This window comes from Cryptomeria japonica, chromosome 10, assembly GCF_030272615.1.
Source record: "Cryptomeria japonica chromosome 10, Sugi_1.0, whole genome shotgun sequence".
In the NCBI taxonomy this organism is placed as follows: domain Eukaryota; kingdom Viridiplantae; phylum Streptophyta; class Pinopsida; order Cupressales; family Cupressaceae; genus Cryptomeria; species Cryptomeria japonica.
In genome coordinates, this window is record NC_081414.1 from 789,685,062 (window position 1) to 789,757,150 (window position 72,089).

Genomic DNA, 72,089 nt, shown 5'->3' on the forward strand with positions numbered 1-72,089 from the left:
CTAGTTTTACTACAGGGTCTTTAATGTTGTTGATAGAAAAAGCACACCCATCAAATGTAGAACCGGTTAGGTTGAAGACATTATCCTTAGAAATTATTCTCAACTCAAGTACTTCACCAGTTGAGAAATAACTAGTTACAGCTTGAATGGCTTCCTTTGTCATTGTGAGTCCTATCTATATACATGTTTTCTCAATGAACTCGACTCAAAATGATTCAAATATGCGCTTCTTCAAAATCTACAAGAAAATAAGCAGCATTATGAAAACTCTTTTTAAAAACCCTAGCATACTTTGTCTTAATCTTTCCATTTTCATCACAAAGGGATTTCAACTATGTGTAGATGTATAGAGATCCTAGATCCTCTATCTTACAATCAATATAGCTAGATAAATCTTCTTTGATCAAAACACTGCTCGGGACTTGCAACAATGCATTATATGACACAATTTGTTCTACTTAACTACTTCCATATGCTCAGAGGTAATCATTAACCTCTCTACACTCTTTGAAGACGATGCCATTACAGATATACAAAATTCAAAGTAGAATATTCAAGGAAAATACCTAGATTCACACATGTTGCCTCTTCAGTTCAGCTTTGCACAACCTTGAATTCAACTTTGTGCAACCTTGAATTCAACTTGATTACGAAAATCTCAAAATACTTCAGCAATTGGACAACAAGACAATCTTTCTTAGCTCAATAAGAACTCCAATTTTATTTCTCGAATGCATTAGGGTAAAAATAACAAAGTAAAAACATGCTTTTATCCTTTTACCTATTGCATTAAATGCTCGCCCGTTAGGGTTGCAAACCCTAGTTTCAACACTCAAGAAGTAAACTAGTTGATAACATATCAAGGAAAAGTTATCAAAATTACAAACGCAAAATTTTCTTACCACTCATTTATCAGAAGGGGTGTGGAGGTGGATTTACCGTTTAAGTTCCCCTTGGCCATTTGACAAGGCTTAGTACACTAGTGTAGGGTTCTCTTCACTGGGTGAAGGAGAAATCTCTCCTATCGATGATTCATCATTCTTCTTCTTCGAGGTGTGGTTTATTTCTTCCTTAACTTCTTCAACACTTACTTTTTGTTTACCTTTCATATCTTTTGCAGAGTTGATCGGTTTGCTATTTCTAGATCTGAAAATTTTTGCTAAGTGTCCTGGTTTGCTATAGTGATAACACGCCATACTAGATGAACTCCAAGGTCCTGCATTTTCTCTTCTTGTTCTTCTTCTACAATTCATAGACACATGACCAAAGTTATTACAGATGATGCAAATAGTATTTGTTACCTTTTCCATCTCAAATGGATTAAACCGGTTGTCATAGGGTCTTTGCCAGTTCATGTTGACCCGATTGATAGAGTTCCTCATCTAATTTCCATTTGGTCTTGGATGCATATGCGGTACAGGATTATTAGCTCCATATCTACATTCAATAGATCTATGTTCATATATTCAACATGTGAAACAATGACCTTCAAATTTCTTGGACACATACCTACCATTAGTATTGTAACTTGCATTTTTGTTAGGTTTGTCTCTACAAACATTTGCAGTGTGACCACGTTTATGGCAAACAAAACAAACAAGTTTATAGGCCTTCTTACCGGTAGCCTTCCTGGCCTTAGAAGAATATTTGTTCTTAGGAATGTTCCTCTTGGTACTGAAGGTTTCACCTTTTTTAGATGTGTGAAAACAAAGTCCAAAGATATCACCTTTCATCCTTTGAGATTGAATTTTCTCTTCTAGCAAGATTGAACTTTTGACAGATATGTCCAACTTCTCATTTGTTTCAGTGAGCTTCTTGGTAAGATCTTCATTGTGCTTAGATAGGTTCTCTCTTAGAGATGATGCTAAATCAAGATCTAACTACATATTTTCCTTCTCTTCTCTTTTATAGTTCAAATGCTCATGCAAGGTAGCATTCTCACGCTTTATCTTGGTAATATCATGATCTCTTTCCTTGGTAAGATCCTCAACTACTCTTCTAGCTTCCAGTTCCTGACTCATGTGAATAGTAGTACTTTCTAGTTCTCTTCTCAGGTTCAATTTCTCACCATTGAGTTTTTCAACCTCCTCAGCCAAAGCATCAATATTGGATTCATCTGAAGAATTATTATCAGATATTTCTAATAGTTGTTCAGTAAGCTCTCTCCTTTTGTTTTGAGAAGCTTTTAGTTTGACCCTTAGGGTTTCTATTTCATTTCTACTAGCTTCTAGCTCTCTAGCCATCTCAAAGTAGCTCATATCCCCCATGGTGGTTTCAAGACTTCCTTCTAAGCTATTAGGCTTCACAAAAGTTGGGCTTTGATACCAATTGATGGACTTGAAAAGCACTGAGAGGGGGGGGTGAATCAGTGACACCAAAAATAGAACTACTTTAAATACTAACCGGTAAATGAACTTTACAAAGCTTTTGAACACAATGCATGCAATAAAAAATCATATAACAACATTCACAAAAAGTAAAGCATTCACCATAACACAAGTGTTTGTATGTGAAAAACCCAAATAGGTAAATACCACGGTGAGATGGAACTCACAAGTTAACTATCTGCAGAAATAGAGAATTGATCGGTTAAGGTCTACAAAGTTCTCTACTAGGAGCGAATCTTGTTAGAGATCCCAAAGCTTGATTAGAAGCTTATACCCTGTTAAAGGTAGTACCTTGTAAGGAGTAACCTTGCTGGAGGATTTAAGAATCCAAGTTAATGGATCACCCTGTTAAAGGATTTATACAATGAAGCTTGTTAGAGCTTACCCGGTTAGGGGATTTGATTTTACTATAATTTTTAGAGAACAACAGGTTTGTTTGATCTGTTCTTAGTAACACAACACTTTCTTGATCAAAAAATTCTAAACACATTCAACACTGCTCTTTTTCATACTCTACAACTTCACTCTTCTTTGCATATAACACTCTTTCGCATATCACCTCAAATGATTCATTGTGATGTCAATATGTAGACCTTAAGTTTCATGTCGGGCTTAAGAAATCATGACAATTTCCTAGGTGTATTGTATCTGGACATGTGATCATAACTCATCACAAAAATTACTGCCAAAAATTTGTCAGTGTCATAACTCATCACTATCTATGGTAACTCATCACAAGATTACCAAATACCGGTTGGAACAGTCAATACCGGTTGGAACAGTCAATATTGATTTGAGTTAACTAATAGACCATTATCCATGAATCTTTTGTCATGATCTCCGCTTGATCTCCATCTTGTTCTTCATCTTATCATATCTACGAGTTGTCTCATATGCACATACCAGTTGACACAAAGTACCAGTTAGATATAACCACTAAGAATAACCTCTAGCATACTGGTTTACAGAGTAAACAATTGAAGTTACACCGGTAGTCAATATAATCATGTGTGTGTGTGTGAGTATTTCATGAATGACAACATATGATGAATACATTGCAATCATCTTCATGCCAATAGACTCCCAAAATCAGTATCTTTTTGTGGATCCTCTTGCAAAACAAGATTCTTACTACTAAAAATTTGAGACAAGGGCTTTGGTTTCCCTAAATTTCTCTAGCTTTGTCTTAATAATGAGGAATCTGTGAACCACATCTTTTTACACTGTCCTTATACCACTCCTATTTGGGGGATGTTTTTTCAAATGTTTGGGCTGAATTGGGTTTTCCAGGAGGAGATGCATGATTGTTTCAGAAGCTGGAATTATTCCACCAATATAATCACCATAAGAAATCTTTGGAAGTTCTCTTTTTCCATATCCTCTAGGGGATATGGAAAGAGAGAAATAGTAGAATATTCCAGAATGCTATTAACACCTCTGAAGTGGTATGGGTCAAGATAAAAAATAACTTTGTTGAGAATGTGATGGTCAGGGGAGTGCATTATTATAGTGGTAAGGAGGACTTTGATGTTCTCAAAGATGGAATATCCCAGCCTCTTTGGGCTCTAACATCAAACAAATCAATTAAAGTTTGTGTTCCTGGTCCTTTCCCCCAATGAGTGGTTCAAGGCCAACTTTGATGGGGCGGCAAAAGGAAATCCAGGTCTGGCTGGTTGCGGTGGTGTCATCTAAAATACGGCTGGCTTTTGCACTGGAGTGATGGCCCATCCCTTATGAATTCAAACCAATCATATGGCGGAAGCTATGGGTGCACTTGAATATTTTAATTTAACCTCTAATGTAGGGGTCAAAATGCTTTGGTTGGAAGGTGAATCTAAAAACATTATTAACTGCCTTCTCGGTAATCATCAACCTTCATGGACTATCAAGGACATCATTGAGTTACCTAGAGAGCTACTTCAGGGGTTTAAAAAATGTCAAATCACACATGTCTACAGAGAGGCTAACAAGAGTGAGGACTGGAATGCCAAAGTGGTGGTACCGAGTGAGATAATTATTACTTGGAATGAAGAAGGGGAGCTACCGTGTGTGGCACGTGATATCTTAATTTATAAAAGATTGCATGGTAAGCAGGGATTGATTTGATATCATTTCCTGAAGTGTAAGGAGATGTCGTGGCAATAGGAATTGGTTTTGTAGGCTATTGAGAAGGAGCTACAACAATCATTTTAGGTTAACTTTGCATACTTTAGGGGAATTTTTATCCATGTTCAACAATAGCATCAAAAACTCCTATAGTTTGTTGTGACAAAAGGAATCAGGTGGGAGCTATAGATTATTGATATCAATAGGATCATGGGTGGTAAACGAAAGAGAATGGAGGCTACTACCATTGAGAAATGGAAGAGTTATCTGTAGCTCTAAGCAATCCTTCAAGCTGCCAAGATGATAGATTTCATGGAAAATATGCAGGACAAACGACCCGAAATCACAAGAATCTTCAAGAAGGGCTAGAACGAAGGATGTTAACCATTGGAAATAGGAAGGTCAAGGTGGCCGAAACTATGATTGCAAAGGCAATGGGTCTTCTGATGGAGGGCATCAAGTTTTATAGGGACAAAAAGATTTTGGATGTTGTCATGAAGAAATTTTTGAAGAATGAGGAGGAAAGGGCTAGACTAGTGAAGGGCAGCCATACCTACTTTTTGCCAAAGGATGCAATTTCCAACCCCAGTATCAACCCTTTGTTTGAAGGCGAAGGCTATGATAAGGAAGTAGAGACAGAGGACGACCCCCAAATTGTTTGGCCAAACAAAAGAAATAAAAAAATAGAACATCAAAATCAAAACAAAGGGTTTGCCAAAAAGAAGCAGAGAGGGGAGGACGATAGATGGTATGACGAGGAGTATGGGACTGACAATGACATATACACTGGAAGTGAGGAGGTCCAAATCCTTGTGAGCCCGAAGTAGAAAAATAAGAATTCTAAAAGTAAGGAGGTGCACACCAAGGACCGGTTACCTCTCAGGACTGATTTAAAGGAGAAGGGATTGATGGGGCAAGATATGAAAATGAAAGAAGCTCAGAGCTCTGAGGATAGGAAGGTTGGCCTGGAAGTTAATCTTAATACTACTGGTGATAAGAACCAGGAAGATCATCACTTGGATATTAATCTCTACATCAATAACAGTATGGAAAGCTTCAAACAGGTGCTCAGCTGGATGCATAAGGAAATTGAAGGCATTAAAACCAAGCAAGCCCAAGAAGCAGATAAAATCGAGACATTACAAGCTTTAGGCTCGTGAAAGTTCAATTCCCTCCCTGACTGTCTCAGTGAGCTCACCAAAGTGATTGGTAATGCTGAGGAGATTATCAATGCTACCCGCAATAGCTTTCTTTTCTTAGAAAACAGAGCATGTGCCATTGAAAAGAGACTTGATGGAGTTGAGAACATGCTAAAAAAAAAAAGGTGAGCAAAACCACAAGATTCTGAAGGCTACCTCGGCCAGCATGAAAGCCCTTATCTAGAAGATAGAGAACTACCAAGGGGATCAAGTCATGGAGGGCATTATGGATGTTAAGGATGACACCCTAGATGATAAGGGCATAGGGCTTGGGAGAAGATCGAGAGAAAGCACTAAAAGGATGCAAAGCCATAACAAAGAAATCAAGGATATTAAGCGGGCAACAGACAATATGGAATAGATGGAGCTGGAAGCGGCGGAAATGCTTCAGAAATTAACCTAAGACTAGGCTTCTGTTGGTGTTTTTTGGTTGATAATTTGTGTTCTCTTGTTTGCTGGCATTTTGTTCGCCAGCTGTCTTTCCTTTTTTTTGTTGTCTTTTTGTTTAGTTGCACTGTAATGTTTATCTTTTGATCTTCTGACTGTATTGGGTTTCAAGGGCCCATCAAATCCTATTTTCCCATATTCAAAAACATTTAAAAAAAAATACATATTTCAAAATTAATACTTCTAAATAGCTAAAACTATATATAATTTAAATGCAGCTCTTTTTAAAAATCAGCATTCCTATAATTTATTGTTTGAGAAATTCTCTACTTAAATAGGGGAAGGGTACCAGTAGTGGACATAGTTAACTTAGCGCACATAGAACTCTCAAACCGTACATCAAATTTCAATTTTTTTGGTTGTCTCTGTATATGACTTAACTGCTTATAACTAAGGATCCAGCTTCAGGGTAGTGACGATGCATCAAAGTGTCTACCAATAAATGAACTCCTTTGCACCAAAAGTAGACAACTCAAAATTTGCAGTAGTAGTGGACAAATGCCCCAATAGTAGATCACCTTTTTTGATATTTTTTTAGTGCACCACTACTGGGATATTTGTGCAAAATTATCCACTATCGGTACATGTGATATTCATTAACGAACTTTCCATTATCAATTTGTTAGGCTCCTTTGCAAACTACTACTGGGGGTTGGGTTGACAAAAAGGTGTCCACTATTGGAACTATGTCCACTGAAGTATTCATCCTTCATTCTTATTTCGAAAAAATTGTGTAATTACCTGCACAACTGAGGGCGCTCTGAAGCCACCAACAGTAGAATAATCCCCCAGAAAATAGTATAAGTTTTCACAAGGTTTGGATTCCTTTTCCATAAACTCACTAATTTTCACCATGGTTCGGCGTTTATACCATTCATTAAGACCGCTCTTCAATTCCAAAAAATTCTCTTTATCAGCGAAAGAGAAGTTAACACTGCTACTTGTATGTACCACCCTTTTGCGTCCTATTTAATTTTTTTCGTCATTCTTAACAGCTAAAAGAAGCTAGGAGTACGAAGATACCTACAAAATCAAATATGCAAGAAAAGCAGTCTCTTTATAATCTGTTCAATAACTCAATTTTCTTCTGCCTTCCTCAAACTATTATAGATAAGATGCAGAATTTATAACACGTGGAAAAAGTATTACCTAGTTGTTTATAATCTTTCGAAGAGCTAAACCACTTTCTTCCTACCTGGAATTATCATCTGGGATCTGTGAAATTCTGCGTTTATAGGCTCACCTGCAAAGCTCGAGCATCAGATATCTAAAACTTCATTCATCGATTAGCGAGAGAATTTCAGTATTATTTGTTTAAATCCCAGTGGTATCCATTCTAATTAAATTTAGGTTGTAATTTGAAATGATTTTGGATTTGAGTGTATGAAGAAAGTAGTGAGATATTGATGAAAGAAAGCATTTATTTTTAAGTTTATGAAAGAAGCATTTTGTATATGGGTCTATAAATGGTTTACAGTATTATCTCATATTTTTTGTAGGAGGTATCTATCTAGTTGTGCTATAAATGAGACGTACATACTTTATCCATGTGAATTTTTGACCTCTCTTTCAAGAGTACAAATTCTCCACCATTAGATCAACTCCAAACAAATCTGAAAACATGTCAAATTATTATCAAAAACTTCATGTTTTTTAATTACTAATATTTATTGAAAAACTATGTTTAAGGATTAACCAGTTCCAACATTTTAACTGATAATTTTTGTTACAATTCCATTAATCTGTCTAGATCAATCAAACTGAATCTTATCTCTTTCATCAAATTTTATATATCTGAAATGCGCGTACTAAAAACTTACTAATAATATAAAACAGAGAAAAATGCAGTGTGAGAAAAAGAACAAGTGCAAAAAAATTGCAAAGAAGAACAATAGCACATAACACACAGATTTACGTGGAAAAACCTGGTAAAAATATGCCAGTAAAAAACCATGGGAAAATTTTGTCTTTCTTATTGATTATAAGGAATTACAGAGTTACAACAATCTCAAAAAATGTCAATCAAAACATAACTTCAAGCAGCCTAAAACAACCGAGTTGCGGAGTCCTACTTGAATACAACTTACTAAATATAGTAAGTATGACTCGCACAACTGCATGTAAAACACTAGTGGATAATCCATGATGACGCAACCACTGCTAGCTAAGATAGTCATGATGACTCAACCACTGCTAGCTAAGAGTCCAATTTGGACTTCACATTCCAACATTCTCCCACTTGAAGTCAAATTTCAAACTCTAAATAATTCCTCTACTGAAAGATCATTGCCAACGCTCCCTATCATCACATAATCTGTAGACCAAGAGAATTTATGCACTAGATGAACTTCTCTCTACTAATAGGTTTCGTCATAATATCTGCAAGGTTTATATCAGTGTGAATCTTGGCTAAAGAGATTTTTCCTCCTTCCATCACATCACAAACAAAGTGATTGAATATCAATATGCTTTGTTCTGGAATGGTAAGATGAGTTTCGTGGTAAGTGTAAAGCACTTTGACTATCACAATGTAGTACCATGTTATCTTGCTTCACTTGCAATTCACCCCAAAGTCTATGAAGCCAAATCGCCTCCTTGCTAAACTGTGTTGCTGCCATATATTCTGCCTTAGTAGTAGACAATGCCACCACTACTAGCAACTTCAACACCCAACTAAGAAAACCTCCAGCTAAAAAGAAAACATAATCTGTTGTAGACTTTCTCTTATCTCTGTCTCCACCAAAATTTGCATCCACATACCCATTAACTTAAAGACTACTCCCACTGTAACAGATAGAAGCATCTGAACTCCCTCTCAAATATCTGAGAATCCACTTCACAATTGTCCAATGATCATTATCAGGATTCGCCATGTACCTACTGACAACTCCCACTGCTTGTTCAATGTCTTCTTTGGTGCACACCATGGCAAACATAAGACTTCCTACTGCTGAAGAGTACAGTACATGAGAAAACTGTATCTTCTCTACTTCTATGCTAGGGCACTATTCAGAAGACAATTTAATATGAACAAGAAATGGATTACTAACTGGTTGTGCTTTCTGCATATTGAAGCGCTGCAGAACCTTCTCCACATAAGCTTTCTGTGACAACCATAATTTCCTTTTGTTTATGTATCTATGTATCCTCATTCCAAGAATCTAATTTGCACTGCCTAAGTCCTTCGTCTCAAACTCCCTAGGAAGCTGAGTTTTCAAATGGATGATTTTATACATGCTGGGATCTGCTACCAACAAATCATCAAAATAAGTACACCACTATGGTCTTTCTGACTATAATTACAAATTATTTTTCCTTTGAGGAAGATTGTTTCTCTTCAATCTCTTCCTACTTTCGTATCGTACTGACAGAAACTTCCAACATCATGTTCGTGCCAAGCTTCTATGTCATGTTCACCATGCTTCCAAAGCAATAAAATTAAAACCAAGCCAAAATCATGGCTTCCCTCTCCTAGAAATTAATCTAATCCCAATTCTCTTCATTAAGAATTTCTCAAGACATCTCTGGATTTAGAATTATTCCATAATTGTCCCCTTTACAAGTCAATATCACCCCATTTATACATTTAAAAATGTTGTAATGGGATTTTAACAACATTATTTCCAAAATCCCATAAGTTTAAACCAAAATCCTTTAACTTTTGGCTCATATTCATCGAGCCTCAAAAACTGCATATTCATGTTTTAATTTTGGGGTGTTTGTTTTAAATTGTTTGAACTTAGAAAATATTATGGGGGGCTCAAGCCACCCAAACCCCTATTTTCAAGGATCGCCACCTAATACATTAAATACATGTTTGGTCATCCTTATCTCGAAAGAGCTGCATAATGTAGTGGTTGACAGCAATCAATGGCATTGGATAAGTTGAGGGTTTAAACCCACCAATCCTCTCTTACACTTTTATTTAGTTTATTAGCATACATCAAATATCAACAAGCTCCATTTATTTTGCAAGGAAGCTATGTGATCTAATTTAGGATCTATGGCAATTGCTTTAATAATGCTTAACGATTATAATAAAGAATTCAAATCTTAATAAACAAATTAACGCAATAGTAAAGCTTTAATGAACATAGCATATTAAAGATGATGAACAGAAAGAAAGAGAGAGAAAAGATAGAAGACAAAACATAATTGATAATGGAGTTCAACAAATGGCTACGTCTCCAGATCCCTCTCCAATAGAGTGATAGAAGACAAAACATAATTGATAATGGAGTGAAGTTAGAGAAAGCGAACTCTATCACCATTTATTAATCTTGCCGCCTCCATTATTAATCTTGCCGCCTCCTAACACTTCCCTTCTTATCAATATTCCTTTGTCGCTATTAAAACTTTCGCTCATGATCATGTAGAATATAATCTGCACCTCTTACGTGGGCTCGACATATAGATTCCAAGCAAACTGCTACAAACAATTAATTTACATTACTTTAAATGCAAGAAAATATATATTCCAAGTGGGCTCTACTGCTCTTAAAGCGAAGAAAAATATGATTTGTAGTAGCACAAAATCCTGCTTTTAAAGATTTGTCGGTAACTATTAAGAAAATCAACAATTTTCATCAGCATCTTGAAAAAACAAGATACCCATCATTTTCCCTTCACTTTTCATTAAATAATTTCAATGATCAAATCTTCCAGCTCGAAAGTAGGTTCCCGCACTCCCACCTGTTCCATGTGGCTGCACGGAAAGGAAATCTTGAAAAGAAATAACTAAGCCGGCTCAAATTTCTCGTAAAGCGTATTGTACGCAACGATGTGCATGCACTCCAAGCTCTACGGAATGAATCTATATCTTACAGGTTTGGAAATTGTGTTATATCGACAATATTATTAATTAATAATTATATCTTTATATGTAATGGGTATATATGGAAGTTCAATTGGAAAAATAATTGGTTTAGTTTATGTATAGATTTGTGTAATACAAGATATCAATTGTTAAGTCATTTAACAAATGATGTTGTTTTTGCAATAAATGTGTAGATGGAGAAGTGATAGCTTTAAATCAATTATACATCTACTTACATGAATCCAAAGATGACTTCAACAAAACTTTTGAATCAAGATAAAAAGATGGAAAGATCACAAATTTCAACCATTGATTTTAAGAAGCATATTTTGACGTAATTAACATATTACAATTAATGATGTATTACAAATTACAAGAAGCCCACAAATGCTTATTTTTTTCTCTCTACAGATAATTTATTTGTCGACGCTACTATCAACATTGTGATACACATCTGAATTTGCGTGTTAATTGAAAAAAAAGACCTCATTCGTTTTAGTGGATTACTTTTTATTTTTCAAATTAATAATATTCTTTTCTGAAGTAGTAGGTAGTACCCACTTAATAAAGCAAGATGCCTTACGCTTCGGGGCAAATAATGACTCCCTCTCGCTGTTTCATATGTTTGATATAAATAAAGAGGATTGGCAACTTATTTTTGGCATTGTGTCTTGCCTTTGCTCCAATTATTGAAGATCAGTTTGCAGGGCAGTGGAAGCGATGAGCAAATATTTTGGATGCTGTAATTCCTCTAAGCAGGTTGTGATGAGCCCTCCTTCATCTCACTCTGCCGTGGACGAGTCATGCTGTTGCAGGCTATTTAAGGCAATGGGTAAGTTTTGTGGATGTTATCCTTCGTCTGCGAAACCTGAATACAAACGCTTATCGGAGGAAATAGTGCGCAGCATTAATGACACCAATCCAACTGAACAAATAGTTCTGCTTAAAAGTTTCATTCAAGACAAGCTACGAGCAATCAAGGTAAGTTCGACCAATTAAGACAATTATTTTTTATCGTGAAAGCATATTAATACGTAGCTTCATTTATGACCTGCGTTTTATTGCTGTAGACCCCATCAGAGGCCTCAATAATGGGCATTCAGCTCGGGACTGTGTCATCTGGCATAGACATTGGTGGTCAGATAGTGGATACAATTTGAAAGCAAGCGGAAAAATTGAAGAAGGAGGTAATGTATAAATGTTAAAATTTCATAGTAAATGAAAAACTGACCCTAATTTCTTCTTGCCAGGAAATAGTGAAGGAAATAGGAAGCATAGCCATTGACACAGTGAATGCGATAGCACAGACACATCGGGTTTTCGTAGGTTTATCCGTGGTGGGATATGCGCTACACACATATATCAGGGTGAAATCCAACGTGTCCGGGTGCATTGAATTACTCGAAAAGCTTGCTGAGCTTGCAAACGATCTGTGTGAGTTCAAGAAAGCGGGGGTTGAAGCAGATCAAAAGCTTTGTAAAGCGGTTCATGTGATAATTGAAAGTGCAGTAAGGAGCCTTGATTATATCAACAATGGAAATGTTTCCAGGTTAGTAAACTGAGCCTTTTAATTTATTTTTAGGATTATATCTATATGTAGCAGTATACTGGGAATTTTATGTTACATACTTTCCTGTTCTTTACCGAACTTGAGAAACAAATCTATTTATAAAACCTGTCATGGACGGTGTGATTTGTGGGTTTGGGCTTTTGGGAATCTGTATCGATGGGGTTATATTGTTTTATTGTCGGTGTGTGAACATTTATATGGGAAGTCAGAAATTTATTAAAATGTATATATATGACATTTTAAGTTAATAATAAGTTGTTACAATTTGTTATAAATAATTATAATATAGTATTTTAAATTATAATAATATATTATTATTTTATTTATATATATTTTTTTAAATTTGATATAATATACATCAAGAGATATCAAATTTCAAAATATCTAATATTAAGATTATACATATAGAGAAACAATTACAAACTATCAATTAGAAATAAATAGTTTTCATTGTAATAAAAGAAAACTAAAACACTGCGTCCAAACATAAATCAGTTCAGCTTCTATTGCATATTTATAGAGTTCAATATTTCACATATATCTGACCAATAGGGGATTGAGATACTCATCTCAATTATTCATCACAACGTCTAAAGCATCATAGCATGCTATTGTGACTCACCCACCACATGGCTGACAATTATATGAGCTTAGAAAATAAATTAAACCACTCTAGGGGCTATTACAGCTTCGATCTACAAAATTAAATTGTATGCATATAATTAAAATGAATGCATATTAAAAAAATAATGAAAAAAATCTGACGATGGAAAGTGAGGCCATTTTGTAAAGATTTTTAATGTTGGATTTTGGTCTTTTTGAGGAATTGTTTGGGTTTTGCACTCTAAATGTCTTTGTTTAAAAATTTGGAGGTTCTCTATATGTTTCCTACAAGAAATTTTTTTAAATTATTTTTAATATAGGAGAATGGGTATATCTTGACATTGGAATCCTTCCATACAGTTTTGAGGCTTATTGCTTGGATTCTTTGAGAAGACAAATGAAAGAATCTGATTTTCTTGTATTTCTAATGTCATGGATGATTATAGGTCTGCGACATGGAAAAATATTAAGTCTTTGTTGTTTCAAAAGTATAGATTTTGTAGCAAGTTCCAACCTTCCCTAGAAAATTCATTTGATGAAAAGAATAGTCAAGCTAAAGAAAATTTAAGGAAAAGTTCCAAAACAACAGATTTAAAGAAAATTTCAAAAACTATTAAATATCAAACATAAAGGAAAAAGTGAAAGACTATCATCCACCTATACAAAAATTGATTGAGGAATCAACAAAATTATTGAGAAAACTCAACATAAGTCTCTCTAATCTATCAAAATTTGTCAAAAAGCTATGAAATTATGGCGTTAATTGACTTTACAAATTAAGCTTCAATGCCACAATTTTTTTTAATTTATTTGGGGTTAGAGTAATATGGGATGTCTCTTGTTTAAATAAAAATCTACATACAAATCACATAGAGTTACATATGGAAAGTTGTAATCCACATATAAATAATATAAAGATACATATAGAAAGTTATTTTCAATACGTAGAGTTTTTAAAACAAAAACTATTTTTTATAAAGTTGCAAATTTGTTTTCTAAATCACGTTCAATCATAAAAATTAATGGGGTGGCCAAGGGTAACCCTAGGTCCACTAGATGTGGGGGAGTGGCTCATGATCACAATGGTAGGCTTGTCTCAGCAGTGTCACTCCCTTGTTGGCAAAATGGTCAATTTTCCCCTTGGGATTCATGACAAGGGACTAATCGCCTCCTGAGTGATCCATATCTCTAAAATTTGTATCGTAGATTGAAAGATCAGTCTTTTGATGCAATGACAAGTTGGGCCAACAAATGGTATCAGAGCATTGGGTCATGGGTTCGAATCCCCTCGGGTAACGTTGAGGGGGAGATTGTTGGCAAAATGATCAGTGCTCCCCTCAGAATTTGTGACAAGGGACTAATTGCCTCCTGTGCGATCCATATCTCTACACTTTGTATCGTGCATTGACAGATCAGTCTTTTGATGCAATGGAAAACTGGGCCAACATCCCTCTAGGAACCTAGACAAACAACTATGTTGAGGCTATGGCCACCTACATTGGGATAAATCTAGAGCTATGAAGGAGAACTATAGAAGAATTTGGTTGGAAAGTGACTCCTTGAACATTGTTAAATGCCTACTTGGGTCACAAATTCCTAGTTGGACAATAAAAACCTTAATCTCTTCATCATTTTAGAATTTCTCATGTCTTCTGGGAAGGAAATAAAGTGGTTGATGGTTTGGTGAATCTTGGAGTCAGATAGACTAGGATTAAGTGTTGGGCGCCCATGATCTAATCCTCACAAAGATTAATAACTTCATCTATGATGATAGACATATAGGTTAATTTTGGGGATGTCCTGGTTTTAATTATGCCGTACTTCTCGCATGAGTGGAAGGAAGAGATGAGGTGTCTGCATCATAACATCATTGGGAAAGGCAAGTTTTGTTCTCTTGCGAATTCTAGAATCTTCATTTATCTTATTCTTTGTTGTATTTTGGGGTTCAGTGGCCTTCTATAGGGTGCTCACAGATTGTTTTGTAGGTCGAATATGAGAGGTGAACACAATAGACTAGAACCCATTTCATATGAGAAATAGAGGAACAAGACTGAGGTGTGGGATGAGGTTTTTGGTAGAGGGTTAACTCCCTACATTTTAAAACTTTACGACCATGACCCTAGGGCTACTAGGACATTCATCAAGAGCTGGAAGAATGGTACCTTATAAGCATTTGGAGGAGAATTTGTGGTTGATTAAACCTTCATTGTGGAGGCTATTCAGATGCTCATGGATGGGAGAAAGTTCTACATGGATATGAAAGCAATGGAGGAAGCCCTTGATATTTTCTTCTAGAAACATGAGAGGGATAAAGTTTTCCATGTAAAGGATGGAGGATAAAACCACAAGGATCCTAAGTCCTTATGGGCAGATATCGTTGAGGTGATTATGAGGTACATCACCTTGTATGGTCATTTTAAGAGTATTTTCACCTATCACTTTACTATTTTGAATCACTTTATGCATGATAGGTTTATATATATTCTATTTAACTTTCTTTCTTCATTGAACAATTGTTTTAAAACCCATTTAAAAAATTGGAAATCCCTTATACTTCATGAAGGGTTAATTATTTTGATAATAGAGAATGTTAAGTCCCTTAAGATTAGGCCTCATCCTCGATTTCTAAAAAGAATAGTATTTATTATGCTTAGAATGTTCATTTGCATTATACTAATGAGTCCATGAAGTCAAAGTTTGCCCCTTCTAATGAAGAGGGTTGTTTTCACCTAGGCACCTATAAAAAACCTAACAAGAACGCTACTCAAGGTAATCGGCAGGAAACTAACAAGGATAATTTAGAAAAGGAGAATTCCAGCTACAGCTCATCTAAGGAGTTCGTCCCCGACTCCTTAAGCCCTAGTTATATTAATAAAGGAAAAAACCGTGTTTCCCTTAACTCCTTAGGATAGAGCAAGAAAAAAGAGAAGAGTCGTATTTCAGGAAGGGAAAGGAAATTCAATTCCCCCCTCCCATGTCCAAACAAGACAAATGGGTTGTCAGAAAGAAGAAACGGGAGAGAAAAGAAGATAAAGTGACCCACCAATGATTGATGGTGAACAATAAGACATGAACATTCAAATTGGAATCCCAATTGATGTTAAAAAGGGATCCCCCATAGATAGGGACAAGGGATCCTTGGTAGTGGGTGCAGGGGATGTGGAAAAACTGGTGAAGGAAGTGGTGAATAGACATAATATCTTTTTTATATGGGTGGTGTCAGAGATTTTAGAGATGAAATATAGAATTAATAATTTGGCACTTGACAAAGCTACTACACCTTAGTAAGACGCTGGCCATAGATGTAAAGGCCATGAAAATTGACCATGAGGAGAAAATCAAGAACCTAGAGACGATGATGGAAAAGATCAATGAAAACTTGAGAGGGGTAATAGTTCTGAGTGGGACAACCATGACAAATAGCACATATGGAGTTAGGAGACTAAATGAAAAAGCTCAACCCCTCAAAGTATTCCCCTCGACCACACATGCCTCCTCCTCCATATCGGTATGTGGTAGAGGAAGGAAGGAAAAGGTGCTTAATCTAGATAATGATACCAAGGCCATTCTGGGATAGTCGACATGCACCCACAACAAGGATAAATGTAAGTTGTTGAAAGCCAACATTATAGAGGACTTCAGTGAAATTAATAAGTTTTATAGACAAAAATGTAAAGTCTCTCCAAACGTTAAACAATCTTGTATAGTTCTCGGATTGGTGGGCCCTATTTATATTATGTTTTTGCTATTGACCCATTGTAGCTTTGTGTTTGGTTCATCTTTGTAACTGTTTATTTTTGTTTGGGTTTTGGGTCATTATAAAACCTATTTTACTCTTATCCAAAATCATAAAAATCAAAAAACTTAAAAGCAAAAGTAATAGTAATTATTATAGATAGACATCAATTTTAATCAAGAAAGTTCTTATTGACAAATATTCTTGAATCCATTATGTGAGTATAAGATGCCTCTCGGCATAATTATACAATATTTATTATAAAAATACAAATTGATTTAGAATATTTTTAATTTTTCATATGAATTTAGAAAGATAATATTTAATATTTTGACATTTTTTAATAATAATTATTAAATATTTATCATTTAATTTAATATGTAATATATATGATTCTATAATGTTTATTATAAATATACATTAATTTAGAAGATTTTTCAAATTAAAATATAATTGATAAACAAGATTATCTTGAATGTTTTTTGGTATTAATTTAGAAACATAGTAGATTCAAAATTTTGTATATATCACTAATTTATTATTAATTCATAATTTTAGATTCTTTTTATATATTTTGTATAAATAATATTTTTCTTAAAATTTCAAATGAAAGACATTGAGATGATGAAACCAACATAAATTTTTCATATGACAAGTAGGGGTGGTCGTAAAATTCTAGGCCTCATTAGAGTAATCTAGAAAGGTATAGGTGTTTATTAGATGCCAATTTGTTATAGAATCTTTATTCAATTTGACTAAATATTCTAAGCCATGTGAATCTTAGATCCACTATTTTAGAAATTTCTTAAATGAGATTTCCTCCATAAATGTAATCCACTCACAAAGCCATATTCAATAGATTTTTTTGATTAATGTTTCTCTATTTGGTATTTAGTACCTTGTAGTTTCCTAATTCATCATAGTTGATCTATGATAGAATTCAAAGTCATAAAAATATATTGTTTAAGTAAAACATGTATAATAAAAGGGATGGTTAAATTTTGGAATTACAATCACTTGGGAAAGAGCATCTCTTTTTCAAATGTAATTTATGTCATACTAAAAATTTATTAATAACGTTAGGTGGATTGTATCTAGTTCAAGAATCGTTTTGATGTTGTGTGTTACGAGTTGATATTTTGTACTGTTGCTTTGATGTGATGTTTTCTATCTTAATTTTGTGAGGAATCAAGGCCCTTTCCCCTACTTATTTTATCAAAAAAATTCTTTGATCTATATGCTTACTTTGCAAAAATTAATAAATAAATTCATTGTAGAAAAGCATTACACTCGAGGAAAATAGCATTTTGTTTTTGGTCATTCAATCAAAATAATATTTTTGTAGGAGAATGTATTACATTTGCAGACCTACAGTTTCTCTAGACCTAGTTCATTTTAACTTTTTAATTTTAATTTCCCAAATTCCTAACTTGAAATCGTAATGAACAAAAAAACATCAAGACTCTTCCTTCACAAGTGTGAAGAAAAAAACAAATTTTGTTGTTATAGATAGGCCCTCCTTCTTATAAAGTATTCTTGTTGTGGTTTATACATTTTATAATATAAATTTCTTGAAAAACATAATGTTTAGTTTACAAATTAGGACATATTTAATATTTCTCTTTATATTTGGTCTTGTAATTTCATAAATATGGCTATTATGATTGAATGAACAATACAAATTACAAAAAAATCACATCTTATTGAAATATACTTAACAAATAAAAATACCATAGGGTCACAAACATTTGATACATGGAGTAGTGTTGATTCTTTCCAAACATCAAAAAAACTATTATACCAATTATATGCCCCAATTTAGACAATTTAAAAAATAAAAAGTGTATTAACTTTTTGTTGTGGTAAAATATATTGATCTTTGCAAACAAGAATCCCTTCCTACAAGGACAAAGACTTGCAACCGTTGAAAAAATGAGATCTATTGGTCCAAATTTTCTACAATAAATTGACTTAATGTTGTGTGAAGTATTTATTTCCAATGACCACATCTTATTTGGAGGATGATCAATATTTCTCTTTTGTGCCTTGGGCCAACTACCATCAATCAACGACATCCTTATTTATGTTTGGAGTCCCTATAGGGGAACACAATGGGATAACTTCACAACATTGTTACATCGACTATAATATTTTGTGAAATTGATGAAGAGCCTTAAAAAGTTGATTTTATATGCAGTTCTCTCAAATCTATCACATGCAAAGCCTAAAATTGTATATTGGTAAGTTCTAATGTCAACATCAGGTTCCTCACTCACCTCAAAAGAACAATATTTTTTTTTCTCATACATCTCTTTGGAACAAATATAATTATCTCACTACATATTAAATGTATTTTGTTATCTTTTGCAATGTTGTTTCATTGTGCACTAACTTAAGGGATCAAAATTCTCAAATCACAATATAAAAGGGCAACAGTTGATTTCAACAATATTGAATAGAAAGTTTTGATATTTGTAGCTATTTCTAGACTTTGTGAACTTGTAGGTATTTGCATACACCTTTCCTTTGCATTCTAAAGATACATTCCTATGTAACAAAGCCCCTATGTTTCTCATAAAAAAAAAGAGGAGTTCTTGATGTTATGTTCTAATAAATCTTCTTATTTGTAGTATAATTGATCTCTTTGGTGGTTGATAAACTAAGACAATAATATAAGTATTTCATCATGTTCTTGTGTCCCCATTTCATCTTTTGATACTTATTTACACCCCCCACAGTAGAAAGAATTTATTTTAGGCATCAATCCAATTTGTGTGAATAACCAACAGACCCCTTGAACGAATAGTCCACATCGACCACTTGGCCATACGACATGGTTTTGACCTAACTCTCAAGTGATACAAAGGTAATTGATTTGAGGGTAAATTAGATTTTTCAAGAGAGGTAAGGTAAACTTCAGCCTACCTAGATTGTGTGTGTCAATTTTCCAAACAATCACATTCAAAATCTTTTAGTTGCAAGAACTCTGCATTTGTTCCCTAATTTATGTTGTCTATTTTTTTTGGACTTAGAGATCATTTACATAATTTTACCTTTTAATTCACTTTTATTATTTGATTTATAAGTATTTGATCTAGAATGACAAACAATTAAGCATCTAATGAAAGCTATATTATTGATTGAATGTTCATTATATCTCTTTTTTTAGTTTTTATAGGTTCAACTACTACAAAAAATAAAACCCTAATGCAATAACTCCTAGGGTAGTTATTCCTAGGATTTTTTTGGTCATTCTTCAGGTGGTCCTTTTTCTTTTTCTTTTCCTTTCTCCTTGTTCCTCTTGCCCTCCCCCACCCCACTCCTCTTTATATTTTGTCTCAAATATGCAACTCAACATCTTTCATATCTTTGGAATTCTTTTCATCCTGATGATGAATCACGGAGTGTGATTCGAAATGTACCACACAAAATCGAATCCAGAAAAATTAACTAGTATACAATATGGATTGTGGAAATCTCATAGCTTTAATACTATATTATTGCTTACTCTAATTTCCTATAATTTGCAAATTTGAATTATACAAAAAAGGGACACAATTTATTTAAATGTTATTCTCTTTATTTGGTTATTTCAGGTAACTATGTTTCTTTCTTCTAATTTTCAAAAAATAGAAATTAATATCTATAATCTTGTGTTCATTTTCTATATTATTATATTTCAAAGGACTAATGAATATGAGTAATATCTTAATGACCTTTTTTTCATTTTCAATTAAATGATACAACTTTTAAATACTTTCTTTCATTAATATATAAATTTGATGTGCCCATTCTTCATTGAAGATGATTCGAATGTAAAAATCTTATTCACTTATAGATATAAAATGTATGTATTAAAAATTGTTACATTTTTTACATTCTTTTTATAATATATAAATTTAATGTGTTCATTGTGTACTTAACATTATTTATTTTCAAAACGTGCACACAAAACATAATTAATATATTACTATCATTTTTGGTAAGTTCACCTCTATTTCACTTATCATAAATTTCCTCCGTGTACCCCTTGTACACCAAAGCGCAATTGCTAGTTGTATTGATATATCAGTTGATAAATACAATTCAGTTTTTATATGCATTATAATATAAAGATTTTCATCGCGATTATTTGCCGAATTTAAACAGATTCAGTTTTCTTGTGTATAATGTTGGTGCTGTTTAAAGCGTATAGTCTATCAGTTATCAACTATTATAGTCAACTATTATTTATTTATTTAATCCCAATCTATCAATTATCCGGAACAAAAACAAAAATCCACAATTTGAAAGTTTATTTTGATAAAAATTTCTTTCCTGAATGCCACTCTCTTGGAATGTTTTTAGCATCTAAGATTTTTGTAGCCGAAATATTCCGATAAAAGAGAAAGACGCCCATGTTTAATTGTTGGAACATTCCGTAGGTATTTGTTGGTTGGTACAGTGGAAGAATCTCTTAAGAAGGTGACTGAAAACATACAAGAAATGAGGAATGATCTCATATTGAAAGGTCTAATCCAGCTAAGAAGGCAAGTCACTATGTTCTTACCGTCGCAGCCGAAGCCTCCTGATTTCAAACCAGGTGATGCCTTTGTTTATCGCTTTAAACATTTGTTTTGTTTGTAAACTGAATGCTTTGTAACATGTTTTCTCATATCGTTCTCTTTTGTAAAAACATCAACAGTTGGCATTGATAAGCAAGTACAGGATGTGAAGATGTTGTTAGACATGGAAGGCATTGAGCCAGCTGTAGCAGTTATTGTGTGTGGGTTCGGGGGTGTTGGTAAGACTACCTTGGCTTCTCAAATCATTTACGAACTGAACTTGCCTTCAACAGTCTTCAAATATTGTAAAGTGATCATTGATGAGACGCAAGAAAAGACATCTCATATAATAAAACTCCAAGCACAAATCATTAATGACCTTGGAGATGAAAAGGTCAAGTTACGAGATCAAGAGGAAGGGAAAACAAAAATCAAGGAGATATTAGGAAAACAATGTTGCTTCCTTTTTATTGACAATGTGGTCGAAGGCGACTATATTGAACAGCTTTTACCAAAAAATATGGCCGATGAAAAGGAGCATTCGCAGAAGCTTAGGATGGTTATAACATCCCGGGCAGGTAATCTGCGAGCACGGCTTAGAATAAAAAAGTGTAAAGAGTACAGTTTAGATCGACTCTCTGATGAGGCAGCCATTGAAATCCTCCAACAACTTATTCTAGAAGATGGAGAAGAACCCTCCAAGGACTTCGATGAAGAGGGTTTGATGAATGATGTGGCCGTGGCATGCAAAGGAACCCCCCTACTCCTGTCTGTTTATGAAAATCATATAAGAGTTGGTAGAGAGAAGCAAAAGTACGAGGATGCTCGTGATGCTCTTATGAAAGGTGATCTCAATAGTCTTGTAGAACAGCAGCTGGAACAAAAGCTTTTGTTTGTTTATCACAAGTTGAAAGATTTTGATGAAGATGCTCAAGAAGCGTTCCTTGATATTTGCTCTTATTTCCACGATTGGGCGTGGCAAGCGGTCAGTGATATTGTGGGCAAAACTAAACTTGAAACTCTAAGTAATAGAATGTTAATTAATAGAAGGGAGTCAAATACAGTAATTGTTCATGACATCCTTCTGTTGATGGGACGGAAAGAAGCCAAGAACACAAGGTTCTTAAATTCTGAGGATTCTTTCAGAGCCTTGAAAGATCCATCAAAGGTCCAAAGTGTAAAAGTCATTTCCCTATTTGACAACACACCATTAATAAGACTTAAATCTAGTGAGTTAAATGCCGTCCACAGTTCCTTGAGGGTTCTAATGGTCGGAAACTGGGTACAATTTGATGGAACTCCTTGTGATAAAGAATTTGAGAATCTGAGATATCTCCATGTGGGAGATATAGATGCCTTCCCATTTCAAGATGCTTCTAATCTGAAAAGTCTCAGATTTTTCAGTAGTCAATTAAAACCAGGAATCTACTTAAGTCAAGTATGCAAGCCATTCTTTCCGGTGTCTTTTTTCTCTTCATTTCAAAAAAATTGTTTCAAACGAAGCATAATCTTCTGAATGTCTCCTCGCAGCTTCCTAGAACTCTCAAATGCATCGCTCATGATCCAAGACAACTGGAAGGTCTAGATGCTGTTTCAAGGCTTCCGGAAGGATTGAAATTTCCAGCTTCTCTTCGATTTCTGAGATTGAGTAACATTGAACTGGAACAAGAAACCTTGAGTCACCTAGACGCTCTTGAATATCTAGTTTTAGATAATTGTGACTTGAAGAAGCTTCCAGAAGGGTTAAATCTTCCGGAGTCTCTTTCAAGGCTGACACTGAACAACTGCAAGCAACTACCAAAAACATTGGGCCGCCTCAATAGACTTCAATCGCTATATTGAAGGAAACAGGGGAGGAAATAGACACAGAGCAGAACACAAGAACACAAAAACAGAGTAAGGAGAAAGGAGAAAACAGAGAGGCAGACAAGGAAGACAAAATTTTATCTATCAAACCATATTTTCATTCTTCCTTTCATACTCAAAATGATTACAAAATGCCTCTTTTAATGGAGGTCTTAGATGTTTCTAGAATGGGCAGAGGTAGTTGGAAACTTCCAGAATTTTGCATATAAAATAATATTTTAACACTATAGAAGGTACAGTGGACAGGTGTAAGTCCTGCTAATTCTGTAAACATTTGTGCATACGGAGCATGTGGATGGGGTAGGTGAGATTAGACTCCAACATATATTTGACCAAATGTGATTTGAAAATTATGCCTCAGGGATACGAAACATTTAATAAACTGGAGAAGCTAAGCTTGGAGGGCTGCACAGATCTGACCTCCCTACCTTCAAAAATCGGTTTCATTTCTTCATTGAAGTTTCTGAATCTAAATAGATGTACGCATCTGCAAGATATTCCTGCTGAGTTTGGAAGGTTGAGTTCACTGAATTTTCTGCTGATGGATGGATGTGAGAATTTAACAGCACTGCCTGAAAGCATGGACAGCTTGTCTTCTCTGCAAGTGCTAGATTTAAAGGGTTGCATCAAGCTGCAGCGATTGCCAGAAAGATTTGGAAGGCTTCCTCTACAGTCGCTTATTCTTCAATCCCTCCAAAGTTTAGAGGAACTTCCACAAAGTATAGGAGACTTATCATATCTGAGGAGCCTTGAAATAATATCCTGCAACTCATTAACCAGTCTCCCCGACAGCATTGTGCAGCTGAAAATGTTAGAGATTTTCTTCATAAAGAACTGCATTAAACTTGGTGCTCTGCCAAGAAACTTTGGAGAGTTAACTTCCTTACAGTCGATAATTGTGATCTATTTCCCTAGTCTGAAGGAATTGCCTCCTGGAATTAATGCACTTATGGCCTTGAAAGACTTTTATTTGCAAAGATGCATCAGCCTGGCGAGTTTTCCTGAGTGCATCGAAGGGCTAGCATGTTTGGAACGATTGACATTGAAGGGGCACTTGTGATCGACTCTTCCGAAAAAATTTGGAAAGCTTGTAAAGTTAAAGGAGTTACGCATAAGCAGCTCTTCTAAATTGCAAAAGTTCCCTGACGATGTCGAAAATATGGTTTCTTTGGAGAGTGTGGAACTCGTACGTTGCGAAATGATGGAATGGGCAGCCCTAGAGAGAATAGTGAAATTACAGCAGTGCTATTTTGTTGACATCAGTGGAAGCCCAAAATTAGTTGAGCGCTGGAAACAAATGCAGCAGGAAGAAGGAACCCATCCTTTCCAGGTCGTTACTTCGACTGAACTGGTATGCTATTTTCAGTCTGTCGTTTTATATTTTTAGAAGACGTGGTTAGAATTTAGATCCTGATACTATTGAGTTCTCTTTTTTTCGGACAGGATGAGTATGAGTGGCACAGAGCAGCAACAGTGGGTTTGTTCCGTGGGCAGTGCATACACCTGGACGGTACTACAGATAAATTGATAAACCATCCTTCAATGTTTGTAGCGGAAAATACCACCGTAGCTGTGATCAATCAGTCTCTAAATTTAGAAAAACTTGTGGAGAAGGTCAGGGCAAATTCTCAGTTAAGAGTTATTTACCTGAGCAATGCTGAATCGGATGGTCAAAGAACAACAGATACAGAGGAAGAAAACATCGTAACGGAGATTCTCAAGAAGCTGCCAACAGGATCGTGTGTGATTCCTTCCTCTGAGACTAGACGGCTTTCGCTTATTCGACATCTCTTGTTTAGTTTCCCAAGTGAAGAGGTTCGTTTCACTGCAGATTTGATGTTAGGTAATCAAGGCCCAAGGGAAGCGGTTTGTTTCATTGCAGATGTGATGCTGGATAATCAAGGCCGTCAATTCCTTGTGGGCAAGAAGTGGATTTCGAAAGGTGAAATATCAGGCCGACAACAGTATTTGGTAAGTACTGAAGAAACTAAAGTAGTGGATGATCTAACAAGATATATTTCTTTTCCATGCCAGCTAGACTGTACATGGAAAAAAATTTCGCAAGCATTGAAGACATGTAACAGTAAAAATAGTATTGAACATGACTTGGACAGCAAAAACGGCCAGGCACGCAATAACTCTAAATCGATACTATATGCAGTTGCCTCATTCAAGTGATGTCATAGGGTTTTTTAAATAGTATTGAACATGACTTGGACAGCAAAAACGGCCAGGCACGCAATAACTCTAAATCGATACTATATGCAGTTGCCTCATTCAAGTGATGTCATAGAGTTAAATTTACATTAACTGTGATTTTTTTAAACATTTCTATCACGTGTTACAGGTACAAGGGGAGAAATTGGAAGGCAAAATACTTGCTCTCATTATGTTCGACTTCAAGAGCTGTGAGTGCATGATTTTACAAGAAATATATAGATATATTCAAGGCATCCATGTTGATTTTGAAGCGGTTTGGATTCCTTTATTATCAAATGATACAGCTTATGGATATGGGACTTATATGAGGCTTGTTCAAAATATGCCTTGGTTGAGTCTTCCTAAACCTAAACCTAAATTTGTCAACATGATTGAAAACTCAAGAGTTACTTTATTTGATAAAGAAGGGAGAATTTTCAATCATAATGCATTAGAAACAATAATAGCATGGGGTGCAAGTGCCTATCCATTCTCATATACAAAAATAAGTGAATCCATATCCAATATGCACACCAAATGCAGCTTGGAATTCCTCTTACATGGAATGAACTTTAAAGATTCTACAAGCATTAAGGTGAGTTCTCTTGAATCTGAAATTATTAAGCTTTTAATCAAACTCGACACTAATGTTGATTTTGTTTCATACCATTTTGTCATGACTACAGGTAAAAGAGTCAATCAATAGTAAGTTGACATTTTTATATGCTGAACCTCCAAATGAAAAGCTTGAGATGAATTGTCAACTCAAAAAGTTAACAACACTCTACAGAGAAATTGAAGTTTTATATGTTGGAAACTTCTTCAACATGAAATAAAAGGATCAAGATGCTGCCATAAAAAAATATATAAATGCAACACAACAAATGAATTGGAATGCACTCTCATTTTGGGACATGGTAAAGTTCTGGTATCGTTGCACTTATTTCTCACATAATAAGCAACTCAATTCGAACATGCCATTGCAAAAGCTTGTAGAATATTTGTGTGCAGGAGAAGGATGGTTAGTATTGTTTGATACTGACGGAATAGTCACCTTGAGTGGGATCAATGTGGTGGAATATATGATTTCTGAATCAAATGGTAAAAGGACACCCAAGGTAGACATAATGATGGAAGATTTGATAAAAAGCTTAAGGTATGGTAAATGTCATCAAACAGCCAAGACATTTTTCAAGGATGAAATATCAAATCATCCACAACATCCCCAACATCATTTGGTTCTGCGAAAGAGAAAGCATTCCTTTTTTTGTGATGTGTGCTACATGAGAAACTTTTCTTCACCAGTCAAAAAGAGGACATACAAATGTGTAGATTGTGACTGGAAGTTATGTGTAGATTGCTGGGAAGTATTTGCTAAGGAACAAATATAATAAGATAGCTAAATTTTAGGTTAGAACAACCATGTTTGTGTCTCATCCTATGAAAACTCAATCTTGAATTATTCACACAGTCCCATTGTAATTTGGACTGAGTTGAATTATTATATTTTGATTTTTATATGTGTAAGGGTAAGGAGAATATTCAAAACCCATTCCTTTATAGCCTTACCTTCATATCATAATTTAACTATAATAATAGTTAATTATGAAATATCATATTTCTCGTGATTTTTTGTGAGATACATTATTCTAATCCTAATGCGAATGTGTACGGTGAGATGGATCTCCACAACCTATCATTAACATCACATGCCCAATATTGATTATGTAATTGTTCTAAATAAAATGTGACTGATTAGATCCTCTAGAGATAAATAGTTGAATATTATATTTTGTTGAATACTGTGTAGTTGTATTTCATTCTTTTCGATAGAAATATATGCCCTATGTCAGCATAAGCCATCATGTGGTTTATAAGAAATATATTCCCTAGAGTCCAAGGATGAGTATTAAGATCTTAAGTTAATTAATTATTGAAATCTTATGATGAATGTAAACCTTGATTTATCATAAGCATACTCAAAATGAACCAATTTTTTTAAATGCTCACATATTGGTGAAATTTATGGTGTGCATTAGATAAGGTTTTGTGAATGAAATGTATGCATGCATTATAATGATATGAATATGAGTATTGTGTGACTTGATCAATTGAAAGGATCTTTGTGTTGACCATTGTTGATTGTTGATAAAGGGAGGTGAATCACATTAATTATAACTTAATCATCCATTAATCAATTAACAACTAAATTAGATTGGTTGAAAGAAATAATTGAAACAAAGCATGCATCACATAACAACACCAATATTTTTATGTGGGAAATCCAAGGGAAAAACCATAGTGAGAGTAACTCACACAATATGAAACAAATAATACAATGTTTGTTTTATGGCCCACTGCCAAAAAAAGCTAACTGCTCCTAAAAAGAATTGAAGTATGAGATTCACTACCTCAAGGAAAGAAAAAAAAAAAGGCTTGCTGAGAGGACACACTATCTCTAAGCAAGATATTTGAAGATTACAAGGAAAAACATAACATGAATTGTTGTAGTAGAAGCATCTAACATATGTTGATGTTGTTATCCTCTTTATAGCACAATTACTTTATCATACTACCTTCACATACTTCATACTCAATGGTACATCACCAAACCATTCCACACATCCCATATATCAACAACATCACATTCAAAAATGATTTATTCTTCCTTATATATCCTCCACAATACACCCAAACATTGATTGCATTAGCTCTAGTAAGACCCAACAAATGAAATATGTAACTCAATATAGGTCAGCTTCAAACACATGTAACATCAATAAAATTAGGTTGTGGATCATCCCATGACATAGCTAAACCTCAAGAATATATCAACACATCCTTTAAAGCCAATAAGATAGATCAGAATCAATTGGAAGTAGAGGAACTCAATTTGTCAGCCCAATTATCAATAACACTATCAAAATCGTTAACTGTTTGTCTTTATACTACCTAGGAGAAGCCAAAATCATCATTCAAACCAATATAAAAGCAATGTAAATATGTCGAAAATGAAGTTCATCCCTCTCCCAATTATTTGGAAGTAATCGAGCGTTCGTTGGTACAGAAGAGAGAAAGCGCGCCTGGGACAGGGATATATGGATGGAAGAAGGAAGTAGGTACGAGATGAAACTCGATCATTTACAGTTTGTAAAGCATCACCAGTGGCATAACTATAACATAACTAGCTGGTTTCAGATTCTTTTAAGATGGTGGCGACCCCGTTAGTTACGACTTCATCTACCCCACTGTATACAACCTTTCTACAATTATCTTCTAAAGAAATAAATGAAGTGTTGGCACAAAGGAATGAACCCACTGAACTAGTTGAAATTGGGCAAACTAGATTGACTGTGACACTTCAACATATTAGATATTGCACTGTGAAACACCATTTCACTTGAAACTCATATCACTGAATCCTTATACCTTCCTGAACATGTTCCCAAAACTACAAAGACATACTGATCATTGCAAAGGAATGCAGAGCATTCTAATGAATAAATCGAGACACATTTCATAATTAAATTACAATTGGAGAATAGACATATATAACTCTTATTGCACACATGGATATGACTTGAAATCTGGGAAGTATGCACCTTACACACTATATAGCTTCATTCATATGCCACACAACTGGAACATACATTATGGTAGAGTACAAAACACAATACCAACTAGCAAACTAAGAAAAATATACTATTCAACTCTGAAAAATTTGCGCAATCTCAAATATCCACCATCTCCTTGAGCATGTAATCATCAACTAATGTATTTGCATTCCATAACCAAAGCATAAAGCATATGTAACAATGTGTTTCCATATACTTACAATGCATCTGGATAGATATTCTACCATGAGGATATTCGATGAATTTTCGTACTATCTCTCTTCCAACTATCTCTTTCAAATTTTAAACCATTCTTCTCAAATGTCTCATCACATATCATTTTGTTGCATGTCAAACTACACCAATTACCTCAAGTTGCCATCAATAGAAATTGAATTGACATCAATGACAACATCAAGCTACACACATTGCTAATAATGCCATTTATGATAACATACATATTTATCTATAAATGTCAAAACAAAGGTACTTGGTTGATGGAACTCCCTCGTACGACTTAAACTTCATTCTGATGTCCCATAACTCTATAGCAGAAGTAATGAGGTAATGATAGTGATTCCTTTTTACTTTTATGAACTGCTTTACGATAATGAAGCAAAAGACCACCATAACGATGATTGTGATGGCTCTCTGTTACTATCATATGAACATTCTTTGCCTTTTCTCCTGCTTGGGTAGTCTGTGACTCATGCACAATGAAATCATAAAAATATCCCAAAATGTGGTTGTATTCCTTCAGATTTATATACTTTAACTAGAGGGCTGCTCTCAATTTTTCCTCACACTCTTTGTGCTCTTTAGGTTGCTCTCCTATTTTTGGCTGCAGAGAATATGAGAAAAGGTGAGCCATGGCAATTATACCATCACATATCATTCTAAGTAGCTCTGTCTGAGTCACCTTTTCTTCTGCTAACTTGTCCTCCATTTCCAACAGTCTTAGGAGGAGGACTATGGGGACCTGAATCTCAAGCAATTGAAGATCATTTAGGATATCGAATTAAATAGACCGGAACCTGGATCCAGGTTCCATCATGAATCACCATGGAGGTTCCACTGTGATTCATCGCTGAGAAACCCGGGAGTCTCAAGAATGAAACATCCATCTAGAGTGAAGAGCCAAGCAAGGACTTCTTCCTCGCATTCTGTTTCTCCTTCATAGCTTGCTGTAATAAGTAATTATTGCACTTTTTGGATTAGAAAGCGTGTGCATTGTTGAGCTTCTAGGAGCCTTTTCACAGATCTGTTTACAGTTTCTACCTTGTATAACTCTATTTCAGAGAGTGGTTGAGATATCCTGTGATGATAAAGGCCCAAAGTGACAACCCGAATCTGCTACTTGTATGTACTACTCTTTTGTACCTTTCTTTTTACTCTTTTTCGTCCTTAACTCACCTGAAAAACCTGAAAAGACAAAGAAAGCAGCTTAATTATAATCCGTCCAATACCTCAGTTTTCTTCTGATGAAAGTAGTGAATAATGTTGGTGAAAGAAATTATATTCATACCTGAAATACTAAAACATTTCAAACTATTATCAGAAATTCCATTTTTTTAAGGTAATATTTGTTTTAAATAAGCAAATCCAAAGAAATTTCAAATTGTTATCAAAAATTTTTAGTTACTAATATTTGTTTAAAAATCAAAACTCTCTTAAAAGATTAACCAGCTCCAAAATTTGAACTGATAACTTCCTGCTTTCAAGTATGATAACTTACGATTCCATTAATTTCTTCATCCACCAAGTACCTAGATCATTCAAACTGAATCTATCTCTTTTATTGATTTTTATATATCTGAAATGCATATACTAAAAACTTGTTAATAATATAAAAAGAGAGAAAATCAAGAACAGAGGCCATTTTGCTATATCGAGGGTTAACCAAATCGTTTTTCACATATATATGAAAACAGTTTGAAAAATAAAAATTATTCATCTACGCTACAATACAATTTTCTTACAGGGGAATGGTTGAGAACAAGTTATTCTAAATTACAGTACCCACTATGATAAAATGTATATTTCCAATCGTGAGTTTTGAAATGGAAAATGAAAACAATGCTTACTAATAATAAACTTCATAAAGAAATAAAGACAAGAAAACATCTAGTTACTCACAGTTTGTAAGTGGATAAACAATGAAAGAACAACTCAATTCTTGGATGGTGCAGTGTGTCATACAAATCACAGGAATCCGGTTTCTCATATAGTTGTAGTTTTGTTCCTTTCGTGAATGTTTAGACAATCTAATTTTGTTAGATCTTTATTTTATTTTGATAATAGTTTCTTCTTGACCATTTCTCGTGTTTAATATTTATTATTCTCTTTCTGACATTCTGTCAAATCAGAATAATAGGCACCGCTCAGAATGTTTTTCTTTTTTTTTTTTTTTAAATATTTCCTACTGTATTATAAGGGGTAAGTTTCCTTCCACTTACCGAAAAAAGATATTTTATGTTATTTGATCCCTTTTAAAAGTTGGCGCAGCTATTGTGGTTCCAAAAATACTAAGTAATTGTTTGCAAAATCAGCAATGTAGAACATACGACTAACTTGCATGTTATTAATACTGTACCACAGTTTTGAAACCAGAAAAGCTGCAATGCTGAGGATGCTTACACAATATTGCATATCATTAACATATAAGGATGCATTCCAAGAAAGGGGTCTGGATTTTTTTTTTATATTGAGAATAGCTGTATAGAATTGAAAAATAATTTTACAACATTGAAATTAAAAAATTAATTATTATTTTTTAGATTATTGGTAAAGTTGTAGTTTTGTCATTCTATGCAATATTAAGTTTTTTTAAGTGTAAGGATCTTAATATTATATGTGATGAGGTTGGCATCATGCCTTGGCATTATGTCTTGGGCAATTTCGAAGAATTGATACATTTTTCATCTTTTATTCTTAGCCAAAGATGTATTAGCTCTGCTATAGCTTCTCGAGTCAATTGCAAGTGATCAAAGTTTGACAAAAAAAAAAATCATAAAACATAAAGATATATTTGTTTTTCATTTTTTTTGCAACATAAGTGTTTCATATTTATAATCAATAATTCTTAACTTGATATCAATACAAATTGAATTCATTAATTTGTTTTTATTTATATAATTTTTTTGAAGTATTATTCTCTATTTAATAGCTAATAATATATCTATTAGCTTAACAAAATTCAAGAATAGATCAATAATAGGAAGCCAATAAAAGCATTTGATGAGAAAATTCTAAAAGTATGTGCCACAATTATGAATTCTTTAGAAAGGACCTTATTGCAAGTGTTTAGTGTTTGAATCATTAGTACAAGCCTTCATCCTTTTCACAATTAAATTTCAACTATCATAGCATCATGTAGCATTTGGACTGGAGCAAGATTATAACATCTTAATCAAAGTTGATAGAAAAAATATGGTCAATCTTAACCTTCATTAGATATTGATTGGAGGATCGTAAAACTAAATTAACTGAATTCTACATTAATTTTCTAGTCAATAATAATTGTAGGTATGGCTATTATCAAAATCTAGATATTTTCCTATTTCAACCAATTCATGTGAGAGAAGAAGAAGATGCCCCATAAGTAAATACCAAACTACTCTTAAGGAGTTCACATACTTGATTTAGATTGTAATTATTGCATTGAAAATTACTTATCTATCAAATGTTTTAATTGAGAATAAAGTGAGGCAATTCAAGAAAACACATTAGAGTATAGATTTATAGTTTTAATTAGAATGTGAATAAAAATCTTAGAGAACATATTTGTACATCTAATCTTCAAAATATGTAAATGAATAGCATATCCTATAGAATTAACAATAATATTATTCATTAGGTTAGGTTTACAAAATAGGGGTAGAAAATTGGCGAAAAACTATTTTGGATGTGAAATAGGAGGCAACAAACTCACATTATGACATGCTTACCAGGGAAAACTTTAAGAACCCCCCCCCCCTCGGACAAGGTGTAAAAACCTAGTGAAAGTTGTATAATTGCCGAGAAAAATTTTAATTTTACTGGCAAAATTTTGCGATTTACGGAGAAAAAATAATAATCTCCATTGACGAATCATCCGTGATCTCTCAAAGTTTGTGAAAAATCCTGGTGAATTGTAATGTTTTTAAAACCAAAAATGTCTTTAAAACTAGAAAAAATATTTGCACTGGTGATCTCAACCTATTTTCAAATCATTAAAAAGAAATATTGGTGATTTCAAGCTATTTTCAAACCATTAAAAAAAAATATTGTCAATTTCAAGCTATTTTCAAACCACAAAAAAAATATATTGGCAATTTCAACCTTTTTCCAAAACATAAAAAAAATATATTGGCACCTCAGCAGTCCCCGTCAAGTCATTAAAACACATGGCACACAGTCATCAACCCTCTACCTGAAAGACTTCCCATTAGAAAATCTCGTGACCTAGTGACAAGCCCTTACGAATCTATCTCTAGCTCGCAAGCTAGAAATGCTAAGCCTTCATAACCTCGAGATCTAGCGACTGAGGGCAACTGAATAGCCACTCACCAATTCTAGACCACAAAATGTTAAGTCCTCGTCACCGCAACGACTTGGAGATAGTGGTAACTTTAACCCTTGTCGCCTACTCGCAAACATAAAACCATTTATCTCTTAGCTGCTAGCACTTCTCTCGCAAGCTCATGAATTGATCAGGTCTTCAGACATTTAACTTTGTGAGCTGGCGATAACCATAAAAATTAACCACAAATGGTCTAGTCACTACCTCACGACCTACAAATGATAACATTAAACAAACATGAGAGCTAGTGACAACTATATGAAATGAGTTACTCAGTAACTCTCGTGGCTATAATGTATGACATCAAACCAACTCGAGACCTCGCAACCAAAGCAATTTCATTAACAATCTCCAACTCACTAACATAGAATGCTAACACCCAAAAAGCTAGAGACCTTGCAATGTAAACCCAAACCAACTTGTCGCCAGCTCATGGCTTGATCATGTCTTCAGACATTTTACCTCGCGAGCTAGCGATAACCATAAAACTTAACCCCAAACTATATGGTCACTAGCTCATGACCTAAAAATGTTAACATTAAACAAACATGAGAGCTAGCGGCAATTGTGGTGCAAGCTATTGTATTAACACATGCATTGAGTTGTTAAAAGGTATGCAGATCTTAAAATAATCAATGGTTGTCCCTATACCATGAAGCCAAGTTACGCGACCTTTATTCATTGCGACTCAGCAACAAGCCACTAGGAGCGGGGCCGATTAGATAGTTAGCAGTGACAGTTAGTGGTGATGGCAAGGTAATGAGGGACCTTAAAGATCAAATGGCTAGCTCATGATCTAAAGTTGTCGCTATACCGCGTTTGAGAGATGGTCAAATTTTATTCTTCATAGACTAGCGACTAAATGGTGGGTCCGGCTAATGTGGGCGGTTCAGGTGTGTTAATGGGTTGATAAGTCTAAAGGAAATCAACGGTTGTCACTATACCGCAATTGGAAGTTGCTGAAATTTTATGCTTTGCGAATCAACGACAAGCCATCAGTAGTCCTGAGTAACAATGAAACGATCTAGTGGTTGTCGCTATACCATGACAGAAAGTTGTATGAACTTTAATCCTTGCGGATCAGTGATGCTATGAGTATAGTGACATACCCAAAAAATGGCAGAAGTCATGGGACCCACAACATCTACCAACAGGTACCATCGTCCGTTAGATGATCAAAGATCAATGGCTTGGGGTGGATTTTGGCCCGAATGTGGGAAGTTAACACATTTGTGAGAACTTTGCCCAGAATTGAACATTTTAGATTTAATTAAATATAATTAAGTCTATAAAGCTCTTTTTTTGGGTGGAAGTTTAAAATGATTAAATAGACAAAAAACAGACTCGAAAAGTGACACGAGTATGGTCATTGGTGACATGCCCGAAAAATGGCAGAAGTCATGGCACCCACGATATCTGACAACAAGTACCATCGTTTGTTGGATGATAAAAGATTAACGGATTAAGGTGGATTTTGGCCCGAATGTGGGAAGCGAACATAGTTGTGAGAACTTCACACGGAATTGAACTTTTTAAATGTAAGTAAATATAATTAAGTCTATAAAGCTGTTTTCCGGGTGAAAGTTTAAAATGATTAAACAGACTTAAAAAATAGTCCCAAAAAGTGACACGAGTATGGTGACGTGCCCAAAAAATGGTTGAAGTCATGGGACCCATGACATCTGACAACAGGTACCATCGTCCATTGGATGAGCGAAGATCAATGGCTTAGGGTGGATTTCAGCCTGAATGTGGGAAGTGAACACCTTTGTGAGAACTTCGCCCGAAATTGAACGTTTTACATTTAATGTCCTCAGAATGTATACTGAAGTAATGAATGTTTTATCCTTCGGCATGGAATAGTTATTAATAATAATTAATAAAATTACAACATGATTCTAGATATTTTACCCTTAACGTATTACTTTTGTACTTTTCAGAGTTTTCAAAATAAGAAACTCATAAATGATAATAATATTTCATTTCATGGACAAACCAGTAAATTGAGGGAGATTTAGAAATAGCTACTAGATTGAGGAATGCAAGTTGCAACAAAGACTGGTTGCGCCAATCTAGTTAAATAGAAATTTTAGGTAAAATCTAGAACACCTACATCCTGCCTTTTTTTCTTTTTTTAATCTCGTGGTCCAATTTGAGGGTTATCATTTTCAGGTTTTTATCTAGCATTATTTTGAATTATTAACAACAACAACGATGGGGAACATGGGAAGCAGTAGTTCAACAGGAAGCCAAGTGAAAAAAAAATGTACCTAACAGAATTGGTTAAAACACTAGGTTTCATTGATGAATACCATGATATTTATGACCTTGCTATCCATGGTGAAAAGTGTATCATAGATATTAGATATGCATTGTCTAGTAAGGCGGCAGATGCATGCAGGGAAAAATTTGTTGTTTTCAACCCAATGTTAAAACAAAGAACATATAAAATCACATCATGGGATGTTGGATTGGGAAGCATGGTGTTACCTAAAATATTCCCTTGCCCTGATTTTGTCATGGTTTGTGCCAAAAATTATGATGAAGATAAAAAAACAATTGTCAATAAAAATACAAAAGAGGAAATTCTATCCATAAACAAGGGAGAATTTGCTCGTTTGTTGAACCTAGGATTTGAAGCCCAAAACTCAAACATCCAAATTAACCTTGGAAATCTAGCAAGGAATTATGAGAGTCTCGATCCAAGTTGCAGAGATTCATTTATCAAAGCTCTAATAAAGAGTGGTACTAGTATTATGTTGGATCAAAATCATAAGCCTCCTTATGATTCTAACATTTTTGTTCCATGAGTTGGGGATACTATTTCCTTGCTATCATTTTGCCTGCGATTGGAAAATGATAGGGAAGTGGGTGCAAGCCTTCTTGAAATGATTTATAATATCCATTGTGTAGGTCAGCCAGTAAGATATAATTTTATTGAGCACATTGTTCAATCCATGCAAAAACAATTATTAATGATCAAAAAAGGTTCTTGTAAGACATTTAGGTTCTCATCCTACTTGTGTTATCTCCTTCTATCCAAGCATTGTGCAATATTCAAGACCAAAAAGCTTTAAATTGTGAACTATAAGATTGATGAGAAGACTGGGAAGAGAATAGAGTGTCCAATATATGAATGGACACCCAAGATAAGGATGCATGATAATAGAAAGAGCTACAACTATTTTGTAGACTTCTTTTTGGCACCAATATATACTGAAATTACAAGCACTCCAATGCCTAGGTTGCATGTGTCTTGTAGAGATTGTATTCAACTCGAAAGTCAAATAGAATTGACTGACTAGTTCTTCATGGAAGAATTCACTATGTTAAGGTTTTACGGATTGGCAATAAAACCATATAGACTTCCAATACATGTGACAGAGATGGTATTTGCATTGGAGTATGTATGGAAATTGGAGAGCACAGATAGGAACTTCCATGGTCAGCAAAAGAAGAGCATATTTCCTTCCTTTCCTTTCTCATTTGGAGGGTTCACATTTGAGAGAAAAGCATTCAATGTGGCACATGATTTTTTTACAATTTTTAACTTTGGTGAAGAGGGTCTCTGGCAGTATGATCCAATCAGTGTAGTTCAAGCAAGGATTAAGAAAAATGGGAACTCTTCAGCATTATGTCAACATGAAAGTAAACCATTGGTAGAAAAGCTTAGAAGCATGGACTTTTGGGATGAGGTTAAAAAGGAGATGGAGAAAATTGTAGCTAACAATAACATTTCAACAAAAGAAATTTCATCACAAATTATGGCATTGCACAGATAGAGGACAACAGAGGAGGGCCAGGGCATCCAAAATAGGAGGTCCTACAATTTCTACAAAAAATATGCTAATCCATCTAGCAAATCTATTCCCAAAACAATTCTGCAAGAATGTAAAGATTGTTTTTGGACTCAAACCAAAATAAATGATTTTTGGACTATGATGAAGAATCTGGGTGAACTAAAGACTAGTTTACATATATTTGATTTTAATCAAATATATATATATATATAATACACCGAGATATATCCTTTTCGGGGCGCCTATTAGAGTTCGGGGTACATGATAAAAATAGGTGCCTCGAAAAGGATATATCTTAGCGTATTATATATATATTTGATTAAAATCAAATATATGTAAGCTAGTAGCAGTCACCGCAACATGGGAAATAATAAAAAAAATTCAAAATAGAACTATATAATATTATACTATTAATGTTTGTTGCGTTAATATGTAATATTATTATTGCAATTATTATTATTATTTTCTATTTGTTTGTACTAAAATAAATTATATTATAATATTATTATATTATTATATTATTATGTAGAGATATATGAAATTTTAAATATCTATTTAGACTATTTTATATAATATATTTGTGTTGCAAGATCAAAGCAAATACTAAAATCTAAGATAATATAAAACTTTATTTAATGATAATATAAAATTTTATTTAATCACGAGTATTATGAATATTGTTAGCATTAGGGTTAAGGTTAGTGTTATGGTTACGGTTAAGGTTTACATCATGGTTCAAGTTAGATTTATGATTAGGGTTAGGGTTATGATAATGGTTAGGGTCAGCATCAACGTTAGGGTTTGGTTTTGGTTTAGGATTATAGTTAGCTTTAAGGTTTAGGATTACAATTAGGATTATGGTTAGGGTTAGGGTTATGGTTGCAGTTTAATATTAGGGTTAAATTTATGGTTAAGGTTGCAGTTTAGTGTCAGGCTTACAATTATAACTAGGGGTATGGTTAGGATTATGATTTGGTTTATGGTTATGTTCTGGATCAGGGTTAAGGTTCGTATTATGGTCAGGGTTAAGGTTTATATTATGGTTAGGGTTATGATTAAGGTTAGGGATTAGGGTTAGGAATATGATAATAGTTAGGGTGTATATCATGGTTAGGGTTAGCATCAAGTTTTGGTTCTGGTATAGGATCATGGTTAGGGTTAAGGTTAGGGTTAGTGTTAGAATTATAATTAGGGTTAGAGTTAGGGTTAAGATTGCAATGGAAGATAGTATGTGATGATAGTTGTAAGAGTTAGGGTTTGGGTTAGGATTAGGGTTGTTAGGGTTAGGGTCTAGATTAATGGGAGTTATAGTATTATCGATAAAATAAGTTATAATTGGTTTTAGTTAATGAATAGAGTTATTATTGTAGGATAATGCTTTGGGTAAGGGTTCAAGTTCAATTAGAATCAGTTATTTAATAAAAATTTTTATTAAAATAAATTATATTTTAATATTATATATTACATGGAGATATATGAAATTTAATATATCTATTTAGACTATTTTTAATAATATATATTTGTTCCAAGATCAAAGCAAATACTTAACTCTAAGATATATTATACTTTATTTAACGACAAGTATTATGGTTATGGTTGGGATTAGGGTTAAGGTTAGTGTTATGGTCGGGGATAAGGTTTACATCATGGTTTGGGTTAGGGTTTATATCATGTTTAGGGTTTGGGTTTTGGTTACGGTTTAATATTAGGGTTAGATTTATGGTTAGGGTCAAGGTTTAGTGTCAGGGTTACAATTATGTAACTTAGTGTTTACATCAAAGGTAGGGTTAAGGTAAGCATAATTACAGTTAGGGTTAGGGTTGGAATTATAACTGGGGGCATTGTTAGGATTAGGATTTGGTTTATGGTTATGTTTTGGATTAGAGTTAATGTTACCATTATGGTCAGGGTTAAGGCTTATATCATGGTTAGGGCTATGATTAGGTTAGGGTTTGCTTTTGGTTTAGGATTATGGTTAGGGTTAGGGTTTAGTGTTAACCTTAAGTTTATGGTAAGGGTATAGTGTCAGGGTTCCAATTACTTTAGGGTTTATATCAAAGTTAGGGTTAGAATTAGGGTTATGGTTCAATTACACTAAAGTTAGGGTTAAATTAGTATTCAAGTTCAATTAGGATTAGGGTTTGGGCTAGATTAAGGTTAGGAATAGATTAGGATTAAGGTTCAATTTGGGTTAGGGTTAAGTTTAGGGTGGGATTATTGTTAGGGTTAGGGTTTATGATTATGGTTAGGTTAGCATTATGATTAGGGTTAGGGTAAGGAATATAATTAGGGTTATTATTTTTTGTTATGGTTAGGTTTATTATTTACATCATGGTTGGGGTTAAGGTTAGGTTTAGGATTATGGTTAGGGTCATAATTAGGATTATGGCTAGGGCCAAGGTTTACATCATAGTTAGGGTTAGGCTATATTTATGGTCCTCGATTTCAATTAACCTAAATTTATGGCCCTCTATATTTATGGCCCTCTATTTCAATTAGGGTTTTCATCATAGTTAGGATTAGGTTTAGGGTTAATGTTAACCTAAAATTAGGGTTTAATTATAGGTTTTTATTACAGTTAGATTTGAGTTTGATTATGGTTAGGATAAAGTTTTTGTTATTATTAGGGTTAGGGTTTGATTATGGTTATGTTTTGGTATAGTTATGATTTGGTTATGGTTAAGGGTTAATGATGATTATATTGGGGTTGAATTAGGTCTCTATTATAGATATTATCAAGGTTAGGGTTTAATTATTGTAATAATTTTACTATAGTTAGGTTTAATATAATACTAAAATTTATTTAGGGTTAGAATTAGGGTTTTGATTCAAATACATTAGGCTTAGGGCTAAATTAGGATTGAAGGCTAATTAGGGATAGGGTTTGGGCTAGACTTTAATTAAGGAACTACTATTGTAGGATGAATCTCGGGGTTATGGTTACGTTTATTGTTTGAGTTATAGTTTAATTAACATTAGGGTTTAAGCACAATTAGGGTTAAGGATTAATATTAGCTTAGGGTTGGGGTTCATTTAGACAAAAATATTAGTTAGGGTTTAATGGGTTATAGTTAATTATAGTTAGGGCTCAATTGTAGTATGATTTGATTGTGATAAGGGTTTAATTATAGTTACGCTTAGGATTTGAGTCTAATTAGGGTTAGAATTTGGTTTATTATTCAATTAAATTTGGGTTAGGGTTCAATTTGGTTTAGGGATAGGGTTCAATTTGGTGTATTGTTAGAGTTAAGACTTTTAGATTTGTTTTTACATGTTATAAAATATTTTCTATTTGTAAAATTGAACCTATTTTCATTTACTTCTCAAAAATTCTTTAGTGAAAAGATTATGTCTTTTCTTAAGTAAAAGAATATAATACCTTAGTATATAAATAAATTATTATATATTCTATAAAATAAAATAAAATAAGGTTTAAGAAAATTATATTAATTTTAAATTTAATAATTTTAGTTAAATAAAATAAGTATATTATATATATTAAAAAATTCTAGATTAGTATAGATATCTAAAACACTTCTATATAATATATAAGAGCATCCTTCAAATTGATGTCGTTAATAAATTTATATTCATTTTATTATCTTTTATGTGCCACTTTCACCTTTTTTTATTTTCATAAAAAATTAAAATCATTTGTATTTATGATTAAAATCTAATCGTTTCCATGTCACTGGTGTACTATGAGATATGGTTGTTTTATTGCTTGCATTGTTGGCTAAATACATGGTCTAGAATTTTGTTAAGGATAAGCATTCTTTTTTTTAGATTTTTCTTCATCCCATCTTTTTCAAACTTTTTAATGTTTTTTTGTTATTTTCTATTGAGTTAAGAGCTATTTAATTTATCTACATTATTTACTTATTATTTATTCATTATTTGATTTTTTCATATATTTGTCTAAAAATAATTCATTATTTTTCACCCATATCCATGATAATAGGGATAATAGATATAGAAACTTGGTTGTAAAGCATGGTTCATAGATGAAAATAGCAATTTAAAACCATTGTTTATGTTCTTTTAAGGAAACAACTCTTTGAAAGAAGAAAGTTTCATTTTTATTTGCACTGTAGTAAAGAGACTATAATTGATATTTACAAACATTCCTAAATCAATAAGCATAGTAGAAATACACTCTTAAATTGAGTCTAACATCTAAGATAGCTACAAACTTGTCTTGGAGACATTCTATCTATTATATTGAGGTTTTTTCCTTATTATTATATTATTTGGGCATTCTTTATATGTAGATTTTTGGGGAAAAAATGTTACTATATTGATATTTGAAAATATAGAAAGATATTTGTCACAATATTAATTTATTTTAAGTGGTTAAATTATAGAAACTTTAAGAATAAAAATTATTTTAAATTTTATGGAAAATGTTTTATCAATTAATATCCAAATTAATTATCAATTAAGATCTTTGCTTTTAAAAAGAAACAATAGTTTGAAAGTAACAATTCTGATATTGAAGAACAAAAGCTTTGTAATTTATTTAAAAATTAAAACTACCATAAAATTGATCCTCTATACTTTCTTTAAAAATATTTCATTAAGAAGAGAAATAAATCAAATAGAACTCAATTTTCCCCTCTCCCCAACAATATTTAATATTTAATTGTTATTATTTAATATAATATATTAAATTGAATGAAATTCAATGATATAAGAGATTTAATGATGTTCTCCAGTAAAAAAGATGAATTATTGTACATGGTAATATAAATACAATACATGCATACATATTACCTCTTCAAACAATCTACACAACCAAAAAGAAAATCAATATTTACATGATGAGAAATTGTAGTAGAACTTAAAATGGTGCAACTCACACCTACTCTCACGTCTAGTCAAAAGAAATAGAGCAGCAATAATTGTGAGGGATGGCATTTTTGGGCTTTGAATTTGAACCTTGTTGGTGATGCAAATGAAGCTTGAGATAGATGGTTCCCATAGAATCTTTATTCATTGATTAATGTTCATTACAATATGAATGTGATGATCAAACAAATACAAATATGAAATCTAAAAGAAAGAGATAAATACTGATTAAATTTATAGACAATCTAAAAGAAAATCTATTGAAAAACAATGCTTTTAATAAAAATACTCCTATTCTGACCTAGGATCATCCAACCTCATTCATTCCAAATAGTAACTATCATTCACCCTAAACTATATATAAATCTCTTGCAGGTATCATGCAGCCGATCTTTCCTGTAATCTTCTGTAACGCATCAGAATTCTTTACAAACCGAAATATTAGAGAAGAAATAACATTTTATTGTAGGCATTCTTACTTTTAGATGAAATCTCTCTACTCAGATCTGTCGATTTCATGAATGGAAAGGCAGACTCCCAGATTGCTTAGTCATGATATCAGAATGCTTTTGGTGCTCTTAAATAGGCAAATCTAAATTACTCTAAAACTTCCATTTGTTACAATCATCAGCTATTCTCAACTTGCATATGTCTCCACTGTTTGTAACTGATATGCAGTTGTAAATCCCCCAAAAAATACAAAGAAAAAATGCAAAACGAAGGATAATATCCCAAATTCAGGAGAATATATTTACTTGAAAGCTTGCTAAATCTGAATCCCGTCAAATCCATTAATTCACAAATCCTTTAAATTGTCTTCCCTTTCCTATGATAAGAACAAATTTGAAACATTTGTAAGACGTAATCACAAACTCAAAAAGTAAAAGATGTAATTTTGACATAATTACAAACTCGAAATTCCTAAGCTAAGAGAATTCATCATAAATCAAGACAATATTTGGTGAAGAATTCAAGGTCAAGCTTACTATTTTTCTCAAGAAGTTAGCATAATCTTTGGCCAGAGCGCTCCAGTGACGGGGATTGGAACTGTGATTTCTGGTCCAAAATAAATGTGACTTGATATGAAAGCTAGAATTTCTTTTAAATAGATGATAGCAAGATGGAATGGTTGGTCTTCCATGATAGTAACACAACAATTAAAATATAACGTCATTTTTTATAACAACAGACAATTCGTATTCCATAAGATGTCAGTTAATTTGGTTTCTTTTTCAGTTTTCTTTAGTGTATACACGGATGCCTTCACTCCCCCCCTGTTGCGACTATTGGAATGCCTCTCAATGTAATGAGGATTTGTGAAAGCAAACATCATTTTCCTACCACCTTTGAGATAGATGTTCCTTGTTCAATCAAAAACAATTAATTGTTTCGTACAAAGCATTAGTGATAACATCGTAATCATTAGTGGATTAAAATCTGTTACATTTGGCAATTCTCACTTTAGACACATGGTAGATTCTAGGTTTTTAGAAACTGATAAAAAATAATGATCAAACATTTATTTTTAATAAAGAAAGAAAATAAATCTATTGCAATATTCCAGAAACCTTGAACAGACTAGAAAAAATCTAGTGCAGTAGTCCAAAATCCTTGAACAGACTACGAAAAAAAATCGATTACAGTAAGACTGGAATTAGTTTTGGTTCTAGTTATTCTCCAAATAAAATGGCACATTTGCAAAAATTCAAAATTGTAATACCATGGTTTTGGGGTTTAATAGTATTTAGGAGGCCGATTATGAAGATTGGGATGGTAAAAATGACATAAAAATCCATCGCAATTTTTTGGTGACGATCCAGGCTAGAAAAAAAAACATTTACAGTATTCCAAAATCCTTGAACAGAGAGGTGCAAATGTCAAGACACATCCATGAAGTATATAGCATGAAAACCAATTGCTTATTATTAAGGTGAGAAAAATTTTATTCAATTCTCCACAATATCAGCCAACCATGCAGAAATTTATTGACGTTAGTAATTAACCCTACCTATTTACATAAAAATAGATTGGCCTATTCATAGGAATTGTAAGACAAAAAATGTCTGGTGTCACTGGAGCCATAAAATGCTTAAAACCTCTAAAGATGAGAAGAAATATAGATTCACGAGTGTTATCCAGAACCCTTCTCTAGTTCTATCGTACTAGAAATCTATCAGGGATCTTAACAGAAACATTAAAATTGCATAGGCATATCACAGATCACATATACAAATAGTATTTATTGCCTTGATTAACTAGGAAAAATATGAAAAGCAGCTCTATATCCAAAAAAAACCAGTAGGAAAATAGTGAAATTACAAAGCTTCCACAAACTTAGCATGATGAGGTTTTTTAGCAGCAGGCAGAGGGTTCTTTCCCTAGTGGTTAGAAGAAGAGCGATGAAGGTGACAACAAAAGGAACCCTCGTGAGTAGTTGGAGAGCACAAACAATTTTGCCTGGGCTTTGGCGAATTTGCAGTGCCATTTAGATCCTCTGAAGATGACTCCATTCTTTCTAACTTTGGAGAGCTACTATATCCATGATGATCTTCTCCCCAGGAAGCCATTCTACACAGATGTACAACAACAATTAAAATGGCACATTTGGAAGATGGAATGGTTGGTCTTCCATGATAGTAACACAACAATTAAAATATAACGTTAGTTTTTATAACGACAAACAATTTGCATTCCATAAGATGTCAGTTACTTTGGTTTCTTTTTTTAGTTTTCTTTAGTGTATACACGAATGCCTTCACTCCCCCCCTGCTGTGACTATAGGAACACCTCTCGGCGTAACTAGTGCAAAATTTAAGACCATCGAAGAGGATGGAGAGTTTAGCAAATTGTGGAATATGGAGTATCCCACAACAACATATGACAGGAGTGAAGATGATAATGAGTATGAGGTTGAGCCCACTCCACCAACTACTATAGTCCCTAAAATATTAGGTGGATTCAATGAGTCCATGAAAGAAAAATATAGCAAAGGGGCAAGCATTGTGGAAAAAATGAGTTTTGAAGGTGGTGGTCTAGGTCCCAGAGGAGAGGGCATTTGGTATCCACTTAAGGTAAAACTTCCATCAGTTTCAAAATCAAAAGCTCATGTTCTACTAGTCATTGGACTTGATTCTTTAAATTCATCACAGATAGGTACTACTCATTACCCTCAAGGTCCACCTACATTTGTTTCAGGTTCAAATCCACAACCAACACCACATCATGGTATTCCCATTGGTGGTGAATTAAGTGCCACTACCATAGGTGGGGAATTTGGGGATAGTATTCCCATTATTGTTCGGTCAAGTGACGTTGTGATTGGTGAGGTTGGCATGGGTACTACTACTGATACTAGTTGTCTTGGTGTTGGATAAGGGCTACAAAAAAATATCTCTCGCAAGAGGCCACTAGTGGTAGATACTCATACTATTCAGAATCCTATATCAAGTGCCACTGACACTATAAAACAATCATTTGCAGCTTCAGGTCACACACCTAAAAAGGTTATGAAAACTACACATGAAAGTGTTAGTGGGAGTGGGACAAGATCATGAATTGTTGTTGGTAATCCTAGTCAAGCATTAGTTAAAACCACAAGAATAAGTGGAACTAGAGCCTCTGGTATTCCTATGTCACCTTTCAAACATTCAATTACTTCAACAAGCCCAGATTTTCAATTTCGTGATTACTATGAAAAATATGAACACACAACAAAAGAAAATAAAGAAAAAAAGAAATCATTTCAAAGGGGTTCCTTGACTGAAGTTTTAGATAATCACCCTACAAGGAACGGGGTATTTCCAACATATGACCCACAGAAAGATATGATGGAGTTCATGGTTGTTATGCCCCTTACCACAACTAAAGAAAAAAATCCACCACATAGTCGGATAGATCCCTCTGAATTTCAGGTTAGCATGCTCCAAATGGATTTTTCCAAAGTACATAATGTGGGCAAAATTAGCTTGTCAAAAAGGACTAATGAAGTGGTCTACACTTCACTACTAAAGGTGGAGAGAGAAAAAAATTAACTGGAAAAACAAATAGAAAAGTTACAGGCACACCTGGCAAATAAAAAATCAAGGAGGAAAGCTGCAGATAACAAGTGCAATGATTTACAGAAAAAGAAAAAAAATTTGGGCTGTGCAGTAGAAATTGCAAACCAGGAGAAGATGGATGCAGAATTGAAGGACCTGATAGAAAATTTGGCTAAAAGAAGTAAAAAAATTGATGAGGAAAGAGCCAGTTTTCAAAAATTATACAAAAGTTATGAGTTTGCTACTGTCGAAATAAAAAAAATATAGGACCTATTGGATCGTGGGAAGGAAAAAGAAAAACATTTGCAAGAGGAAGTAGAGGAAGAAAGAAAAAAATTGTGCACAAACGAAAGAAGACCTGCACAATGCAAATGATAAAATAAAAACTTTGGAGGATAGATTGAAAGATAATATGAAAAATACAATGAATTATATACAAAAAAATATTTGGCGGAAAATAATACAGAGGAGTGACAAGTTCTGTGAATGGTTTGAATTGAATGAAAGTCTAAGAGTAATTTATATGAAAATCAAAGGGCACTTTGAGAAGAGAATACATGTTTATTCAAAAGAGGATATGGTAAAAAATATTCTGCAAGTAGTCTACAGTATCAGTGATAGCTACTTGGCATCCAAGGGAATTAAGAGCCTCATTGATGCCACATTTAAGACATCATCTATCATTCAAAAATGCTAGAAACAAAGAGAAACATCAGAAGTTATGGAAAAATGTGGAAAAAGGATATTGAAGCTACAAGAAAAGAAAAATAATTTGATTAAACTTGGTTTTCCTAAGACCATTGACCCATCAAATAAATTCACTGGAAAAGAAGCTTACAAAAAAGCATTGAGATAAAAATGAAGTCTGATTTATACTTGCTTCCTAAGGACACAACTCCCCAAAGCTTTCTAGAATTCATCCAACCATTTACAACTCTAAATTTGGTATTGGATGAAACAGTGATGTCAAGTCAATCTTCTAAATATGGATTGTTGACAAAGTTGTAGTTGACTTTCCATAGTTTAAAGAATATTGACCGTCCATTAGACGAAGAGTGAAGCACCCTACAAAAACTGGCAAATAACTCTTAAGAATCATAGTATGTATTGCACAATTCTCTTCTTTTACTCTTAGTTTCAAGGTTTTATGTTTTTTCTGTTTGGAATTTGGCATCGCTTGAAATAACTCTGTTTTGTAAAATAGGAAAAAACTAGCACTCCCTGTTGCTAATTTGCTAATCCAGCCTATGAATCTATGATGCACAGTACAAAACATCAGCTAGTATATTTGTATTTTCAAATTCTCCCCTGCTTTAACATTTATGCATTTCTCTATTTCTGATTACTAGGTGTTGGTGAACAGATTGTCCTCTTACTTAATTTCTCTTAATTTACTCTATCCCCAATGTTATGAAGAGAACAGAATCATTCACTACAGTTGAGAAAGTATTAGTTTCATTTTAACTTCCTCTCTGAATTTTTCTAAAGGTACAGCTCCCTTATCTGATTTACAATGAATTCAGTTTTTTTTTTTTTACAATCACACTTTTTCCTGAAAGTGCATAAGGTTCTCTCAACTACTCCTAGGTAGTGAGGTAATTACAAAATACAGATCGCAAATAGAAAAATTCACATACATATAATCAACAAAATCTATTTCAAAGAATGGATTTTCTGCTAGATTTTCCACATATATCAAAACAGGGAATAGATGAACTTACAACTAACCAACAGCAATAAGGAAATTTCGAATCGCTGAATTATCTCCACAAAGTGATAATAATTCAACACTCAGAACGCAAAGTTTCAAAGCATAACTCGAAATCTTTCATATATGTATATCCAACTTCAATGCACAAAGTCTTTGGAAGCTAAAACATGCATATACTATCCTTCATCACTGTTCTTCTGAAAAATCTATATAAAAACTATATTTAACTTGCTATTCTTTCCTATTCTATTGCTAATGCCCCCAAACAGTTTAATGCCCCAGCATTTATAGTTATTTTTGAAATCCCGAAGGGCCTCCCTTAAAACTCAGCCCTATCGGGTTAATACAAGAAACCGTCATAAAACTAAAAAGCAGTTATCAAAAAGATAGAATGCCAGTAGGTGACGATTCAGTTTCCGCTATATTCGCCAGCTTCTTCTTCATTTCTGATGGTCTGACGTACCAGCTTCCAGCTCTGGAAAGAAGACATGAATTCTTGCGTGGCCTGTGAGTGCGGGTTCTTTAAACTCATCAGCCAGGCTCTACATGCATCCTTCTGCCACCTGTATTCCTTCATCTTTAGGCTCTGACATGCAATCAGCTTCTCATTGAGGTGCAGCATGGATTCTATACCTGCCAATGAAGTGAAATCATCGACCTTGGGCGTTTCTTTGTCCCTAATCTGCTCGACTGCTTCGGTGAAACTTTTAGTTAACACTTCAATGTCCATGCTGCCTTCATCCAATTGTAGGATGCCTGTGGGGTTGACAATCTTCATGTCCTTAACCAGTTCCTTATGCATATCTGTGATTTGATTCTTGACGCCCTGGACTTCTTTGATGGCTTCTTGGTAGATGGACTCCTTCCAGCTCATATTACTTTTCAGGATAAATAAGGTGCACGGGTCCACGGCCTTCATGGAGTTTTCACCTAAGAATTTGAGAACTCCAAACTTTTCAACCTCAATTACCCGGGAAACTATGGTTTGACACCGTGACAATTCCGTCTCCCATACTAGTATCAAAGTTTGAATCTCTTCGAGCAATGCTTTACCCTCGGAATAGATACTAGTAATTTCTGAAATAAACTTATTCCCTTGCTCTAATATGTTATTTACCCAACTAACCACAGCGTCAGACAGCAATTTTCCCCTCTGCGTCTGTTTCATCAATTGCTGGCTTTCGGCAGAATTTGGGTCGAATGGCTGAGGCAGCTGGATTATTGAGTTAGGCCCTAAATTAGTCAGCGAATTGATGTATGTGGCCATCATCACCACCATTGCTTTCAATTCTTTCTTCTCCTTAGAATCTTTTTCTGATTGAGTGAGCATGTGGTCAGCAGAAAACTTAAAGAAATTATTGCCAGTATTCCTGTTAAGGGTACCTAGTTCAATAGAAGTGACTTTGAATCCTTCCTCATCAATTTCCCCTGACTCCCTTTTCTACTTATAAGTAGCCACTTCCGCTATGATTTTCCCGGTCACTGGATCCTTAGTGAGACAAGCATCCGTTTTCATTTTCTTTGCTTTAGACCCTCTAGCCGCATACCTAGTGACAATGTCCTTTACAAGCGAGGCCGCTGGTTGTAAACTCCATTTCTTATTGATTGAATTTGATAACCATAAAGGAATAGTGGGAGTGGTTGATACCATCTGAGTATCTTTAGTTGGAGTCAAGAACTTGGGTTGATCTGCCTTTGTTGTTTCAATGAATTGGACTTCATCGTCTGCTTCATCTCAAAAAGGGGACTTGTCACTTGAATCCCGCTCTGGTGATGTCATTTTCTGCTTCTGGGAACTAGGCTGCTTCAAAGCTTTGTTCCTGGAATGGGATCTCGTTCTAGGAGCTGTGACTTGGGAAGGAAACTTTATTTTCTTATCTGAGGCTAATGTATCATCTGCAACATGAGAAAGTGGAATGTCAGATTGAAGCGGTTCTGAGAGAGAAATCACCTTAGTAGAAGACTCATTGATGTTTCCAGTCCTTTTCCTCTGCAGCCAATCATCCGTATAAGTTAATATGGATCTGGCTCTCCAATTAATATCATCATCTTCCTCCTTGCTCCAATCAACTGTCAAGAATTTTGTTTCATTTGATTATTCCGATTCGGGTTCAACTAGACATGAACCATCCTCAACAATCCCTTGTGTTTTGAACTTCAATTTGAAAGAATTAATTTGCTGCAGGGTGAGTCTAGAATGGTCCTTTTTCAAGACTTCTTCTTCATTTTCACAATCTTCCCATAAATCTTCTAGCTGCGGAGCAACTGTTGAGTTGATTTCAAGGCCGAGGGTTAGAGCTGCATATCCTTTACTATCGAAGTTTCTCCTGCTGCGGTAGAAACCAAGATTGAATCCCAGTAAATTGCTTCCAATGATGGAAGTGTCATTCATGTTATTACACACCAAAGAGTGCAACTTAATAGGGAAGACCGTTTCCCATTTATCCTGAGGGAGATTATCCTTAATAACAGCAGAAAGTTGCCTGCACAATTCAACTAAAATGAAACAATCAAGGGCATATCGAGGCAACCTCACAGGTTCTTCCTCAAACCCTCCGACTCTCAAATATGTGAACCTGGGGAACTGAATAAAAGAACTCCCATAATGTTGAACCAGCTTCAGCAATTCAGAAGAGAGTCGTGGCATCTGAACACCTTCTAGAGCCAAATAAATGTTTTCAAACAATATATCATGCACCTTACAGAAATCCTCCAGGACTCTGTCTTTTTGCAACAACGGGCAATATTGGAAAATGGTCATTTCCTCATTCCATACCTCATGTGGAAGAGCGGCGAGATCACAGGTGCAGGCAATACAATAAGTCAAATATGAGGCCATACGAAAATCTTCTCTAGATTCTTTGGCGCGTTTGAGCTGGCTTCTCAGGGAAGTGGCAATAATCTCCGCCCAATCCATCCATTGTTCACCCTTTAAGATAATTTCAATGTACCTATACATCCATTCTTCGAACAAACATACATCAGCTGAACCTTTCACCCTGTATAATAATACCACCAGGTCGTGTATGTGGGGTTTCATGTGGCTTCTAGTAATGACCTTGGGAAGTCTAGACCCACCTCCATAGTTAACCTTGGTCCATTTCCTGGCAAGAGTGTTTCGGTACACACTAGGGTTTTCCCGATACTCAGCTTCAGCTTGAATAGGTGAGAAAGCGGCAAAGGTACTTGTTGTTAACTTCAAAACAGAAGAAATGGTTTCTCTGGAGACAGAAAGTATGACATTACCATTTTTGCTTACTATGCTCTTGCTTCTTACATCATAATGGTCAATGCAGAGTTGTAAGAGTTCAGGGTGTACGAAGGCAGGGGGAAATGCAATGGCTTCAATTAACCCGCTCGTTAATATTTCCATACATCCCTTAACCTCTTCCGTATTCGCAAGAAAACTTGCTTGAAGATTTTCCATATTTACCCTTTCTAAATTGATATCACAAATCACTGGTCTTTTACATTCAAGGCTAGAAACATTACCGAGAAAATGCATAACCGACTTCATTCTTAACTTAAACAAGCAAGACCTCTTTCAGACAAACCTTTGAAAATAACAGTTTTGCAGAACAGAACAAAGGTTACCAAACTCTCACCTGTTTTCCATTGAAAAGCAAATAATCTCCTCTAGCTTCCCTAACTGCTCCTTTTCTCCGAAATCAGACCTCCTCTCCTTTATCCTTTTTCTTTGTTTTCGGATAACTTACCAGGCAATCTGAATGAAAATTTATCACAGGGGAATTTTATACATGGGAAGATCGGATAATGCTAGTTTATCACCTCACATCAGGATTGACATGCTCGAGGCGTTGATGCATAAATGCCTCGATTAATGATTTTACCCTTTCGCATGAGTTAATAATAATTTATTTCGTGCGATATCCAGTCATGCATGAAACGAAGGTCTACTCACACTGATAACAATGATGCCCTTTTCCTTGAAAAAGAAAAAAAATCTTTTGATTTGACATGCCGACGGGACCATTGATTGCTTTGAGAGAAAGGCGGCGCAACATACTCCAAAAATAAACTCCTGACGTCGGTACTTGCCAAAAACTACTTTGAATAGGTTTGAACCAAGCTTCAAAACGGTTCAAAGTATTTTAAAAGAACCACCGTGATAAGGATACTTCCTGCCAAAGAAAGAGTGTTAGTGTGAAAAATTTGGTCGAATCACTTTGAACTACTTCGAACCGAGGTTCGAAATGATTCGAAGCGATTCAAAGGGAGGGGAGCAATGACCGTGAAAATTTGTGACCTTAACCAACGTATTCAAAAGATGATAGATACTTAGATGATAAAGGGGAGACCTCGAATAAGATAGGTGGGGTTTTTATAAAGGGGGGGACCTTTGAAAAAATATGGCGACTCTTAACACAACTAACAGGGGCTCTGACTGGGGGCTGTGTATGCGGAATACACAGAGAACTCAGAAATAGGAGATAGAACTCAACACAGCAGACAGGAAAGAAAACAACAAGAACGAGAAAACTAGACACAACAAAATACTATGTACACAGCAGGGGACATCAAAACTTAGAATTTGACCAGCTTCAAATCCTGCCCGTTATATGTAAAAGGCAGAATTGTTCCATCTGGGTATTTCAAACGGAAAGTGTTAGGACCAACCACTTCTGAAATAAAGAACGGACCTTTCCAAAGAGATTCAAATTTTCCGTGTGTTCCTTTCGGTTCTTTCCTCTTATCCCACAGGAGCACTTCATCATTCTTAAGGAAATTTCTTGGTCGAGCTTTCCTGTTAAAAATGTGCTTTACATTCATCTGGTGTTCCGTGATGTGATCAACTAATCTGTTCCTCTCATTTTTTAGCTTGTGCAGGTACATGACTCTCTTCTCCAATGAATTTTTAAAGAATTGATCTTTGATGACCGATTGCAATTTAGCTGCCGATAACTCCAGGGGTAAAGATACCTGAGCTCCAATCCCATATACTAATTCAAACGGAGCCATCCCAATAGCTCTTTTTGGTGTGATCCGGTCTGCCCACAATGCTTCATAGAGCCTTTTGTGCCAATCTCGGGAATTGTCAGATACCAATTTTTTTATGATGGCCACTAGATTCTTATTGCTAGACTCTGCCTGTCCATTTCCCTGTGGGAAATAATCTGATGAATGTGCTAATGATACCCCATGCTCATAACAGAAAAGTGATATTTCCTCTGATGAGAAATAAGTGGCATTATCTGAAACCACTTTTTGAGGTACACCAAATCTAACAAAAATTTGCTCTATCAGAAATCCACATACCACTTGAGAGTTAGATTTCTTCGTTGGAATCGCCTCCACCCATTTAGTAAAATAATCTGTCGCTGTTAGAATGTAGATATGTCCAGCGCTTGATGGAGGATTTATAGGCCCAATAAAGTCAATGCCCCATTGTTGAAAAGGTTCATCAATTACTACAGGTCTAAGAGGTAATGCTGCTAATTGAGGGCGTCCAGTAAAAAGTTGACATTTCTCACAGTTTTTCACAAACTTATAAGCATCTTTGAACATACCTGGCCAGTAAAAACAATTCCTGAGAATTTTAAAGGCAGTAACAGTGGATGAAAAGTGCCCTCCACAAGCCTCAGAATGGTACGCCTTTAACAATTTTCCTTGTTGCTCTGTGTCCACGCACCTTAAGAATGTTCCATCAATTCCCCTCTTATATAGAACACCATCTGAAATTACATATTTGGCGGCTTTCAGTCTGAGATTCCGTCTTTCTTTATAATTCATATTTGATGGGCATTCACCGTATGAAAGAAAATATGCAATGTCAGAGAACCAAGGATCTGTTAGACTGACCAGTAAAACCGTATGAGCTTCATCGGATTTACCAGGAGATACATCTCTATTCTCAGCTATCATTTTGCACAAACCACGCCCCCTTACTAGAGAAGTAGGTTTGATTGTTAAATCATATTCTTGCACTTTAGCTACCCAAGTCGCTCGTTTATTCATTCCTACTTCTTGCTGAGTCAAGATACTTTTGACTGCGGTCTCGGGCACATATACAACAGAATGAGAGTACAGTATGTAATACCTGAATTGTTTCAATGCCCTTACTACAGCAAAGGCATGTTTTTCTGTTGGACTATAATTTAATTCATGCTTCTTCAATGGAACACTCATAAAGGCGATTGGAGCTTCTTTTCCTTCATCATTGGGTTGGGTTAAAATACTAGATAGAGAATGCTCAGAAGTGTAACAATAAATAATGAAGTCTCTCTCAAAATTAGGGCTTACCAGCATTGGAGCACTTGCAATAGCTATTTTGATGTCTTCAAAAGCTTTCTTACCCTCTTCTTGCCATCTGAAAGGACGTTTCTCGCTCATCATGTCTAGCATGTATCTCACTTTTTCAGAAAATTCGGGTACAAAACTTCTCAGGAAATTGATCTGACCGAAGAAAGATTTCAAATCACTTCTATTTGTAGGCAGAACCAGCTTCTGTATTGCTTTCACCCTCTTTGGATCGATTTTTACACCTTCTTTAGAAACAATATGCCCGAGCAATTTACCTTCTTCAACGAAGAAAATAGACTTCTTCGGATTCAAAGATATACCATGCTGTCTACATCTTTCCAGAACTCTCTCTAAGTCCTTCAAATGATGTTTCCTTCTTTTAGAGTAGACAGTTAAATCATCAAGATATATAACAATTATCTTATCTCGCAGGTCTTTGAAAGAGGAATTCATCGCTCGCTGAAAAGTAGCTCCAGCATTAATTAGACCGAAAGGCATCCGATTGTAAGCAAAAGTACCCCAGGGAGTGATGAAGGCTGTTTTATGCTGATCTTCTGGGGTGACACTAATCTGATTATATCCTGAGTAACCATCCAGCATCGACATTACTTCAGATCCAGCTACTGACTGCAAGACATGATCCATAGTAGGAAGTGCGTAGTTATCTTTAAGGCTTGCTTGATTCAGATTCCTAAAGTCTACAGAAATCCTTATTTCGCCGTTCTTTTTCCTCACCGAAATGATATTTGCCACCCATGTTGAATGATGTATTGGGTAAATTATACGAGCCTTCAACATCTTTTCCACCTCTCTAAAAATGGCTTTTGAGACTTTAGGGTTATAATTTCTAAGCTTTTGTCTGAAGGTGGTGGCCCCTGGTTTCAATGGTATGTGATGCACAAATTCACCATTTCTGAAGTTTTTTAAGTCGCCATAACCCCATGCAAAAACATCTCGATATTGGATTAAAAGCTCGGATAAGTTCTTCTTTTCCCTTGCAGAACAAGTTTTGCCTATAGAGATTAGCTTAGGATCCTCTTCGCTTCCAATGTTGATCTTCTCATGTTCCTCTTTATTTTCATTAGAACCAACATCTTTCCTTAAAGTACTGTCATCTTTTCTACCAAAAAGATGTTCCAAAGAAACCAGGCCTTTGGGAATCCTGTTTCCTTGAAGTTGGATCACTTCCCCTGTTTCCGTTGATTCTTCACCGATTGGTTTTCCCCCATGTTCAGATCCTTCAAAAAGGATTTCAGCGAAATCTCCCGCGCAAGTCATGAATTCTTTTAATTGTTCATCATCATTAAAGACCTGCCAATGATTAATATTATCTGGGACTCTTGGTCTGTATAACACCTCAATCTTGTAAGCATTGTTTTTGAATTCGGGATGGGGCAATAATAAAGATGCAGAGACAGCTAAAGAATCAGCTTTGGTATTTTGAGCACGCGGGATGAATTCAATAGAAAAGGCTTCAAATGACTCAATTTCATCCCAAACCAGATTTCTATAATGCCTCAGTTGATCATTTTTTACAGGGAATTATTTTCTTACCTGCTTAACAATGAGTTCAGCATCCCCCTTTGCTTTTAGCTGCCTTATCCCTTTTCCCTTTGCTTCTTGTAAACCTAGAAGCAACGCCTCGTATTCTATTGTATTATTTGTATTATGGAAATCCAGCTTGAAAGAGAAAAGGAAAATTTCTCCAGAAGGTGATATGAGTACTACACCAGCACCTGAGCCTGAGTTCGAGCAGCTTCCATCAAATTCTAAAGTCCACAAGGTTTCTTCAGCACTTACCGTGTTCTCTTCACATGACTTCTCGGGTAAGATGATATAATTCCCGAATTGACACTCCTCATATAATATCTGTGCTTTGGGATTGTCAGAAGGTACCACAGTATATTTTTTTTTCGGCTCAGGTTCTAACTTTATTTTCTTCTTTCCCACAGGAATATATGCTTCGGACCAGTCCATTTTAATTTCTCCACCTATATCCTTGCAAAAAGTTCTGCTAAGTAGCATCCCATAGCTAGCTGGAATATCAGCTACCAGAATAGTAAGCTTGACTCTTTTTTTAGGGCAAGCGTAAAGGACAACTTGTACATCTTTCACTTGGCCAACCAGGGGTACCTGCTTCCCATCCATAGCATAGCAACACCCAAAAGTTTTTGTGAGCTCCAAACCAAGGGCTTTTGCAACTGGCTGAGGTATAATATTATCTGATGCTCCGGAATCAATAATACAATTACTAAGCCTTTGACCGTTTAACAACAAAGATATATAAAATGGATTGGGCTTTTTCTCCTCTGTTTCTTTTTTAACAGAATTAGCAGTGGCTTCAATGTTCTTTGAGCATCTCTCGGATATAAAAGTGGGTTCATCAGCAGCTCCTACATCCTCAGAAACATTATCTGTAACATGTGCGCTAGTGACTGAACTTCCCTTCACGTATTGAACCAACTTATCTAACTCCTTAGGATTAAGCTTTAAATATTCAGCTGGTGAAATGGATATGGAAGAAGTTTTACAGAATTCTACAATATCAAAAGCTAAGGCACTAGCTTTCGTTTCAGCCCTGAACAAAATCTTAGGTTCCGTGGTATCAGCCTGAACATGCTCCTTACCTTTAGAATTTGATACGTTTAGGGTGTTTCCAGGATAAAAATTTTGATTCCTTTGGCCTCTAGTCATGACTGTGCAGGCAAGTTCTTGAAGTGTTGTAAAAACATCACCTCCTCTCTCTGAATCAGATTCATATTCTAGGAAGTAACTACTGGACTCATCTTTTTCTATATCTTTTTTTTCAATTATCGCTTCTGCCATAAGAGCGTTCTTTGCTAGCTGAACACAATTTAGCTAGTCAGGACATTCTCATTCATCATGATCTGAAGTCATGTGGAAAGAACACATTGTTTCTTTAGGGGCTTCTTCGATTTGTAGTCTCGGTTGAGGAGCAGTTAATAGGGGAGTTCTCCCAAAATTTTGAGACTGCTGCCGTCTTTGAATGTCTTGATAAGGGGGAGGATACTGATTATGTGTTTTATTCTGCTACCTCTTCATCATTGCTATGTCATTCATCAGTTTTTGTAAGACTGGGTCTGTGGGTGTAGCAGATGAAACGGTCCCGGGAGTATGTACCTCTCTTTTCCATTTACCGGCATTAATGAATGCATCCTCCAGTTGAATGGCCAACCTCTGAGCAACGCCTAAATCAGCACAAGCATCTTTAATAAGATGAAAACTTATATCTGCTGGAACGGCATTAATAAAAAATGATTTCTGATTTTCTTCACTAGGTCTTGACGTTGTGGGAATTCTTTGAACCAATCTATTGAACTTGGCCACAAACTCTCTCATAGGTTCATGCATATCTTTCTTCATTTGACTGAGTTGGGAAAATAGAGAACATTCATTTTCAGGGGTTTTAAATCTATTTTCAAAGGCATTTTTCATATCATCCCAACTAGTAATAGAAAGATGGGGCAAATGATTGAACCAATCAGCAGCAGCATCAGTCAAGGTTCACACAAACAATCTCACAGCAACTTCCTGTGTAGGGACGCTTATAACAGCACAGGCAGAATGAAAAGCACTTAAGTGGTCATCTGTTGAGACTTTTCCATCTCCACTAAACTTGGGTAAAACTTCAGTAGCTCCTTTAGGAAGTGGTGCAGGATTCACGCCTAAATTCAGTGGACCTATGTTCTGTCCCCAAGGTTGATTAGCAGCCATGTTGGGTGGTACAACTTGCAAGGGTGGAACTGATATACAGGCTGGAACAAGGGCACTCAATGGAAGCAAGGATTGAACCAGAGGTGAGAAGGGAGAAGGCTTTGGTGGTGAGTTTGGCCTGCTTTGGGATTTGATGTGCTTCTTTTTAGGGTTGCTAAAATCTGGCAAAAGTTTTAGGTTTTTTAACAACTCAAAGTTTTCATCAAGAATCCCCTAATTTCTTTCCCCTCTTGTGTATCTACGAGTAGCCAGTTTCTAAACTACTGATGTGTTCAAGGTCTTGTAGGTGCCTAGGCTAGTCTATTCACAACAACCGCCTCCTGAACTTCCAGCACTCCTCTCAAGAACTCGGCTCTTTCTTCCTCTATTTCCAAGACCACTAATATTTGCTGATAGTGTTGACCACTTCTACGTTCTCGCCAAGCAGTTGCTGCTAGGTCTGAAATTATGTCTTCTTGAGTATCTTCAAATCGAAGATTGGGTTGTAATACAGGAAAGATCTCGTTATGTTGAAGGACCATGGTTATACATTACATTAAAGATTAAGTTTCCTTCAAAGGACTCGATTTCCCCAGCAGAGTCGCCAAAAATCTGTTGGTGAACAGATTGTCCTCTTACTTAATTTCTCTTAATTTACTCTATGCCCAATGTTATGAAGAGAACAGAATCGTTCACTACAGTTGAGAAAGTATTAGTTTCATTTTGACTTCCTCTCTGAATTTTTCTAAAGGTACAGCTCCCTTATCTGATTTACAATGAGTTCAATTTTTTTTTTTTACAATCACACTTTTTCCTGAAAGTGCATAAGGTTCTCTCAACTACTCCTAGGTAGTGAGGTAATTACAAAATACAGATCGCAAATAGAAAAATTCACATACATATAATCAACAAAATCTATTTCAAAGAATGGATTTTCTGCTAGATTTTCCACATATATCAAAACAGGGAATAGATGAACTTACAACTAACCAACAACAATAAGAAAATTTCGAATCGCTGAATTATCTCCACAAAGTGATAATAATTCAACACTCAGAACGCAAAGTTTCAAAGCATAACTCGAAATCTTTCATATATGTATATCCAACTTCAATGCACAAAGTCTTTGGAAGCTAAAACATGCATATACTATCCTTCATCCCTGTTCTTCTGAAAAATCTATATAAAAACTATATTTAACTTGCTATTCTTTCCTATTCTAGTGCTAATGCCCCCAAACAGTTTAATGCCCCAACATTTATAGTTATTTTTGAAATCCCGAAGGGCCTCCCTTAAAACTCAGCCCTATCGGGTTAATACAAGAAACCGTTATAAAACTAAAAAGCAGTTATCAAAAAGATAGAACGCCAGCAGGTGACGATTCAGTTTCCGATATATTCGCCGGCTTCTTCTTCATTTCCGACGGTCTGACGTACCAGCTTCCAGCTCTGGAAAGAAGACATGAATTCTTGCGTGGCCTGTGAGTGCGGGTTCTTTAAACTCATCAGCCGGGCTCTACATGCATCCTTCTACCACTTGTATTCCTTCATCTTTAGGCTCTGACATGGCATCAGCTTCTCATTGAGGCGCAACATGGATTCTATACCTGCCAATCAAGTTAAATCATCGACCTTGGGCGTTTCTTTGTCCCTAATCCGCTCGACTACTTCGGTGAAACTTTTAGTTAACACTTCAATGTCCATGCTGCCTTCATCCAATTGTAGGATGCCTGTGGGGTTGACAATCTTCATGTCCTTAACCAGTTCCTTATGCATATCTGTGATTTGATTCTTGACGCCCTGGACTTCTTTGATGGCTTCTTGGTAGATGGACTCCTTCCAGCTCATATTACTTTTCAGGATAAATAAGGTGCACGGGTCCACGGCCTTCATGGAGTTTTCACCTAAGAATTTGAGAACTCCAAACTTTTCAACCTCAATTACCCGGGAAACTATGGTTTGACACCGTGACAATTCCGTCTCCCATACTGGTATCAAAGTTTGAATCTCTTCGAGCAATGCTTTACCCTCGGAATAGATACTAGTAATTTCTGAAATAAACTTATTCCCTTGCTCTAATATGTTATTTACCCAACTAACCACAGCGTCAGAAAGCAATTTTCCCCTCTGCGTCTGTTTCATCAATTGCTGGCTTTCGGCAGAATTTGGGTCGAATGGCTGAGGCAGCTGGATTATTGAGTTAGGCCCTAAATTAGTCAGCGAATTGATGTATGTGGCCATCGTCACCACCATTGCTTTCAATTCTTTCTTCTCAGAATCTTTTTCTGATTGAGTGAGTATGTGGTCAGCAGAAAACTTAAAGAAATTATTGCCAGTATTCCTGTTAAGGGTACCTAGTTCAATAGAAGTGACTTTGAATCCTTCCTCATCAATTTCCCCTGACTCCCTTTTCTGCTTATAAGTAGCCACTTCCGCTATGATTTTCCCGGTCACTAGATCCTTAGTGAGACAAGCATCCGTTTTCATTTTCTTTGCTTTAGACCCTCTAGCCGCATACCTAGTGACAATGTCCTTTACAGGCGAGGCCACTTGTTGTAAACTCCGTTTCTTATTGATTGAATTTGATAACCATAAAGGAATATTGGGAGTGGTTGATACCATCTGAGTATCTTTAGTCGGAGTCAAGAACTTGGGTTGATCTGCCTTTGGTGTTTCAATGAATTGGACTTCATCGTCTGCTTCATCTCGAAAAGGGGACTTGTCACTTGAATCCCGCTCTGGTGATGTCATTTTCTGCTTCTGGGAACTAGGCTGCTTCAAAGCTTTGTTCCTGGAATGGGATCTCGTTCTAGGAGCCGTGACTTGGGAAGGAAACTTTATTTTCTTATCTGAGGCCAATGTATCACCTGCAACATGAGAAAGTGGAATGTCAAATTGAAGCGGTTCTGAGAGAGAAATCACCTTAGTAGAAGACTCATTGATGTTTCCAGTCCTTTTCCTCTGCAGCCAATCATCCGTATAAGTTAATATGGATCTGGCTCTCCAATTAATATCATCATCTTCCTCCTTGCTCCAATCAACTGTCAAGAATTTTGTTTCATTTGATTCTTCCCATTCGGGTTCAACTAGACATGGACCATCCTCAATGATCCCTTGTGTTTTGAACTTCAATTTGAAAGAATTAATTTGCTATAGGGTGAGTCTAGAATGGTCCTTTTTCAAGACTTCTTCTTCATTTTCACAATCTTCCCATAAATCTTCTAGCTGCGGAGCAACTGTTGAGTTGATTTCAAGGCCGAGGGTTAGAGCTGCATATCCTTTACTATCGAAGTTTCTCCTGCTGCGGTAGAAACCAAGATTGAATCCCAGCAAATTGCTTCCGATGATGGAAGCGTCATTCATGTTATTACACAGCAAAGAGTGCAGCTTAATAGGGAAGACCGTTTCCCATTTATCCTGAGGGAGATTATCCTTAATAACAGCAGAAAGTTGCCTGCGCAATTCGGCTAAAATGAAACAATCAAGGGCATATCGAGGCAACCTCACAGGTTCTTCCTCAAACCCTCCGACTCTCAAATATGTGAACCTAGGGAACTGAATAAAAGAACTCCCATAATGTTGAACCAGCTTCAGCGATTCAGAAGAGAGTCATTGCATCTGAACACCTTCTAGAGCCAAATAAATGTTTTCAAACAATATATCATGCACCTTACGGAAATCCTCTAGGACTCTGTCTTTTTGCAACAACGGGCAATATTGGAAAATGGTCATTTCCTCATTCCATACCTCATGTGGAAGAGCGGCGAGATCACAGGTGCAGGCAATACAATAAGTCAAATATGAGGCCATACGGAAATCTTCTCTAGATTCTTTGGCGCGTTTGAGCTGGCTTCTCAGGGAAGTGGCAATAATCTCCGCCCAATCCATCCATTGTTCACCCTTTAAGATAATTTCAATGTACCTATACATCCATTCTTCGAACAAACATACATCAGCTGAACCTTTCACCCTGTGTAATAATACCACCAGGTCGTGTATGTGGGGTTTCATGTGGCTTCTAGTAATGACCTTGGGAAGTCTAGACCCACCTCCATAGTTAACCTTGGTCCATTTCCTGGAAAGAGTGTTTCGGTACACACTAGGGTTTTCCCGATACTCAGCTTCAGCTTGAATGGGTGAGAAAGCGGCAAAGGTACTTGTTGTTAATTTCAAAACAGAAGAAATGGTTTCTCTGGAGACAGAAAGTATGACATTACCATTTTTGCTTACTATGCTCTTGCTTCTTACATCATAATGGTCAATGCAGAGTTGTAAGAGTTTAGGGTGTACGAAGGCAGGGGGAAATGCAGCGGCTTCAATTAACCCACTCGTTAATATTTCCATACATCCCTTAACCTCTTCCGTATTCGCAAGAAAACTTGCTTGAAGATTTTCCACATTTACCCCTTCTAAATTGATATCACAAATCACTGGTCTTTTACATTCAAGGCTAGAAACATTACCGATAAAATGCATAACTGACTTCATTCTTAACTTAAACAAGCAAGACCTCTTTCAGACAAACCTTTGAAAATAACAGTTTTGCAGAACAGAACAAAGGTTACCAAACTCTCACCTGTTTTCTATTGAAAAGAAAATAATCTCCTCTAGCTTCCCTAACTGCTCCTTTTCTCCGAAATCAGACCTCCTCTCCTTTATCCTTTTTCTTTGTTTTCGGATAACTTACCAGGCAATCTGAATGAAAATTTATCACAGGGGAATTTAATACATGGGAAGATCGGATAATGCTAGTTTATCACCTCACATCAGGATTGACATGCTCGAGGCATTGATGCATAAATGCCTCGATTAATGATTTTACCCTTTCGCATGAGTTAATAATAATTTATTTCGTGCGATATCTAGTCATGCATGAAACGAAGGTCTACTCACACTCATAACAATGATGTCCTTTTCCTTGAAAAAGAAAAAAAATCTTTTGATTTGACATGCCGACGGGACCATTGATTGCTTTGAGAGAAAGGCGGCGCAACGTACTCCAAAAATAAACTCCTGACGTCGGTACTTGCCAAAAACTACTTTGAATAGGTTTGAACGAAGCTTCAAAACGGTTCAAAGTATTTCAAAAGGACCACCGCGATAAGGATACTTCCTGCCAAAGAAAGAGTGTTAGTGTGAAAAATTTGGTCGAATCACTTTGAACTACTTCGAACCGAGGTTCGAAATGATTCGAAGCGATTCAAAGGGAGGGGAGCAATGACCGTGGAAACTTGCGACCTTAACCAACGTATTCAAAAGACGATAGATACTTAGATGATAAAGGGGAGACCTCGAATAAGATAGGTGGGGTTTTTATAAAGGGGGGAACCTTTGAAAAAATATGGCGACTCTAAACACAACTAACACTAGGTTTTAGGCACTGCTATTATCTATATTTAATTTGTCATGGGGTGAATTAATATTTAATTTTTAAGTCTGTTTTTTGAAGAGGAGACATCAAACATGTATCAGATGTTAAATTGCTAATACGGCCTGTGATGGCCATATAAATTTGTGTTGAGTTTGTGATTTTGATGTTGAGTCTTCACATGTTGCAAACTTGTAATTCGACCTGAAGCTGTTGTTGCTCCCTTGTTTCTATAAAAGGGAATTCAGGGTCATTTGCAAAGGGTTGTGAAACTTTGTATTCACTTTTGCATGGACATTGGAGAATCACACAGGAGCTGTTGTTGCTCTCTTGTTTCTATAAAAGGTAATTCAGGGTCATTTGCAAAGGGTTATGAAACTTTGTATTCACTTTTGCAATTTGCATGTAGAATCACACAGATTGGTGTATTATTATTGAACAAATTGTATTGTATGGCTATAAGACTATATTTTGAAAGAATTAATGAAAATCTAAGTTCTCAAACATGTCTAAATAAATAATAAACATCTCTGTATCAATAAACACATTATGGTCTTTTATTGTGCTATTTTAAATCTGGAAATACAAAGTTGAAAAATACAATTACAAATAAATATTAAATTCTAATTGCAAAAAGTAATATGCTTTGGTAATATGAATGATGAGATACAGTAATAAGATTAATAAATACCAATCTCTCACAGTTGCCATTCATCCTCATCAAATTTAGAGATTTCTTGATTCTTGTCTATGGTTTCTTCACTCTGAGTCTACATACCTTCGTTGAATTGCATCTCAATGCTACCAGTAGGTCCAGTACATGAGTCAATAGTCCCACTGGCACTTTGGTTTGAAGTGTTTCCCAAACCTCTTCTTTCACATTTGGACTTCTAGATATGTAGTGCTGTATTGTAAGGAAAAGTGTGGACATCATACCTAGATGTATAGAACCTCATGCAATTTTCCAAATATTTGTCTAGTTTGTTTCTTAGCTTTGGTTTTAGGAACCACAAAGCACTGAAAACTCTCTGATCTTCCACCGAACCCAATATCATGGTAAGACATAAATCAGCAAGCTTCAAATATTCTAGCATTGAATCACGCAACACTGTGTTCTCAGCTATATATTTCCAAAGCCTTGTTACTGATCCCTCTTTGTCAGGGTTCTCCATTTTTCCATATTGTTCTTTCATAGTGTATGCAAAATGAGATTATTTCTCTCAAAGATGAGTTTCCTCTAATATTTCATTTATAGTTACTCTATTCAATTCTTTGGATATGCAAAATTGTTTTATCAAAGTGAGCAGCTTACTTCAAAAATTAGCTGCACTGTTGAGGCTCCAATATTGAGGAAACACAATAGACATGGTTTCAAGTAGGTTGTCAAGAGGGAATCTGCTTCTAATTGGTGAGGAAATATCATATGCAATTTTCTTCACAAAAGTAGTTACAGTCTCAACAATCTTGTCTAAATCTTCCCTTGTAACTCTTGCTAGTTGCTTCCTGGAGCACTTTCCTGGTCCCTTGGGGACGACCGTGGCATAGAAGTGCATTGGTATCTCAACTCCCCATACATTGGCACATAACTCTCCGTTTGCACCGATTTGTAAAAAGGTATCAAGATTGTTCAAATCTGTGAGTGCCCGCCACTTAACAAATTTTTCATCAGATAGTGTTGGTTGATTTTGATAGAGATTATCGAGGGTCATGCATGTCATCTTACGCACCGTAGCATATTTCACAATATACAAAGCTCTTTTTTGGGAAGCCTTCATAATATTCCTCATTTCCTCTAGCATGGGCAGAAGAGCTACTAAAGTTAATAGTGTCTCAAGATTACTTAACCTCCGAAGAAGGTCAAGAAATTTTGGTTGTTCTAATTTGTCACGAGTTGTGCAAAATAGTCCAATCAAGGATGGATATTTTGAAAAAAATCTATGCATTGGACCATCCAAAGAGATCCATCTGGTATCATTATCCTTGAGAAGCTTGTTCCCATCAGTTATTCCATCAACAAAGTGTTGGAATTCCATAAGTCGCTTGGGACTTCAACAAAAGTGTGAGTAGAGCTCTCTAGTTAAAATTTTATTTTTTTTGCCGAAGCATACTTGCTCACAATTCTAAAGGCTAGATTCATTTTGTGAGCCATGCAGTGTATTGTAGTAATGTACAGTGCAAATTAATTATTAATTTTTGTACAAAGACCATTCCCGTGACCTTGCATTACTGAAGCTCCATCTGCTCCAACACACACCAATTTTTTGGCAATCGCCATGTCATCCATACCTCCATATTCAATTAAACTTATCTTTACTAGTTGAAATAAATTTTCCATTGTCACACTCTCCTTCATTTTAGCAACAGATCGTAGATGAGGTTGGTAGGCATGATTTTGTAGAGTATAAACATGCATGCATACCCATGAATTATTGTCTACTACCGTAACTTCGTCTAAAGAAAATGCAATAAAGTTTGTCTCTCTTATTTTTTTCTTTACATCTTCTTTTTGAACCTTAGCAAGACAACTTGCCCATTTCTGTCTACTGTTTACTGACTAGTGTCTATTAGGATAGTTAGGAACTTTCAAAAATTTTAATAAACCACTAATTGATGGAAAATCTATCATAGCGCACCCTCTACTCAAAATATAAAAAGCAACACTTAACTGAACAACTTTTCCCAGTTGTTCTATTTGCACTACTTTTCCAAAACTAGCCTCAATAGAACCTTTAACTTCAGCAGGCTTCATCTGTATTTTCTCATGAAAATAATACTCTTCGGCATTCCTCACATGCTTACATTCCTCCTTTGTTTTCCATCGTATCACTAATTTTTCAACTCCATCTATCATTAGTTTTTCATAAACTTTACCATATGCTTTTCTATGGTGTCAAATTTTAGTTGCAACCTAATTTCCTTGTTATGTTTCCAAGTCAAAATCTGACACCTGCATTCTATTGGAGGCTCACCTTCAATTGGATTCTCCACTGGTTCAATGAATGGATAGTTTTATGCCCAATTAATTTGAAAATTCCTCACTGACATATCCCACACCCAATCCTTTTTTGATTGTGGTTCACCCTTTTTTTATATGGATTTTCTTTTCCCCTTCTGTGCATTATCATCAATGGCATTATCACCCAAGTCAATTATATCATTTCTTCTAACTTGGGCATCTACCAGATAATCTTCTTCAAGATCATTTTTATCCGAGATATTAGGTTCGTCGTCATCTTCAACATGCAGTGTAGGTGGAAAATTTTGTACTTGTACTTGTGATTATGTATCTTCCCGATTTTCACCACAATCTTTTCTAATGACAAAGTATGTAGACAATGTTCTATTTTTTGTTGGCCTCTCATGGCCTTCCCCACATTTAGGTTTCCTACCCCTCTTCTTGTTTGACATCTCCAACAAAATAAAGGCTACCAAAAAAATATCAATTTGTTGAAGAAGTAATAATAGACTGTAATGTATAATATATGTTTCATTCGCCCTACGACCTACAATCTAGATGTCTGAGGTCTGAATGGCCCCCCTGAGTCTTGACTACTTGGCACTGATGGGTCGCCACTAAATAAAAATGTACTCAACACTGCAAACAAATATAGATAAGTTTAGAATGATATTATAACACTTAAAAAATATGATCTCTCACCTTTAGGTCACTATCAGTTGCCAATGTAGTCAACAAAAATGATTTTCCTTCGTCTGAAACTTCACTATTGATAATAATTCAGAGCCTAAAACCCACTAGATTGTGTTGAGATAGATCTGATCTTTCCATGTATTTAAACCAATCCTTATATGGCAAATTCCGTGGGATTTTTATATGGTATACAAATATTTGGCAAATCTTGTGTAACTATAACACAACTAATGTAATTTTCGAGGAGATTATAGGTCGTCCAAATATGACTTATGTAATTTTTGAGGGGATTATAGGTGGTCCAAAAAATTGGCAAATACAATATAGTTTGCGAAAGTTGGGGTGATGGAGACATGCGTCAGCAAAATGTCGGGCGAATTGGGTCCTCCTGGCTAACAAATGTTCACATGCCTATAGGAGAATTATGGTCATCTATTAAGGCAACCTCAGAGAGTGTCGGCGAAAAAATTAAATCTACCATGTGTCCACCTATATTGTATTGGCGAAATCATCACATAGAAACATTTAATTGCATAAAACATATGGCGATCAGGTCATGACTTTGATGAAAATTGATAATGTTCTGGTGACATGGCCACCCCCAGTCGATACAAAATATTCATCATTTCCGACATGGCCGACGTGAAAAATTTGCCATTGGTGAATATTCACTACTAAAGTAATCTTTGATGCTTACATTGTAAACATTTCATGAAATATTGATAATTTTATGAACATGGATGCATTTGAAAGTCTTCGATTAGTCAAGCCTAAAGGTGAGCATGTCATAATGCAAGAACTTTATGACTAATTTAGAAGAAGTGTAAATACAATAGCATTATTTTAATTTACCTTTCCACACAAAGAGTAGAATACAACATTGAATAGTGAGCATATTAACTTTATAGTGAATAAAAACTCATTAGTAGCATATCATTATTTTGATTAAATTAAATTGGAAAAGGCCCGAACCATTAGATAGACACTAACGCGAAGAAACCTAGGATCTCATAAGGAGTGAGCCCCAAACTAGACAGCCAATTACCAAAAAAGAACAAAACCCAGGTAACACCCAAAACCAAACACCACAAAATCAGAAATTGATACTAGACAAATAGGACAAAAAATAAATAGTCATACCCCCACCAAAGACACAAACCCATGGCTAGTGGGGGCTTCTTAATTTTTCAATCTTGTATCATCCCTTTCACTTTGTCAAAGAAGGAGAGACTCTTTTTTTATTATTTACCTAAAGAAATGGCAAGCTAATCAGGTGTAGCAGCTTTCACCCTGGACACGGTTGACTCCATTCCCATAGCAGTAGATGAATTCAATTGATGTTTCTTCTTAGCCTGCCTCCTATAAATTTCCTCTTGAATGGCCTATATGAAAAATTCCTTTTACATTTCATTGTTTTGGGCTATTGTTTACTCCCTTTTCCTTTTGAGGGATACCTATTTATCCTCATAACCTCAATTTTCATTATCATCTCCTTTCTATCCTCCTTCTGGACTATTTTTAATATAGAGCCCATTCATTCACTCTTCCATCCCTTCCCAGCTCTCAATATTCTCTACTAAATCATTTGCCACCACCCAAACCCTTTGATCCTTATTTTCCGTTACCCAATTGGAAGCTCTTGGATCTACTTTGATGAGGGCCTCATGACTATTAATTTTTATTTTTGCCTCATTTAATTTCCCCTGGAGCCAACAAATTATAGCTTCATGTTTGTTGTAGGAATCATAGAGTTTGTTGGCCTTATCAACAAAGGCAAGGAAGTCCTATTTTATCAGTGAGTAGTAGGTGAGGGGGGAGGAGATCCAAATGAGGGTGTAGAAGGGGTGGCAGAATTACTAATAGGGTTGTCCAAATTTCACTAGAACCCAATAGACCATAAGGAACAAGGATCCTCAAAAACATTCTCCTTTGCCTCTAGATCTTTAACAATGTATTCAATAGTGGGAGGGGGTTCTTAATTTTATCTGAACTACTAGGTTTAACCTAGGTAGAGGCCCCTTTGATTTTAGGAGTGTAGATGGTGGCTTTCCTTTTTGGGTTATTCAATAGCTCAACACACAGAATGGGATTAGGGGGGACCCAAAGGGATTTCTAATTGGCACACAAGTTGGGATCAAATTCAAATGGGAATTATAAAGATGCATAATAAGACCTTGATGTAGGGGAAGGACATTTTTAGTTTTAGAAATGACCATAGACTGGGAGATAGATGAAGAAAGACAATAAGGGAAATTCATCTTCACCCCATATTTCAAATGGTTGAGAATGGGGAATAGATCAGAATGGAACCATTAGAAACTCCCATCCCAAGTGATGTAGTTCATATGGAGTAGCATGATCTCTTTCCCAACCTTAATAAAATCATCTCATTTGAACCCACTTTGCAGGCAAGCAACTTTCTCCTTTTTTTTTTAAACTTCATAAATCTGCCTTATAGTTACCTTTAGGTTTCTTTGGGAAGGTCGTTCCTTCTACCACAAGGCCAATAACAACCATGATATTTTTTGTAGACATAATGAAGTTCATACACCCACTCTAATTGTACCCTCATTTTAGGACCAGTCAAATTGTTGAAACAAAGAAGGATTGAAGCCCTTCATTCCCTCAATATATGTCACCAAATTTCCTTCCACCAACTTTTTTTAAAGAGAATCACATTTTTTTTTTAATTACATTTATATTGCTCAATTTGAATAAGATCACCACTCATGGTTTCCTCATAGAAGCTAGAAACAGGGAGTGGAAAGGGGTTGTTAAGACTAGCTTTGGGATAATAACAGTGAAAAGTGGTTTTGAAGGAAGCATAGATTTCACTAGATTTAACAAAGAAAATCCACATTAATAAATGATTGAAGTACAATGTGGAAAAGCTAATAAAGGAAAAGGTGATTTTAAATCTTTAGGTCTCATTGATACTAATGTCTTCAAGAAACATGGCACAAATATCACCAAGTAACTTGTCTTGTATCATCCAAGTTTTGAGCTCATTGGAGAAAGGACCAAGGTTTGCCAACCTAACTATAGTAAAATTCCCTTCTCTAAAGGTGTGTTGAAGCCTTATTAGGCCAAAAGTGACAATTAAACCTTGGCATTTGGTGATAAGGTCCACCATACTCCAACCTGACTTAGCCTTACCTTGCAACATCATGATGATGTTTTTTGAGTCACCTTTGATAATGATATTTTGGTATACCCTATCCTTGGTGATATACATGTCATAGAAAGCCCCCATCACTTATACCACATTAAAATATTGGTTACCCAGGTTAGAAAAGCATGGCACCACCATCCTACCACTTGGATCTCTAATGATGTTGCCCTAACCCATCAATCTCAAGTTCCCTTTAGAAGACATGTTGAAATTTAATTTTAACTAACTAGTGTCAGGGGGAACCTAGCAATATCTCAATGTTGAAGATGTAATTTTAAATTAATATTTTGGTAGATTGAACTAAAACAATGACATAAATTTATTATGGAAGGCAATTTGGATTAAGAGGCTAATCCCAAAAATCAATTATTTTTGGTGGGTGATTGTTCATGGTCAGATTCTTACTATTGATAACCTAAATAAAAGGGGGTTTTCTTTTGTCAAATGGTGTGAACTCTATTACATTGAATCAAAAAGCATTGATCACATTTTTCTACATTGTAGCTTTGCTCAGGATATTTGGGAAGAAATATGGAAGAAGCTTAATATTAACTAGGTGCAACTCAATTACTTTAAAGACTTCTTAGAGGTATGGCAGGTTTCCCCTTACTCCCACCCGATTGCCAAGAGTATATGGCATCAAACTCCCCACCTTGTTATGGACCGACATGCATTATCTATTCCAGATTAGCATGACACGTTATGGAGATGATTCAATCAATTGGTATTGTTGTAATTACGTTGAGCAAACATGATGCATCACATCTTGACTTGCTTGTAATTCATTTTATTGTAATATTCTTAATTAGCCGACCTACACATTTGGTCTTAGGTTTTGGTATATTTGTTAGATCTCAATTGTGAGATGTAGGATATGGTATGTAAGGTTATGGTATTGTAAAATGTTATGTGCGAGTATAGAAGATCTTATACGAAGACCATAGAGAAGGTGATTATCAGAGCTTAACCAGTACTGAATCCAACATTGGAGATGCTACTTTGAGTAGTACATTATCATTGGATTTAATCATCCAATTGTAGTCAATGTGACTCTTATTTTGTGATTAAGCAATGAGCTCTAGGCGGTTGGTCTTTCTACATGTGCAGACCCCATTTGTACACACATACTATCTGCAGTGGTATCATCTGATTGTGGGTAAGGTTTCCCACCATTTTTTTTACCCTTACAGGGTTTCCACATACAAATATTTGTGTTATGCATTGTGGATGTTATTTCTCTTTCTATTTCATGCATTAAGTTTCACTGGTATTGATATTTATTGTTAATCTATTAACCGACATCAAGTTTGGTTTACCGGTATTACGTATCAGGTTTGATTAAGTTATATTTGGGTTGAAATTAATAGGCAATTGATTCACCCCCCCCTTTGAGTTGCCTCTGGGTCCTAACAATTGATATCAAAGCCTAGTCCTCTTTTTGTAGAAGTTTAACAACTTGAGGAGATTATATGGCAACTAACTTTTTCTGGAAGGACAGTCCAAAACTTGATGGAGCTAACTATGGTATATGGAAGATCAGAATGGAGACATATCTGAATTGCATTAGAATAAACATATGGGATGTTACAAAGAATGGCTATGTTGGTCCTACACCGAATCAACCTAATCCACCAAGATTGAGTAAGGATCAAGAGAATGATTGCAAAGCAAGAAAAGCACTCTTGAGTGCCTTGTTAGATCACCAAATCATGGGATTATCATATTGATCTACTACTAAAGCTATTTGGGATAAATTGGAGACATTGAATGAAGGAGATACCACTGTCAAAATTGCAAAACTAGAATTCTTCTGGGTCAGGTATGAAAATTTGAAAATGGAAGAAGATGAAAGAATTTTCGCTTTTATGGAAAGGGTTAACAA

General features: G+C 35.2%; 2 protein-coding genes across 2 annotated transcripts; both read left to right on the forward strand.

Moving 5' to 3' along the window:
* The first annotated feature begins 11,656 nt into the window (after positions 1 to 11,656).
* LOC131039295 (disease resistance protein RPV1-like) lies at positions 11,657 to 23,250 on the forward strand. The gene is made up of 5 exons (XM_057972005.2): positions 11,657 to 11,936; positions 12,026 to 12,504; positions 21,289 to 21,446; positions 21,549 to 22,846; positions 22,939 to 23,250. The coding sequence occupies exons 3-5, from the start codon at positions 21,350 to 21,352 to the stop codon at positions 23,248 to 23,250; spliced, it is 1,707 nt and encodes a 568-aa protein (XP_057827988.2). The 5' UTR covers positions 11,657 to 11,936; positions 12,026 to 12,504; positions 21,289 to 21,349.
* Positions 23,251 to 23,626: 376 nt separating this feature from the next.
* On the forward strand, positions 23,627 to 24,334 carry LOC131039239 (disease resistance protein TAO1-like). The gene has a single exon (XM_057971945.2). It carries the CDS (start codon positions 23,627 to 23,629, stop codon positions 24,332 to 24,334), a length of 708 nt encoding a protein of 235 aa, XP_057827928.2.
* Positions 24,335 to 72,089: the final 47,755 nt, after the last annotated feature.

Coding starts and splice junctions, on each gene's coding strand:
- LOC131039295 (XM_057972005.2), top strand. CDS start 21,350: ATGAGGAATGATCTCATATTGAAAGGTCTAATCCAGCTAAGAAGGCAA. Junction 21,447..21,548: donor GCCTCCTGATTTCAAACCAG/GTGATGCCTTTG, acceptor AAACATCAACAG/TTGGCATTGATAAGCAAGTA. Junction 22,847..22,938: donor CAGGAATCTACTTAAGTCAA/GTATGCAAGCCA, acceptor GTCTCCTCGCAG/CTTCCTAGAACTCTCAAATG.
- LOC131039239 (XM_057971945.2), top strand. CDS start 23,627: ATGCCTCAGGGATACGAAACATTTAATAAACTGGAGAAGCTAAGCTTG.